The 53532-nt window shown below is 37.9% G+C and overlaps 2 protein-coding genes and 1 pseudogene across 4 annotated transcripts; all 3 read left to right on the plus strand.

Annotated features, from left to right (window-relative positions):
- The first annotated feature begins 10591 nt into the window (after positions 1-10591).
- On the plus strand, positions 10592-18091 carry nbl1 (NBL1, DAN family BMP antagonist). Its single transcript, XM_051095306.1, has 4 exons — positions 10592-10836; positions 11446-11627; positions 11781-11892; positions 17537-18091. Exons 2-4 carry the CDS (start codon positions 11455-11457, stop codon positions 17774-17776), a joined length of 525 nt encoding a protein of 174 aa, XP_050951263.1. The 5' UTR covers positions 10592-10836; positions 11446-11454; the 3' UTR covers positions 17777-18091.
- Positions 18092-21518: 3427 nt separating this feature from the next.
- Positions 21519-26541, plus strand: LOC127153793 (transmembrane protein 88B). 3 transcript variants are annotated; one of them, XM_051095039.1, is made up of 3 exons: positions 21519-21681; positions 22813-23092; positions 25772-26541. In XM_051095039.1, the coding sequence occupies exons 2-3, from the start codon at positions 22814-22816 to the stop codon at positions 25997-25999; spliced, it is 507 nt and encodes a 168-aa protein (XP_050950996.1). In that variant the 5' UTR covers positions 21519-21681; position 22813; the 3' UTR covers positions 26000-26541. The 3 variants fall into 3 exon arrangements, with proteins under 3 accessions (XP_050950996.1, XP_050950997.1, XP_050950994.1); XM_051095040.1 differs by lacking the exon at positions 21519-21681 and adding an exon at positions 22140-22225; XM_051095037.1 differs by lacking the exon at positions 21519-21681 and adding an exon at positions 22230-22257.
- A 10900-nt stretch (positions 26542-37441) lies between these two features.
- Positions 37442-47469, plus strand: LOC127153178 (von Willebrand factor A domain-containing protein 1-like; annotated as a pseudogene).
- Positions 47470-53532: the final 6063 nt, after the last annotated feature.

Consider the following 53532-nt stretch of genomic DNA (forward strand, 5'->3'; position numbering starts at 1 on the left):
ACCATTAGTCTCATGTACAGTCAAAATTCATAACATTTTTTCCACAAATAAATACATGATTTTTGAGGGAAAAAATAAACAATTAATAAAACAATTAATTATTTACATTTCATTTGTTTTATTAACTTTTAGTCACTATTATCATCACTTTTTCATAAATAAATGCATTATTTTTGAGATAAAAAATAAACATTTATCAAAGTTCATAACATTTTTTCACAAATAAACACATGGTTTTTGAAAAAGAAAATTAATTAAACAATTCATTATTTGCATTTCATTTATTTCTATTAACCTTTAGTCACTGTTAGTTTACTATATTGTCTAAATTTGTAACTTTTATTCATAAATAAATGCATTTTTAGATAAAATAAACAATAACTGTCAAAATTCATATTTTTTTCACAAATAAATATATGCTTTTTGAAAAAAAATAAAACAATTTATTATTTACGTTTTATTTCTTTTATTAATGTTTAATCAATATTAGCTTCCTATATTGTCAAAATTCATTACCTTTTTCATAAATAAATACATGAGTTTTGAAAAACATTAAACAATAAATTAAACAATTAATTATTTACATTAATTTATTTTATTAACATTTAATCACCATTAGTCTCACTGTCAAAATTCATAACATTTTTTTCACAAATAAATACATAATTTTTTGGGAAAAAAAAATTACCAAAACCAATTAATTATGTACATTTCATTTATTCCATTAACTTTTACTCATTATTAGCTTCATATATTGTCAAAATTCATATCCTTTTAATATAAATAAATACATGATTTTTGAGAAAAAAATGAACTATAAATAAAACAATTAATTATTTACATTTTATTTATTTTATTAACTTTTAATTACTATTAGCTTTGTATATTGTCAAAATTCATAACATTTTTGTTCATAAATAAATGCATTATTTTTTTTAGATAAAGTAAACAATTAATTAAACAATAAATTATTTACATTTAATTTATTTTATTAACTTTTAATCACCATTAGTCTCGCTTTCAAAATTCATAACATTTTTTCCACAAATAAATACATAATTTTTTGGAAAAAAAACAATTACAAAAAAACAATTAATTATTTACATTTCATTTATTCCATTAACTTTTACTCATTATTAGCTCCATATATTGTGTAAATTCATAAATTTTCTCATAATTGAATTCATTATTTTTTAGATAAAATAAAAAAAACTGTAAATTATTTACATTTGATTTATTTTTATTAAAGCATAGTCACTATTTGCTTCATATAATGTCAAAATTCATATTCTTTTTATATAAATAAATACATGATTTTTGAGAAAAAAATAAACAATTACTAATTAGCTATTAATTACTATTAGCTTTGTATATTGTCAACATTCATAATATTTTTGTTCATAAATAAATGCATTATTTTTTTTTTATTTTAAACAGTAAATTATTTACGTTTTATTTCTTTTATTAACTTTGCTATTAGTTTCATATATTGTCAAAATGTATACCTTTTTTCATAATTAAATTCATTATTTTTGAGATAAAACAATAACTAAAACAGTCAATTATTGACATTTTATTTTTTATATAACTTTTAGTCACTATTAGCTTCATATATTGTCAAAATAAGCGTTTTCATAAATACATGAAAATTTATATATTAATTTTTGCGAAAAAATATAAATAAATAAAACAATTAATTATTTACATTTTATTTTTGTAATTATTTACAGTTTATTAATTTTTAATCACCATTAGTGTCATGTATTGTCAAAATTCATAACCTTTTTCATAAATAAATACATGCTTTTTGAGAGAAAATAATAAATGAAACAATAAAGCATTTATATTTTTCTGTTTCAGTCATGTTTACGTTAATATATGATCAAAATTCATAACTATTTTCATAAATAAATTAATTTGTAGAGTAAAAAATAATTTAATATAAATGCATTCACATTTTTCTGGACTACTGGAGGGTCTTAAATAATAATAACAAAACCCGACATTCCTCAAATTAACACATAAAGACGATTACATTTATATATAAACGTCTTGATAGCTTGTAACAGTCATAACTAAATTAAAAATCTAAAATTAACTTGTCAGCGTGTATTAATAATGCTTCATATTTTATAAAACTAGTTTTATCAGGAGCAAAAGATGATCTGAGAACCCTGTCAGAGTGCCGCGTTACGATCTCGCGAGATCTGTGGAACGCCCAACTACATACAAACGAAGGCTCGAAACTCTCGCGATATCGGCGGAGCGGCGCGATGGCGGATGATGTCGGGTGTCGGTTGGACCGCTGCCTCAGTGACAGCGCGGTCAAAACGGGTAACAGTCCACCAAACACGTTAGAAACTAGCATGTTGTCCATAAACGACATAAATAGCAGCAGAAAAGTTTACTGACTGGGCCGAGACGCGTCTGTGAAATAACATATTTATAATAAATATGAATGTGGTAATTTATTTATATATTCATGATTATATCAGTTAATTCACTAATATAAACACTCACAGATACTGTCTTTCTCATGAGAACTCCAGATAAACTATAAAATAGTGTATAAAATTCAGATCTTGGCAATAATATCACACAAAAAAATAAGAGTTTTGAACTAATATGACTGAAAAACAACATTTGCCCTTCAGAGCTGATGTGATTCAGTTTATTTGTATTATTACAATGCTCTGATATGTGATGCAAGTCATGTAAACAACTCAGCACAGAGCTTGAAATGTTTCCTGGCCATTTGAGTCAGTTATAAACACGAATATTTTCCAGTAAAATGGGATGGAGTGATTAATCCGGGGCCGTTTGGATCCGTTGGGGCACGTCTGCTGCAATTAAAACCCTGAGCCGCTTCATTCCACCGCTCTGTTCAGTAAGTGCGTGCAGCTGATGTCTCATGACACGGGGTTTTATCTGGTTTCTGTGTTATGAATGCACGTGTCAGTCAAACTGCCGCACTCACACAAACAAACTCAGCGGCTGCACCTTCAGGCCTCGCCGCGGGAGCGCGGCCGCGCGCGCTTGGCTCGGGCCCGTCGTGCATACTTAGCGCGCGCTCTTGCAGTAAACCGCAGCACTCAAGGGGGCGATCGAGTTCCCTCGAGTTGCGGCGAACGATGCGACAATGCTAAGAATGCGGCGCATTATGAATTGTGGTCTGTGTTTTTGTGTAGCTGGTTTGTTTCAGGTCTCGCTGCGCGTTCGGTGTGTGCGCTGGCGCGTCGGGGTCAGATCCACACGTGTTTTTAATGTGTTTGATTTAACTTCTCTGTCCTGGACGAGATTGGATCGTAAAACATCTCGAGCAAAAAAAGACGAGAAGTGAAAAAAGATGGCAGACTGATCATATGAGCTGGACGGATGGAGAAGTGAAGGATTAGAGAGCGGTTTCACCCTCAGGGCTGCTGCTCGCGCGTGCGTGTGTGCGTGTGCGTGTGTTTAGACTCGCGTTCTGCCAAACTGCAATCTTGAAGCTCTTACGCTGAGTTTTGGGTTCAGAGAGACACTGAAACTGAGCAAATTATTTGACAGAACTACAGCGATCCTGTTCAGATCATTCACTTCATCCGCTTCTCCCATTTGCTCTTTTACAGTGACTATCACTCAATACAATCTAATCATTTCTCAAATAATATATAGAATTACAATATATACTGAAAGAATGTAAGATTGACTTCAGTGGTGTGACATTCAACTGATTTCCTATTGAACTGTCAGCATTTTATTTGTAAACATCATGCTTTTTTATCTTATATTTCAGTTTTTGTCATCAAACTAGCGAGCTAAGTCAGTAGTAGCACTGACAGTGTCGTGTAAACATGACTGAAGACGCGAAAAGCGGAAGAACAGACAAACCGAATCAATTGAGTGAATCATTTACACTGGAGCCGCTCCGATTGAATCAAACGCGTGATTTCGTTCATTCAGATCAAGCGATTCACTAGCAAAAACCAGATCAAAAGATAACAGATTTTATAATTTCGACATCATTTGTATCGGATGTTTAGAGCGCGGATCGCGAATCGTTTGATTCAGATCGGGACTTTGGTGCGGGTTTGCGAATCACTTCAGATCGGATCTTCAGAGCGCGGATCGCGAATCATTTGATTTATATCGGAACTTCGAGCGCGGGTCGCGAATCATTTGATTCGGAACTTCGAGCGCGGGTCGCGAATCATTTGATTTAGATCAGGACTTTGGTGCGGGTTTGTGAATCACTTGTTTCAGATCGGATCTTTAGAGCGCGGATGGCGAATCATTTGGTTTAGATCGGAACTTCGAGCGCGGATCGCGAATCGTTTGATTCAGATCGGATCTTCAGAGCGCGGGTCGCGAATCATTTGATTCGGAACTTCGCACACTTGGCGTATAAAGCTAATTTTAATTCTAATTCTTTTATATATTTTTTAAATTAAACAGTAGAAAACATCGAGCTATTAAGCCAGTACAATTACAAACATAAAACAAAGACAAAAAAATAATGTGTACATAAATACAAATCTTTTAAGAAAAAGAGAGGTTTAGAGCTATATTTTTGTTCATGTATGGAATTTAGCTACTGTGAAACACAGATTAGGCTACTTAAAGAAAAGAAAGAAAAATCAAAGAGAGATCAGATGAACATGAATAAATCTAATCAAAATATCTCGGTGTGGTTCACTGGCAAACAAGTGAATGAATCTTCCTCAGAAGAGACAAAAACAGCAACTCACTTCAGTGTGTGACTGTATTATAATTATGTCCATAAGCTTTTAGTGAAATGTGGATGAACTCATGGATCTGTTGTTTGGTCTCTTCATATTTAAGGAGAGAACTGAAGTTTCCAAAATTGGACATTGCTTGTTATGACTTTCAAGGGTGTAGAATTTAAAATATCCACACGCTACTAAATTGACCCTAGCAATAATTTTGTCAAACAATTGCCTTCATGTCTCGGTTTAAAATAAGGAGGATAATGATGTCTGCTGTGGTCACTTATTGTTTTGAAGTGTGTGTGCAGTGTGTAGTTGTTGGTTTGAGGCGCAGTCGAGGATCCGGTGAGTATGGTGGTATTTCCCTCACTAATGAAGTGGAGGGGATGTTGTTTGGTGTTTTGTGGTTTTGTTTGACATTTGTAAGTTGTGTAATCGGCGCAGCAGCAGGACGCCACGCTCAGCAACTCTGAATCCAATTAGGAGAGCGCGGAGAGAAAGAGGGAGAGAGAGTTTCTGGGTGCGGCTTCATGTTCGGACTGAGCTCTTCATCACGACTTTACTGTGGTGATACCGCGGTACTTTCATATTTACCGCAGCACTGAATGATTAACATGCACGTGCTAAACAAATGTGGTACGGTCTCCAAGAAAACATGGCATTTTCATTCCAAAATGGATTTTTCTTCTACAAAATGCTGTAAGATTAATTTCATGCATTTGTTATCCAGTAAAAACTGTCTTCTGTGAATCGTGAGGTCGCTGCTGCTGACAGACTTACCTTCGCTCTCCTTCATGAGCGGCGTATGGCTGACATGTGCTGTTTACAGGTTTCGAGGTCAGAGGTCACTACCAGACCCCCACACACACACATGTCATTAAAACAAGCTGAACAAGATATGTGTGTGTGTGTGAGAGAGAGTGTACTATTATAGTATTTAAAATACTTTGAGCTTTTACTTTTACATTGTCAGTTTTAGTTTTGGTTTTTAAAGTTTTAGTAACTTAATAAAAGCATCCCATGATGCACCTCATGAATGTCCAGAGCTGCAATCCGGACAGAATCGAGAGAGTTTTCATTAGTGTCATGTTTTCATCTCTACATCATTTCCAGACTTACATGTGTGTGATTTCAGAGATTCTTTCGTGAGTCGAAGTATGTTTATGTATTTATCTGTCTGTCTGTCTCTTACAGGACCAGTAGACGAGTCTCTTCATCATCACCATCATCATCACCGCTGCTGGTTTTCATCACTTCCATCTGCTGAATGAACGCTGTGAGTCTGACAGGCGAGCAGACGTCGTGTTTGAGCGCATGATGAAGTGCTTACAGTGTGTGTGTGTGTGTGTGTGTTTTGTGTGCTAATGAGTGTGTGAGCCGGACTCCCGCTGCTCTGGAATAAGAGCCAGATTCAGCACCTGCAGGAGAGAGAGAGAGAGAAAGAGAGAGAGAGAGAGACGGCTGAAACCCTCCTGATGAAGAGATTACAGAAATCAAACACTAGTCAGCCATATTAACACTGCAACACGACCGCAAACACACACTATACACACCGCTGCGGGCTCTGATACGCTGCCATGATTATCTACACAGGAGTGTGGGTGTGTGGGTGTGTGAGAGAGTGTGTGGGTATATATTATGTAAGAGTGTGTGTGTATATTTGTTGTGTGAGTAAATGTGTTTATATTATGTGTGTGTGTGTGTGTGTGTGTTTATATATTAAGTAAGTGTGTGTGTGTGTTTATTGTGTGAGAGACTGCACGTGTGAGAGAGAGAGAGTGGTTATATATTATATAAGTGTGTGTGTGTATGTATGTGTGTCAGTGATGTTGTGTGTGTGCATATTGTGTGTGTGTTTATTTGTTGTGTAGGTGTGTGTGTTTGTGGTTATATATTGTGTGTGGTTATTATATAAGTGTATGTTTGTTGGATGAGTAAATTGTGTGTGTGTGTGTTGGTGTTTATATATTATGTGTATACATTGTGTGTATGTGTTTATATAGTGTTTATATGTATTTCATGTGTTTATATATTGTATACGTGTGGTTATATATAGTATGTTGCATGTGTGAGTTTATATATTGTGTTTATGTATTTTGTGTGTCTATATATATATTGTGTGTGTGTGTGTTTAGATATTATGTGTGTGTATATACAGGTGCATCTCAAAAAATTACATTTTTTTTGTAACTTATTTCAAAAACTGAAACTTTCATATATTCTAGATTCATTACATGTAAAGTGAAACATTTCAGGTTTTTTGTTTTTAATTTTGATGATTACAGCTTACAGCTCATGAAAGTCAAAAATCCAGTATGTCAAAATATTAGAATATTTCCTAAGATCAATCAAAAACAGATTTGCAAAACAGAAAAATTCAAGTTCTTTAAAGTATGTTAATTTATTCATTCAGTACTTGCTCCTAGCACAAATTACAGCATCAGTGAAGTGTGGCGTGGAAGTGATCAGTCTGTGGCACTGCTGAGGCTCTATTGAACCTTCAGATCGTCTGTATATTGTTGGATCAACTGTTTCTCATCTTTCTCTTGAAAATATCCCATAGATTCTCAGTGGGGTTCAGGTCAGGCATGTGGGCTGGCCAATAAAGCACAGTAATATCATGGTCAGCAAACCACTTGGAAGTGGTTTTTGCACTGTGGGCAGGTGCTAAAGTCCTGCTGGAAAAGGAAATCAGCATCTCCATAAAGCTTGTCAGCAGATGGAAGCATAAAGTGTTCCAAAATCTCCCAGTAGACGGCTGCATTGACTTTGCACTTGATAAAACACAGTGGACCAACACCAGCAGACGTCACGGCACCCCAAATCATCACTGACTTCAGAAACTTCACACTGGACTTCAAGCAGCTTGGATGCTGTGCCTCTCCAGTCTTCCTCCAGACTCTGGGACCATGATTTCAACATGAAAGGCAAAATTTACTTTAATCTGAAAAGAGGACTTTGGACCACTAAGCAACAGTCCAGTTCTTTTTCTCCTTAGCACAGGTAAGATGCTTCTGACGTTGTTTCTGTTTCAGAAGTGGCATGGTCGCCCTTTTCCTGAAGACGTCTGAGCATGGTGACTCTTGATGCGCTGACTCTGGCTTCATTCTGCTCCTTGTGAATCTCTTCCAAGTTTGTGAATCAGCTTTGCTTGACAGTTTTCTCAAGTTTGCGGTCATCCCTGTTGCTTGTGCACCTTTTCCTACCCAATTTCTTCCTTCCAGTCAACTTTGCATTTGATATGCTTTGATACAGCACTCTGTAAACAGCCACCCCTTTCAGTAATGAACTTCTGACACTTATCCTCTTTGTGCAGGGTGTCAGTGATTGTCTTCTGGACCACTGTCATGTCAGCAGTCTTCCCCATTAGTGTGGCTTCAAAGAACAAGAGATACCTGGAATTTATACTGTAGGGATGGACATATAATGAAACTCAAATGTAAATATTCTAATATTTTGAGATACTGGATTTTTGACTTTCATGAGCTGTAAGCTGTAATCATCAAAATTAAAAAAAACCATTTTTTTGAAATGTTTCACTTTACATGTAATGAATCTAGAATATATGGAAGTTTTAGTTTTTTAAATAAGTTACAATAAAAAAATGAACTTTTCACTATATTCTAATTTTTTGAGATGCACCTGTATATGTGTGTATGTTTATATGTTATCAGTATTTATATATATATATATATATATATTGTGTGTGTTCATATATTATGTGTGTGCTTATATATTGTTTGTGTGTATTATATATATTTATATATATTATATTATATATATATTTTTTTAGATATATATTGTGTGTGTATTTATATATTGTAAGTCTGTTTATATAGTGTGTGTGTGTGTTATGTCTGTGTTCATATATTGTGTGTGTGTGTTTATATATTATTTGTGTGTATTTATATATATATATATATATATTGTGTGTGTGTTCGTATATTATGTGTGTTTATAGATTATGTGTGTGCATGTGTGTGCTTATATATTGTGTGTGTATTTATTTATTGTGAGTTTGTGTGTGCATATATATATTGTGTGTTTTTATACATTGTGAGTGTGTGTTTATGTATTGTGTGTGTATGTGTGTGTGTTCTTATGTTGTGTGTGTGTCTGTGTTTATATATTATGCATGCTTATATATTATGTGTATGTGTGTGTTTATATATTATACGTGTGTGTGTTTATATATTATATATTATGTGTGTGTGTGTGTGTGTTCTCACAGCCCCCCCGGTGCAGCAGAATGCCAGGAATGTTCTAGAATGCCAGTTGCAGTCAGAGCTCAGAACTTATTACTAACAGGTGAGAGAACATGAGCGTCTGCCGCTGCCAGAGCCTCACCTGCAGAGAGACACACAGGTGAACGTGTTGCTGCCTGTCTGACAGATTCTGCTGGAGCGCGTTAATCCTTCACACACACGCGCACACGTCATGACAGCGCAGGAATTCAAAACGTTCACGCATCACAGGAGTCGAGAAGCTGCTCCACACACATCGACTGCTTGATCTGAATCTTAAAGAGACAGTTCAGATAAAACACGATCGTTCAGTCATCATTTATAGCCCACATGAAGTTTCAAAGCCAGTTTGACTTTCTTTCATCTGAGGAGGATATTTAGCCGAATGTTCATGCTGCTCTTGCACATATGTGACCATGGACTACAAAAACTTTTTAAGGGTCAATTTTTTAAAATTTTGATTTATACGTCATCTGAAAGTTTAATAAATAAGCTTTCCATTGATGTATGGATTGTTAGAACAATATTTGGCTGAGATAGAACAATTTAAAAATCTGCAATATTCAGAAAAAAACCTGAATATTGAGAAAATCAACTTTAAAGTTTTCCAAGTGAAGTTCTTAATGCATATTACAGAAATTAGGTTTTGATATATTTACGGTAGGAAATTTACAAAATATCTTCATGGAACATGACCTTTACTTAACATCCTAATGATTTTTGGCATAAAAGAAAAATCTATAATTTTGACCCATACCTGTGCTACTTAAGACTAGTTTTGTGGTCCAGGGTCACATACAGTAAAAGTGAACAGTGAGGCTCTCATATGCCAAAGCCTTAAAACAAAAAAAAAAGATGAACATAGACAAAATCCAGTTGTGTTTTATATTTAAAGTGCTCTGAAGTCATTTGATGCGATTTTTCTGTACACGTCAGTGCTTTTCCTTGCAACAGATGTGTTTGATTGCTGTGTTTCATGCATCTTGTGCATGACGTGGTGTACTAAAAATGCATTGCTGAAAAAAAAAAAATCTAGATATTGCATTTTTTTTACATTTCTCTACCTTTAAAGACACTTAATATTCAGTAAAATTAACAAATTTTGCCATACTTGAAACTATCAAATAAAAAACACTAAATCATTTTACTTGATGAAAACTATTATTTTAAAGTTGATATTATGATTAAAAATTGATCCTGAATTTGACGAATGTTGCGAGACTGACGCTGCTTTTTTATTGCATAAAGCGCTACATTTTAAGGTCGTTTTTCAGTTCAACAACTTCCAAAAAGTGCAGCGTGAACATTCATCTAAACACCTCCTTTTGTGCTCCTCCGAAGAGTGAAAGTGCGAAAAGTGTTTTAAGTTATAATTCCGTTTGAAACTCAATAAAGGCCTCTTTTTCAAAGTGCTGCGATGGTATCAGACGGCAGAAACATGGTGGTTTTGTCCTCTCGGAGGCTCGGATCACTTTAAAACCATGAGACAGGGATCACATACTGAGAGTTTGAGTTTGTTCTGGATGCTGGTGAAGATTCAGATCAGATTGCAGGAGATTCTGACCTGCCAAATCCACCAGCATCATCATCTGCCCGCCTACACACACACACACACCTCGCGTCTGACCCGCCCCCAAAACACACACGCACGCACACACACACACGCACTCGGCGCTGGGCAGCGACTGCAGCGAACGGCTCCGCTGGCTGTGTGTTTGAAAGACACGGACCGACACATCACGTTTCTTCTGACTCTCGTGCGTGTGTGTGTGTGTGTTGGTGATGTAATTGTTTAACTCCAGCAGGTCATAACAGGGCGAACCGTCCGTTAATCACCATATGAGATCCGTCAGCGGGACATCAGACACAGAGACGCTCGAGAAACCGTAAGTTTGTGTCGGATCTCCTCACTGAACTCTGTAGAAGTGTTTGCCTTCATCGGGTCATGATAACCGACTTGTTCTTGAAGTTTGAGAAGTCGAGAAGTAGTTTTAATGTCACGTAAGCAAAAGAGACTATTTGTGTTTGTCTCTCTCTCTCCTGGTTTCTCTTTGAAATGGAATATGGGATCCGCCGGGAGTGTTTTTATTTATGAAAGCGGAGCTTTTGGCTTCTTGCGGACGTGCTGTTTTAACTGCGCCTGTTCGCTTTGGCATAAAACAGAGGAGGCATTTAAGACGCATGCTTTATTAGAGTCAGGTGGTATCAGAGTCTGTCTCTCTCTCTCTGCCTGTCTCTCTCTCTCTCTCTCTCTCTCTCTGGTGTTCTGGACCGAGTGAACCACATTGTTCCTGTGTCTCGTTCTGTGATTGTGCGCCAGTTTCTGGCCATGCGAAGAGTTGATTGCTCTCCGTCGGTGCGAAACCGGCCAGAGCGAGTCCAGAACGCTCGGCGGAGAGCGGCGTGCTAATAAAACAAGATAAATGAGGTTTAGAAAAGCGGCGGGCGCATTCCTCTGAGCTTTGATTTCTGATTATTTAACGATGTGTTTTCAGGTTTCCGCGATGTGGCCGCGCGTTCTGCTGGCGTGTTTGCTGCTGGAGTTGTGCGGCGCGGCTCCGCACGCTCACATCAACCGCCTCGCGCTCTTCCCCGACAAAAGCGCCTGGTGCGAAGCCAAAAACATCACGCAGATCGTCGGACACACGGGCTGCACGCCACGATCCATCCAAAACAGGTCACACGCACACGCTGTTGTCCGGTTTGGGGAATTCTTGAATGTTTCTCTGTGTTCGTTTGACCAAAACAAACATTCAGCGATTAAATCCTGCCGTAGTCGAGCGGCACGATTGTCGTGTGTGTTCTAACAGTGCTGCCTTGTGTTTTTCAGGGCCTGTCTGGGTCAGTGTTTCAGCTACAGTGTGCCCAACACCTTCCCACAATCCACCGAGTCTCTGGTCCATTGCGACTCCTGCATGCCGGCGCAGACGCAGTGGGAGGTGGTGAGTGTGTCAGCGTTAAACTCGCTGGGTGAACTGCGAACACTTTTATGAGCGGGGCTTTAAAATCTTCACACCAAACCACAGCGTACGGTACAGTGCAACTGTGAAAGTAGCAGATATGTCGCTCCCAAATATACACACTCAAGCTGAAATGATAGAAATATTGAGAATAAATTATAGTATTTGTGCTGCAGTAGTGAAAACTGCAAAAATACTGCAATTAAATTGTCATATTTGTTTTGCAATAGTGAAATTACATATTGCACATGTCTGAATTGCAGATTTTTAAATTGTCATATTTGTGTTGCAATAGTAACAGCATCAAAAGTACTGCATCCAAATTGTCACTTTGTAACAATAGTGAAAATGGTAAACTTCACAAATATTGCAACTAAATGATCATATTTGTGCAGCAGTTGTATAAACAGCAGAAGCACTGCACTTTTCCTGCAATAGATGGGAAACTTCAGAAATGTTTAGAGTAAATGATAACAGTCGTCAGTCGTGAAAACGGCAGAAATACTGCATCCGAACTGTCACTTTTGTTGCAATAGTGAAAAATACAAACATACAGTGAGTGAACGATAACGTTTGTGCTGCAATAGTAAAAAAACCTGCAAAAACACTGCGTCCAATTTGTCACTTTTGTTGCAATAGCGCAAATGATAACCTACAGAAATACTCTGAGTAAATGATAAACTGCAAGTAAATTATTAAAAAATAAATAAATTGCGAGTAAATGATAAACTGCAGTGAAAACTGCAGAAATACTGTCCAGATTGTCAGTATTGTGGCAATTGCGCAAATGGCAAACTGAAGAAATACTGCGAGTAAATGATAATACTTGTGCTACAGTAGTGAAAACCGCTAAAATGTTGCGTCCAAATTGTCATATTTGTGCTACAATAATGACAGTTACAAAAATACTGTGTCCAAATTGTCACTTTTGTTGCAACAGTGAAAAATACAAACTTAAGAAATCTTGTGAGTGAACGATAAAATGTGTGCTTCAGTAAATACTGCAATTAAATTGTCATACTTTTTCTGCAGTAGTGAAATTGCAGATTGCAGATGTCTAAATTTCAGATTTTTAAATTGTCATATTTGTGCTACACTAGCTGCAGAAATACTGTGTCCAAATTGTCACTTTGTAACAATAGTGAAAATTGCTACACAAATATTGCAACTAAATGATCATATTTGTGCATCATTTGTGAAAACAGCAGAAATACTGCACTTTGCTGTAATAGATGGGAAACTTCAGAAATGTTTAGAGTAAATGAAAACATTTGTGCTGCAGTATTAAAAACTGCAACTTGACGATTGCAAACTTCATAAATATTCTGCTCGTATTTGTGCTGCAATAGTGAAAACAGCAAAAACATTGCATGTAAATTGACTTATGCAGTAATCTAAACTGCAGTAATACTGTGATCCCAGTGATTTGTGGGTTGTTTTGTGTGATTCTCTGGCATGACATCGAATCCTTAAAATCAACACACGTCGATGTGCGTTCGAGAACACGTCACGCGCAGATACTCTTTCAGCCGGAGTGATGAATGCGTCCGGCCGCATGCCGCGTGTCTTGTCGTGTGGTGCGCTGTAGCAAGCGAGAGCTGCGAGCAAACCGCAATACCTATTTAACATCCAGCGCAGTGATTGATGGACTCGCCGAGAAGGTTGACTGAGTCTTTATGAGGCATGTTGAAAGACAACAAACACACTCATCCGTCTTGCGCAGAGAACACGGCGTGTTTTAACTGTCACGCGTGAGCGCGTGTTGATTTTGTGTATTTACAGTATTTCGCGGCGGGCTTCAGCTCTGGCCGCCCTCTAGCGTTGGAGTTTATTTTGCTTTGCCTGGCAGAAGACGGGAATGTTTGACCGCCGGCAGAACGGCGATATCGACACATGAAAATAATCTCTTTGTTTGCCCTCTTTCTCACCCGTCGGGATCCGAGAACGGTTGTATTGACGATAACCGAACGTTCTGACGCACGAGGAATGTTGAGGGTTCGGTTCGACTTGAAAAGGTCTTGCTGTATTTACGCAGAAACATCATGTTCTGTTTGCGAGAGCTCTCGTAGCGTTAGCCGCTGACTCAAAGGGGCCGCTCTCTGCTACTTATTATGTTCTTTTATACAATCTGGCTTTAATAGAAAGCAGTTCACGTTTGGTAAATAAAACAGACTCGGGCTTGTGTTGACAAAGACCTGCAGTAATGTGACAGCAACCCGATCTGACCCGCAGCACCAACACTCGCTTACCGTAGACAAACTTTAGACTAACGTTACACAGCGTCCCGACCAGACGCCGTGCGGCTTTCCAGCGTAATTTCAAGAAAAACAAAATCACGGCCAATCAGAACATGTTTGGCTTTCATTTTAGACCATAGAGATTTTCCCCTTAAAATAGCTTAGGGGAACGTTCGCAGCAACAAAGCAACCGAATGTCATTTTTTCCATGAGAGTTGCTGATCTGAAGGTGTGTTGTTGGTTTATAGTGAGTTTTACCCACAGTCAGTGTTTAGCCGTTTAGCGAGTCCACTTAACAACATCATTATTTCTGTACGGATGGACACTCAGAAGTATATTCTGACAACTTTTTTCCAAGTAGTGCATTAACATGAAAGGACTCTTAACTTATGAAACAGACATGTTTTTCTCCTCATTTGCATTTCATTTACATATATTCATTTAGCAGACGCTTTTATCCAAAGTGAGTTGCAAATAAGGAACATCTCAAGCATTTTGTCACAGTTTTTGGCCATTATGGCACACTTATGACCTCTTTGGTTTGATCACACTGCTGTGTATTTGCATAATGCTTCACTGCAGCAGCAACACTCACTAAACTCACAGCGCAAATCTTCAATCTTTCACTCAAATTAATGTCCTTCGGTTTCTTTGTTGCTGCAGATTGCTTTCCTTGAAGTAGAAAAGATTGTCTCCTGCTTGCCACATTACCACATCACAGCATGTTAGTCAACAGTGCTGTATGACGGCGTTTTAGTGGCATGTTAAAATTTTTTTAAATTAGAATCATAATATTTCAAGAATAAAGTTGAAATTCTGAGAATGATATCGAAATATTATGAGAATACAGTCGAAATATTACAAGAATAAAGTCAAAATACAACGAGAATAAAGTCGAAATATTTTGACATTATGCTGGTTGTATTTTGACTTTATTCTCAAAATATTGTCGATATTATCGAAATATTATGAGAATAAAGTCGAAATATCACAAGAATGAAGTCGAAATATATTGGAAGTAAAGTCGAAATACTACGACAATAAAGTCTAAATATTTAGAGAATAAAGTCGAATACTACGAGAATAAAGTTCAGAATAAAGTTTAAATATTACGAGAATAAAGTTCAAATACAAGAGAATAAAGTTGAGAATAAAGTTGAGAATAAAGTCGAAATATTATAATAAAAAAAGTCGAAATAGTATAATCAAAATACTACAAAAATAAAGTCAAAATACTACGGCAATAAAGTTGAAATATTTCAAGGATAAAGTTGAAATTCTGAGAATGAAATCGAAATATCATGAGAATACAGTCGAAATATTACGAGAATAAAGTAAAAATATTTTGAGAGTAAAGTTGAAATACTACGAAAATAAAGTTGAAATATTACGAGAATAAAGTCAAAATATTTTGAGAATAAAGTCGAAATACCACGACAGTAAAGTTGAAATATTACGAGAATAGTCAAAATACAAGAGAATAAAGTTGAGAAGAAAGTTAAAATATTACGACAATAAAGTCAAAGTACTACGAGAATTAAGTTGAAATATTTTGAGAATAAAGTCGAAAATATTTAGAGAATAAAGTTGAGAATAAAGTTGAAATACTATGAGAATAAAGTCGAAATATTTTGACATTATTTTGGTTGTATTTTGACTTTATTCTCAAAATATTGTCGATATTATCGAAGTATTATGAGAATAAAGTCGAAATATCACAAGAATAAAGTCGAAATATATTGGAAGTAAAGTCGAAATACTACGACAATAAAGTCTAAATATTTAGAGAATAAAGTCGAATACTACGAGAATAAAGTTCAGAATAAAGTTTAAATATTACGAGAATAAAGTCAAAATATTTTGAGAATAAAGTTTAAATATTACAAGAATAAAGTTCAAATACAAGAGAATAAAGTTGAGAATAAAGTTGAGAATAAAGTCGAAATATTATAATAAAAAAAGTCGAAATAGTATAATCAAAATACTACAAAAATAAAGTCAAAATACTACGGCAATACAGTTGAAATATTTCAAGGATAAAGTTGAAATTCTGAGAATGAAATCGAAATATCATGAGAATACAGTCGAAATATTACAAGTATAAAGTCGAAATACTATGAGAATAAAGTTGAAATATTATGAGAATAAAGTAAAAATATTTTGAGAGTAAAGTTGAAATACTACGAAAATAAAGTTGAAATATTACAAGAATAAAGTCAAAATATTTTGAGAATAAAGTCGAAATACCACGACAGTAAAGTTGAAATATTACGAGAATAGTCAAAATACAAGAGAATAAAGTTGAGAAGAAAGTTAAAATATTATGACAATAAAGTCAAAGTACTACGAGAATTAAGTTGAAATATTTTGAGAATAAAGTCGAAAATATTTAGAGAATAAAGTTGAGAATAAAGTTGAAATACTACAACAATAAAGTTGAAATACTATGAGAATAAAGTCGAAATATAAAAGAATAAAGTTGAGAATAAAGTTGAAATACTACGAGAATAAAGTTCAAATACAAAATAATAAAGTTGAAATATTACAAGAATAAAATCAAAATACAAGAGAATAAAGTTGAGAATGAAGCTGAAATATTGTGAGAATAAAGTCAAAATACTACAATAAAGTTGAAATATTTCGAGAATAAAGTTGAAAATACAAAAGAATAAAGTTAAAATATTACAAGAATTAAATCAAATTACAAGAGAATAAAGTTGAGATTAAAGTTGAAATATTACGAGAATAAAGTCAAAATACTATGTGAATAAAGTCTGAATATTCCAAGAATAAAGTTTGAATGATACGAGAACAAAGTCAAAATGATTCAAGAATAAAGTCGAAATACTATGAGAATAAACTACACTTCAGTTTAAGGGGCATGTAAGTCATTCGTCTTTCCGATTCATAATTTCAACTTTTCTCGTAATTTCTACTTTATTCCCAAAACATTTCGATTTTATTCTCAAACCATTTTGACTTTATTCTCGAAACATTTCAGCTTTATTCTCAAAATTTCTACTTATAAATGCAAATATTTCGAATTCATTCTCATAATTCATTCTCATTCAACTTCATCTCATAATTTTAGATATTTTTAAAGTGGCACTAAAACGCTGTTGTAGTATTCAAAAGCATTTTGTAGCAGTGTTTGCAGTACTTAAGGTTTCAAGAGGCGTTGCGGCTCAGGTTTGACCTCTGTGGTTTTCCTGCACTGCTGTGTATTTGTATATTGCATCGCTGCAGCAGCGACACTTGCTTGCACTGTTGCTGCAAATCACTTTAACATTGAAAAGATTGTTTGTCACTTGTTGCGTTACTGCATTGCAGCATGTTTTGAATGAGTGTTGTGATCAAATCAAACTGACGGTGTGCGTATGTGTCTACAGGTGACTCTGGACTGCTCGGGCAGCGACGAAGCCCCGCGCGTGGATAAGTTAGTGGAGCGCATCCTCCACTGCAGCTGCCAGTCGTGCAGTAAAGAGAGCAGCCAGGAGGGGGCGCTGCTGCAGCTGTACCCGTCAGAGGGAGCGCTGGAGACGCCGTCGCTGTCGGACGCCACGCACACGCAGCACGCTCACATGCACGCCGACGCGCATTTAGACGTACACGCGCCCGAGGCCGGCTGATGCGCGCACGCACGCGCGCACGTTACGCTTTCCAGCCTACTGAACTCCCCGTCTCCCTCTCTGTCTGTCTAAAGCACTTTTTCACATAGAGATCACGACACTAATCAAGACTTTATCACAATCACTGAAGCTTCAGTCAGCTCTGTGAATAAATGCGCACACACACACACGCACACACACTAAACTATATATTACTGACGCATTCGCACACACGTCCAGATCTATATATCTGTAATGTAGCCTGCAGGAACACGTACAGTCAGACTGTGTGTCACTCATGTAATATTGTTTAATCACAATAAAATGTGAAATCACCTCTGTGTCTGAAGATTTATTCTTTAATGCTTACAGTTGTATATGTCTCTGTCACTGTGTAGGGGACATTTCAGACAGTAAAAGTAAACAGCAACAACATGCATCCTAATTTACCTTATTTCAGCTAATTCACGCTTCAGGTGTCCCGAGTTCGAATCCCGCCTCGGAGACCTTTCCCGATCCTGCCTCCTGTCTCTTCCACTTGCGTCCTGTCATATCTTCACTGTCCTATTAAGAAAAATGCAAAAACACCCCCAAAAAAGAAATGACTTTAGTTTTTACTAAATTTTTGACTAATATTTTTCCACATTTTTAAGTATATTTACGCTTACGCTATGCAAACTCATTCCCCATCTAGAGTGTTTAAAATTTCCTTTTTAACCACAGTATGTTGGTTTCTTAGAAGTGTGCTGCCTATGTAGACAGTTCAGCAGCCTTCTGAAATGGAGCTGCATCTGTATTATTTACACTCCACTTTTCATTACTTTATTCTTGAAACATTTCAACTTTATTCTCGTAATTTCAAATTTATTCTCGAAACATTTTAAATTTATTCTCGTAATATTTCGATTTTATTCTCGAAACATTTTAACTTAATATTTGTAATATTCTGATTTTATTATTGAAATATTTCAACTTTATTCTCGTAATTTGAACTTTATTGTCATAATATTTAGAATTTATTCTTCAAACATTTAGACTTTATTCTCATAACATTTTAACTTTATTCTCATAATATTCCAATTTTATTCTTCAAATATTTGAACTTTGTTCTCATAATATTTACATTTTATACTTGAAACATTTCAACTTTATCCTCTTAATATTTTGATTTTATTCTCAAAACATTTCAACTTTATTCTTGAAACATTTCGACTTTATTTTCATAATTTAGAGTTTATTCTCATAACATTTTAACGTTATTCTCATAATATTCCAACTTTATTCTTGAAACATTTCGACTTTATTTTCATAATTTAGAGTTTATTCTCATAACATTTTAACGTTATTCTCATAATATTCCAATTTTATTCTTGAAATATTTCAACCTTATTTTTGTAATTTGAACTTTATTAATATTTCGATTTTATTCTTGAAACATTTTGACTTTATTCTCGTAATTTCAAATTTATTCTCATAATATTTTGATTTTATTCTCGAAACATTTTAACTTAATATTTGTAATATTCTGATTTTATTATTGAAATATTTCAACTTTATTCTCGTAATTTGAACTTTATTCTCATAATATTTCGATTTTACACTTGAAACATTTCAACTTTATCCTCGTAGTATTTTGATTTTATTCTCAAAACATTTCAACATTTTATTCTTGAAACATTTAGACTTTATTCTCATAATTTAGAGATTATTCTCATAAAATTTTAACTTTATTCTCATAATATTCCAATTTTATTCTTGAAATATCTCAACTTTATTCTTGTAATTTGAACTTTATTAATATTTCGATTTTATTCTTGAAACATTTTGACTTTATACTCAAATTTTCAACATTATTCTTGAAATATTTCTGCTTTATTCTCAAAATATTACGAATATTATAATCTCGTAATATTAAATATTTATGTTTTTTACATTTTTTAACGTGGCACTAAAAGACCATGGTAGCGTTGCATTCAAAAGCATTTTGTAGCAGTATTTGCAGTATTCAGATTTTATTTTTACAATATTTTTGATTAATATTTTTCTACATTTTATCTATATTTACACTTATTTGCACTATACAACCTCAATTCACATGTGGAGTGTTTACAATCTTGCAAGTTTCTATTTTAACTACAGTATGATGTTTTCTCAGAAGTGTGCTGCCTATGTAGAGAGTTCATTAGGCTGTTGAAATGGATCCACGACTATTATTTATACTGCACTTTTCACAATACATGTAATTTTGCTGCAGCTTTGCAGGAAATCATCCTTTAATGTCCTGGTGAGCAGGACTGTCTTGACTATCGCGAGGTAAGTGCTTTGTGAGTAATAGCAGATGTATATTTCTCCTTAATTGTCGCGGGTCATGCTCGCCGTGTGTGATGTGGAGTAGAGTCTGTCTGTCACCGCGACAGTGATTTTCAGATGAAAAGGCCATGTGGACGTCAAGTAGTCCACGAATGCGTTTGCCATGGTAACCATCGGGGACAGTCTGTGATTATCGTCGGTGACCGATGTGTGTGTGTGTCCTGAAAAGCTCGTTCGGCGGGTCACGTGACAGCCGTTCAGCCTGATTGGGTCCAGAAGAGAAACGGGACGCGTTCAGACCCACATTCAGACGGAGGCTACAGGAAAAACAACAGGTTGTTTGTGTAGTGGTGAAGCTAAGAAACACACACGTGATTATGTTTATTTTCATGAGTTCACACAAGCATTTCAAATTTATACATATTATATTACTTGAAACGTGAAGTCAGGCTGCTGAATGGCGTCATGACTGGTGTTGACCAGCGGGTGGCGCTGTGAGCACGTGTGTGTTTCGTCGAGCTTCTGACTGTTTTTTGAATATTATTTTTCACCTAATTTTTTCACTATATATATATATATATATATATATATATATATATATATATGAATGGCTCATCAAGAATGATTTAATTAGCCATCATGCTTTGTTTCCAGTGCTTTATCTTGTCCATCGCTGATGAGCTGAGCGGATGCGTCCCTTTATCTCTTCAGCACAGCACTCTGGGAAGGAATGGAGCTCATCAATTTCATTATCAGCTCATCTTTGATTAATCATGTCAGTGAGAGACATGCTGCCGAAAGGCAAAGTTATACTTCAGTTTTCTGTCTGTCTGGGGTAAAATGTTGTAATTAAACTAATTCTTGATGTATAAAAAATTAGTGGAAACAGTTGACTCATTTTTTATTTATTTTTTGCTTATTAGACTATAGATGTCTAGCTAGGCTAGTCTACAAACTGAATAATGAGGTGCATTTCCTGTCAAGCTTCTTCAACAGCTGCACACAACATGCTTACTAACTAGACTGCACTTGGCGATTTGTGATCAGCACTAATTAGCTTCCACCATTAGTAATTAGCTGCCACACAGCCAGTTTAAAAAGTCACGACTGAGAAAATCGTGAGTTTCCACACTGATAATTACGTTTTTGCGAAGGCGGCAAGAGTCTTCGTCTTGTTTTTCCTTGAGAGTTTATTTTCCTTCGAGTTAAACTAAAGCCCTGAGTAATCCAGATGGATTTAAGGACAATAATGATGTACAGACGTGTAAACCTCCACGATTGTCAAACATTTACCACAGTTTACTTAACAGTACCGCACCTAATAATCCACAGTTACTGTTTCTACGGTAAAATTTGACATTAACTTTATATGTCACCTCTGTCAGGACAATGATAAATTCAACAAAGAAGAATTATTAAAGCTTCATAACATTGATTTTACTCTATGGGATTTTGAAAAAAAAAAGTGAACCTTTCAAGCAATTTTAGTTCGACCCACGTCCTCAGACAGACCTCAGCCCGTCTCTCTCTCTCTCTCTCTCTCTCTCTCTCTCTCTGTCAGTGTGATGTTTGTATCCTCTGGATAACGGAATAAAATCTCTGCAGCTCCACAGCAGGTAAGACACTGAAAAGTTCATCCTGTAAAGAGATTGTTTTTGTCCTTATTACTTATTCACACGATTCTGTCATTATTAGCAATTATTCCGATCCAGAGAACATGCGGGTCCAAACAGACCTGGGCTGTGTCTCAATAGTTAGTGAGAATCTTGGGCGCGAAATGCCGTTGACTCGGAACGCGCCAAAAAGCCGTTGAAGTGAAGCGCGCGAAAAATGCGGACTAGCTCAGTAGGTTGAAAACAGACACGGTCTGTTTAGTTTATTCAGCTCTGCTCTGATTGCCAAGTGTTTGTTCTGGGAACTGTCCGGACTGACTGGAGGAAGATGAATTGAGCTGAAAATAATCGACCCATCATTCAATGAATCGAGTTTCTCGTGTATAAACATCGACAGGTTATAATATCATGGAAAAGCTTAGTGTTTATATTGGAATATATTGTTTATACTGCAATATAGTGTTTACTTTAATGATGAAATCAGTGAATGCTTCATCTAGTAAAGGCAGACTTTGTTCTGATCTCATATTTTATGACTTTTCTTAAGGTAACGCCCTGAAGTCAAAGCTTGGAAAAGATGTATGAATTATGTATTTGTGTTATGTTGTATTGTGTTTGTGTTTCATGAAGATGAAACAGAACATTCAGTTCACTATAATCATCTTCATTTCCATAAAACTAAAAGCACCCCAGGCTATATTCCCTCTCTGTCTGTGTCTCTGCCTCTTTTGTTTGACTGTGTTTTATTAAAGGGCTTTTATTTCATATCTGATATTCTTCTCTCCTCTGAAGGCATTTAACCGCTTTATTGTCATATTTAGTGATGTATCTGACTCATATCTGTTTGGTTGTTTGCCGTCTGCAAAAGAAATCTCATCAGATTTTACGACTCCAAACCAAACCACATTAATCTGTGATTAAAATGTGTATGTATGCATAGTCTATAGCTAGATACTAGATTTTAATTTCATTACTTCCAAAAACAAAGTCTGCGGTGTGAACAGTCAGCCTTGGAAACTGATGCATGTGAATCCTGTCAATTCAAATTGGCTTCAATAATGTATGCATATTAAATATTTATAATTATACTTAATATATCATATTCAATTTTTTAATGCATTTGTGTGTGTTTAGGATGTGTGGTATGACGGTCCTTTTAGATGATGGTGGAGGCGATGAAGACTTTGATGTGGGTGACGGGATCCGGATGCTGCCGCCTCCTCCGGCTCAGTGTGATGGTGGGGTTTGGGGGGCCCGGCGGGGTCACTGCGGGTGTGTGCTCTGGACGCTGGTGCTGCTGCTGTGGAACGTCCTGCTGTTGCTGGTTTGTGTGGGGCTGATGTTCCTGATCTTTAGCCTCATTCTGCTGCCCGCCGCCCTGCTGCTGTACGCCGGTTTCCTGTGCCACTCACGGGTAGATACTCCCACAAACACACGCGGACACCCGTAAGCACACATATTCACCCACAAACACACATATATGCCCTCAAACAACACACATGTGCACATATACCTACATACGCCCGCAAAACGCGATATGCCCACAAGCACATGCATGGACCCACAAACACACAGATATGCCAGCAGAAACCCACATACACCCACAAACACATGTATACGCCTACAAACACACAGCTATGCCCATATACACCCACAAAAATATAGATACGCCCACAAACACCCACAAAAGCACATATACACCCACAAACACCAACCAAAGCATGCATACGCTCACAAACACTCGTATACATCCTCAAACACCCACATATGCCCACAAACATACACCTACGCCTAAAGCACAGATGCACCCAAACACCAGCAAAAGCACGCATACGCCCACAAAAACACAGATAAGCCCACATACACCCTCAAACACCTGCATACAAACACACAGATATGCCCACAAACACGCCCTCAAACACACGCAAAAGTACATATATGCCCATAAACACACAGATAAGCCCACATACACCCACAAACCCACAGATATGCCCACAAACACATGCATACACCCACAAACACACAGATATGCCCACAAACACATGCATATACCCACAAACACAGATATGCCCACCAACATGCATATGCCAACAAACACCCACAAAAACACATATGCCAGCAAACACTCACAAAAAAAACACATACACACACAAACACCTGCATACACCCACAAACACAGATATGCCAACAAACACCCACATAAAAAAAACACACACATACACCAACAAACACCTGCAAAAACAGACATACACCCACAAACACACAGATAAGCCCACAAACACCCTTGTAGTCCACAAACATCCACAAAATCCACACATATGCCCACAAACATGCATATGCCAACAAACACCTGCAAAAAACAAAACATAACACATATACGCCCACAAACACCCGCAAAAACACACATACACCCACAAACACCCGCAAAAAAACCCCACACATACGCCCACAAACACCCGCAAAAACATGTGTACCCCCCAAAAACACGCGCATACACCGACAAACACATATATGCCCACCAACACGCATATGCCAGCAAAGACCCACAAAAAAAACACACACACTCACAAACACCCACATACACCCACAAACACACAGATATGCCAACAAACACCCACATAAAAAAGCACACACGCCAACAAGCACCTGCAAAACAGACACATACCCACAAACACATGCATATGCCCTCAAACACGCATACACCCACAAACACTCGCATACGCCCACAAACACCCTTGTAGTCCACAAACACCCACAAAAACACACATATACCCACAAACACCTGCAAAACCATTCATACACCCACAAACACACGCATACGCCCTCAAACACCCACATAAGCCCTCAAACACCCGCATACACCCACAAACACGCATATGCCAACAAACACACGCAAAAAAAGCAAAAAAAACCCCACACATACGCCCACAAACACCCGCATACACCCACAAACACACAGATATGCCCATAAACGCGCATATGCTAACAAACACCCGCAAAAATAAAACAAAACACACATACGCCCACAAACACCCTTGTAGTCCACAAACACCCACAAAAACACACATATACCCACAAACACCTGCAAAACCATTCATACACCCACAAACACACGCATACGCCCTCAAACACCCACATAAGCCCTCAAACACCCGCATACACCCACAAACACGCATATGCCAACAAACACACGCAAAAAAAGCAAAAAAAAAACCCACACATACGCCCACAAACACCCGCATACACCCACAAACACACAGATATGCCCATAAACGCGCATATGCTAACAAACACCCGCAAAAATAAAACAAAACACACATACGCCCACAAACACCCTTGTAGTCCACAAACACCCACAAAAACACACATATACCCACAAACACCTGCAAAACCATTCATACACCCACAAACACACGCATACGCCCTCAAACACCCACATAAGCCCTCAAACACCCGCATACACCCACAAACACGCATATGCCAACAAACACACGCAAAAAAAGCAAAAAAAAACCCCACACATACGCCCACAAACACCCGCATACACCCACAAACACACAGATATGCCCATAAACGCGCATATGCTAACAAACACCCGCAAAAATAAAACAAAACACACATACGCCCACAAACACCTGCAAAAACATGCATACACCCACAAATACACAGATAAGCCCACAAACACTTTTGGTACCGAAATTTTAAAAACGTCCATTTCCCGCTTACATGTGAGCGCTGTTGAGCCGATTTTTAAACAGTGCTGATTGGCCATAGTGTTCACGCGCTCGACAGACATGACGCTTCTCCGAGCGCTCACAAATAAGCCCAGTGGGAGCATTTGAAAGCCACGTGTGTCAGTGGATCCCTAATACATCTGCATATAGATGGATCCGCTGTGTGAGCGGGAAATGGACGTTTTTTAAAATTTCAGTACCAAAAGTACCGAACCCAGTACCGTTTGACAGCCCTAATGTATATGCCCACAAACACCCACAAAAACACGCATACACCCACAGACACTTGCATACACCCACGAAACACAGATATGCCCACAGACACACAATATTCTGATGTTCAGGTTCTGTTTCTACAGGTTGTGGCTTCACAGGCTGCTTTCTGCCGTTACCTTGACGACAACAGCTGCTCTGCCCTCATCATCCTGGGTTTTGTCATGATGTCTCCGCTGGTCGTGGTTGCTGCGGCAACATTCTGCGCTCTTCTCAGGCGGCTTCACCTTCTCTTATATTTTCAGCCAATCGCCGAAGCGCGGTATAAAGGGCGGGGCTTGGGCTGGAGGCGGGACATCCACGCCTGGGTTTGACTGACAGACACGCCCACCGTTCTCAGTTCAGCGTGCAGTGTGACCTCGAGCAACATTTATAATTTGAAGATCAAAGGGTTAGTGATGTCACGGGACTGTAACGCTCATGTAACTCAATCGTGTAACGTGTATATAATGTATCCCTGAATGACGGAAATGTCATGACTTTTTCCAGAGAATCCTGTTTCAGCCGATTCAGTCCTTTCACATGATTGAGAAATTGATGTAAATTTGAAGCGTAAGTGTTACTGTATATTTCAAATGTAAATGTATTACCATTTTAGATTTTATGACTACTTTCTTTCCGCAGTCTGTTTGCGTGCAACATATGACAAAACAATCACACAATGTTCATCATCACTACAGAATCGCAATGAAAAATATCTCTTTGTTCTGAAAAAAACGTAGATGTATTGCAATTTAAGTGTTACCAAACTGATGTTTCAGTGGTTTATGAAAAAGTGAAGTAGTCTAGAGATGTGTTTAGTCGCTCATGTCGCTGTTTATATTGCAGAAATGTGAATAAACCGACTGAAATCAGATCTGTGGCTGAACTTCATTTTGGAAAGTCTTGGTGAAATCTGAAGCCTGCATTTGGATCAGACGCGTCCCATAAGCCAGCGCTGTAAAAATATCTCGCAATTATAAATTCATGAGGCTCAGAAATATTCCTCTTATATAGAGCGCAAGAGAGGACGCTCAATCATCCACAAACTCCAGAAACTTCTGCTTTAAACATACTGTGATGGAAAGTAATTCAATTTAACACATGTGATGTTTATAACATTCAGCACAGCGATCGCCAAAACTAAAGGAGTTGCGTTTGGAGGAGCTGGAGCTCACAGACGCTGGTTTGTCCTCGTAAAGGTGAACTGCTGTTTGAGTTCAGACTGTGTGTGGTTTACAGATTAACTCTTTACTCCGGGTCAGTTTGACCTGCACACTCTGTGTGTGATTTGCATATGCAAAACTCTTAATGCCTAAACCCCCCCTCAACGCACTGTGATTTATCTCTATGACAACAGGCAGCAGCTGGACCTTTGCCATAGCAACATAATGGGATGAGAGAGGGTTGAGCTAATGACAAGTAATGACAACCAGCGCAGAGACGAACGTATAGAGAGAGAGAAAGTTGGACTTCCACAAGTTTCCCACAGTGTGTTATATTTCTCTAATAAATAGACTAAAAATGTCTGTCAAGACAAAGATGTTGATAACATGTTTCTAGCAATGATTAGCAAGGTATTAGCATGTTGTTAACATGTTTATAATGGGATTACAATGTTGCTAGCATGTTGCTAGCATGTTGTTAACATGTTTCTACCATGACTAGCATATAGTTAGTATGTTGTTAGCATCATTAGCATGTTGCTAGGATTTTTCTAACATGATTAGCTTGTTGCTAACATGTTTGTACCATGATTAACATGTTGTTAGCATGATTAGCATTAAGTTAACATGTTGCTAGCATGGTCCTACCATGATTTGCATGTTCTTAGCATGTTGTTAGCGTAATTAGCAAGTTACTAGCATGCTGTTACCATGATTTGCATGTTACTAGCATGTTGCTAACATGATTAACATGTTGCTAGGATGTTTTTAACATGATTAGCCTGATGTTAACATGTTTGTAACATAGTTTGCATGTTATTAGCATGATTAGCATGTTTCTAGAATGTTTCTAACATGATTAGCATGTTGTTAACATGTTCATAGCATGATTATCATGTTATTAACATATTCTAACATGATTGGATTGAAGTTAGCATGTTGCTAACATGTTTGTAGCATGATTAACAAGTTGTTAACATGTTTCTAACCTGATTAGAATGTTGCTAGCATTATTAGCATGTGGCTAGCATGTTGCTAGCATAATTAACATTTTGTTAACATGTTTCTACCACGACTAGCATATAGTTAGCATGTTCCTACCATGATTTACACTTTCTTAGCATGTTGTTAGCATAATTAGCAAGTTACTAGCATGCTGTTAGCATGATTTGCAAGTTACTAGCATGTTGCTCGTGTGATTAGCATGTTGCTAGGTTGTTTTAACATGATTAACCTGATGTTAGCATGTTTGTAACATAGTTTGAAAGTTATTAGCATGATTAGCATGCAGTTAGCATGTTTCTAGAATGTTTCTAACATGATTAGCATGTTGGTAGCATGTGTGTAGCCTGATTATCAATGCAAACACATTTTTAACATGATTAGCATGAAATTAGCATGTTGCTAACATGTCCGTAGCATGGTTAGCAAGTTGTGTAACAGGATTGGAATGTTGTTAGCATTTTGCTAGCATGATTAGCATGTGGCTAGCATGTTGCTAGCCATAATTAACATGTTGTTAACATGTTTCTACCATGACTAGCATATAGTTAGCATGTTGCTAGCATGACTACCATGTAGTTAGCATCTTGTTAATCATGTTTCTAAAATGACTAGCATGTCGTTAGCATGATTAACAAGTTACTAGCATGTTTCTTGCATGATTTGCATGTTACTAACATTTTGTTAGAATGTTTTTTTAACAAAATAATCAAGTTACTAACATGATTAGCAAATTGTTAGCATGTTGTTAGCATGATTAACAAGTTACTAGCAAGTTTCTAGCAAGATTAGCATGTTACTAGTGTGTTGTTAACGTAATTAGTTACTAGCATGCTGTTAGCATTATTAGTTACTACCATGTTTCTAGGATGTTTCTAACATGATTAGCATTTTGCTAGCATGTTTGTAGCACAATTATCATGTCATTAACACAATTAGCATTGAAGTTGTTGCTAGCATGTTCCTAGCATGATTAGCAAGTCACTGGTGTGTTGTTAACATGATTAGCAAGTTACTAGCATGTTTCTATCATGATTAGCATGTTACTAACATGTTGTTAGCATGATTAACAAGTTGCTAGCATGTTTCTATCATGATAAGCATGTTACTAGCATTTTGCCAGTATCTTTCTAATATGATAAGCCAGTTACTAGCATGATTAGCAAGTTACTAGCATGTTGTTAGCATGATTCGAACCTTTCTCAAGCCAGCCTAGTGATAATCTGTGTTTGTGTGATCACCTGATGATGTTCCACACATATTCTGATATTTGTATGTGGGAAACAGATCTTCAGTTTTTATAGTGTCAGACTCGAAACATTGCAGCATCAGCTGGTTGTGAGTGCGTCGTCTGATGAGACTGTGGTGCTGCTGAGGCGTCGGTTCCTCCTTTCATGTGCGTCTGTGGGATCTTCAGCTGTTTTTCTGAGCTCAGACTGAATCTCCAGCTGCTCTGGAGTGTTTTGTTGTGCCGTTTCTCGTGTGCCCCCTGTGACTCTCATTACCGTCTCTCATTCACTGACGATGAGGAGCTATTGTGTGTGAGCTCATCTTCATCATGGACCCGTGTGACGACTTCTACTTGACCTGACACTCCTGATCTTCACTGAACATGGAGACAAACACCTTATGTACTGACCTCAACATGAAGCGGCTCACAGCTCTGTTACTCTGCCATCATGTGACACGATTCAGAGAGAAATCACACGTTTAAACAAATGTGAATGAGCTGTAGTCTGCTGCTGCTGTTCGAGTGTGTGTGACAGTCTGTAGCGTTAATTATCTCAAACCTTCTCAGGCCCAAACGAGCGTTAGAGTCGATCTTCCCGTCCGCCCACCGTGAGCGCCGATGATCTAATTGACCCTCCACACTGCCGCTCTCATCCCATAATGCACCGCTCCGTCTCTTATCCTGCGACCCGCCGCGAGCTCTTATCGCCGCTCGGCTCTCTTCAGCTGGAAAATTGCGGCTCGACGGCGGCCGGAATCCTGATTAGAGTCGAGCGCTCGGCTCTTTAATGCGTTCCTCTGGCGCGTGATTAACGCCTCGCCGCCGTCGGCCGTTTGTCAGGGTTTGGGGCGTGTGTAGATGCTGATTTGTGAGATCTGTGTGTGTTTATGAACTTCTGCACTGCAGTGGTTGTTCATCATGATCCACACACCGGAATCAGTCACAGATCGGCCACATCTTCATCACCGAGTCTCACTGACTCATCAGTGTTCACTAACAAACCCTGAGCTTCAGACACAGAACAATTAATGAATCTGTAATCCTCTCCTTAAATATGAAGAGATCAAACAACAGATTCATGAGCTCATCCACATTTCACTGATAGCTTATGGATGTAAGTCAGACATTGAAGTGAGTTGCTGTTTTTGTCTCTTGAACCACTGAACCACACAGAGTCATGGGAATTCAAAGCTCTGTTCATCCTGAAGCATTGAAAACTGCATCTCTGTATTCATCCTATGTGTCCTCTTAAGGCAGGGATGGGCAACTTCGGTCCTGGAGGGCCACTGTCCTGCAGAGTTTAGCTCCAACCCTAATCAAACACACCTGAACCATAGTTTAATCATGGTATTTGTAGTAAAACTGTGGTTATACAAAAGAAACAAACAAACAAACAAACAAAACATGGTTACTACCCTGTTGACAAAAACAGCATATGCTGGTAGGTAGGTTTTGATGCTGGTTTAATCTGGTTCTTGATCAGCAACATGGCACTTTTACTATAATAAAACCATTGTTAATTTTCTTTAGGGATTTGTATTTGTGTGCTTTCTTTCTTTCTTTTTTTTCTCTCTTGTCTCTTTAAATTAAATGATTCACAAACCGCACTGAAGTCCTGATCTAAATCAAATGATTTGCAATTCGCGCTCCTAAGTCCCGAAATGAATAAAATGAACCGCGAACCGCCGTGAAGTCCCGATCAGGGGCGGATCTAGAAAATAATTTTTAGGGTGGCAAAGGGGTGGCATGGGGTCTATGAGGGGTGGCAACTCCAAAGAAAGCCCCCATGCATAGTTTTTGGGGATTTATAGTCTGACATACACAGTTGTGTTCACAAATATTGCATTACCATTAAGTAATCATCTATACTGTTTAAAATTAAAAATAAATAACATTTCAATATCCATCATGGCACCAAGTCAATAAACAATATAAAACTTCAACAGGTTATACAGTAAATGTTTCTGAGCTTGTATCACTAAAGACGACATGCGATTCTATTAAATTACTACTTAGATGGTATAAACCACATTTTACTGCAAGTTTAAGATGTTAATGTTGATGATTTAATGTTAATTTCCTAACATTAAGGAAATATTGTAATATCAAAACACTGAAACTGGATCAGTTTTGGAAACAATGTTTGATTTTCTGTTATTAACAGAGGTGGGAATGTCTGTAATCACCCACAACACACTTTCTACCATCTACTCTAACAACACCCCAGCAACTGCATAGCATGAGCCTAGCAACCACCCAGAATATCCTAGCAACCAACTAGCAACACTTTAGCAAACATCTGTAACTGACCAAACTATTTATGTTTTTAAACAAGTCTTAAGATCTAAGTCTTAATCTAGTTATTACAGGTATTCTTAAATGATTACACACAATTCAAATACAGCGATGACTCTCCTGCCCAGTGAACACTAATGAGATCAGTAACACTAACAAAAACTCTTATTAGGAATTCATTTGCAACTCAATGTCTATTACAGTATACAACATAATACCCATGTAAATGATTCGTTCTCTCTCCGTTGTTGGATGCAGAGATTCTGATTGGTGTGTCATCAGTTTTGCTACTTAATGTTTAACTTACTTATTGTTGAACTTTTTGAGAAATGTGTCTTTGTTTTTAGCACTGAATGAATAGTTTGGGAATATAAGTAACTAACATCAGTTACATTGTGTTAACAATCGAGAAAACTCAATACGACCAGAAGTTTACCGAACTCTGCTATTACTTTCCATGATCCGCATCTTCTTATTGATTTCATGCTATTATTGTTTCATTGGAAACGGCAAAAATGCCTACAGTATATCCATGATGAACGTTGTGCGAGCGGTCAGAGAATCGGACCAAACAATTACGCGATGAATCTCAGACATATCCGGGCGGGATCAGATGTCTCGGAGGATTTCTGAGTTAGCGAGAAGCAGTAATTATCTGATTCACGAACAAATGTAAAACAATTCGTTAGTGAACTGGGCCGCGTTTTGTGTTTTTGACTCAAAAAGAACCGGTTCATAAGAGTCATTTATTAATGAAGTTAACGAAATACACTGGGCGCGCTGCGTGCGCGTGCAACTATCGTGCACATTTTATTGAAAGATGTGTTTTTTGCCATTATTTTGCATTACGCTGTCATCGCTGCTGCTGAAAAGTAGCACATGAAACACTGCTTACATTTATATTTTATTCTGTGATAATTCTGGTGTGGCACAGCTTTTTCTTAGGGTGGCTGTTGCGGCCCCGTGCCACCCTGGTGGATCCGCCCCTGGTCCCGATCTGAATCAAATGAATCGCGATTTGCGCTCCGAAGTCCCGAAATGAATTAAATGATTCGTGAAACACACCGAAGTCCGGATCTGTATCAAATGATTCGCGATTCGCGCTCCGAAGTCCCGAAAAGATTCAAATGATTTGCGAACCGCACTGAAGTTCCGATCTGAATCAAATGATTCGCAATCAACGCTCCGAAGTCCCGAAATGAATTAAATGATTCATGAACTGCACCAAAGTCCCGAAACGAATAAACGATTCGCAATTTGCGTTCCGAAGTCCCGAAAAGATTCAAATGATTCGCGAACTGCACCTAAGTTCCAATCTGAATCTGATTCGCAATCAGCGCTCCGAAGTCCCGAAATGAATTAAATGATTCGCGAACCGCACAAGTCCCGAAATGGATCAAATGATTCGAGAACCGTCCAAAGTCCCAAAATGAATCAAACAATTCGCGATTTTCGCTCCGAAGCCCTGAAAAGATTCAAATGATTCGCGAACCGCACCTAAGTTCCGATCTGAATCTGATTCGCAATCAGCGCTCCAAAGTCCCGAAATGAATTAAATGATTCGCAAACCGCACCAAAGTCCCGAAATGAATCAAATGATTTGCGATTTGCGGTTCGAAGTCCCGAAATGATTCAGATGATTCACAAAACAGCACTGAAGTCCCAAAATGAATCAAATGATTCACGATTCGAGAATTTCTCTGTGTGGGTGCACTGCCAAAACAAATGAACGAAGTCTTCTTCAGAAGAATGCCAAAAAATGTAGTTCACTTCAATGTCAGGCTTATATTTCCTAAGAAAGACTTTAGTCTGGTAACATTTGTGAATCAGTTTTTAAAACCGCACTAAGTCCCGGCGAATGATTCGCAATTCGCACTCCAAAGTCCCGAAATGAATCAAATGATTTGAGAAACAGCACTGAAGTCCCGAAATGAACATTATGACATTAACTGAAACAAGCGAAACAAGTATGATGTTTACAAATATAATATCCATAATTCCATTCCAAAGATAACAGCCAACACAAATCTGCTCCATATTGAGGTGTGGTAACTGGTTTACTGCTAACTAGTGAAACACTCCATTAATATGACGAGCTGCAGCTCAAAATACATGTTAGATGGAAACATTAAACATTCAGTTGCTGACAGTTCAACAGGAAATCAGTTGAAAGCATCCAGTCATCTCATACTACTGAAGACAATCTTACATTTTTGAGAAATCGTTGTATATATAGAGATATGGAGTGATAGAATAGATAATTTAACTGAACTGTGCTTGTATGTTTGAAACCTTTCAGGTACCTTATATGTTCTTACTCCACACATGCATTTCTTGCAAGCATGCAGTTTTGTAGCATATTTACAGTACTTCAACTTCCCAGGAATCATCAGTGGTGTGATCTATTTCAGATGCTGTGCACTGCAGTAAAATCAGAAGCAACATTTGTTAAGTGAAGGTATGCTGATCTCACACTTTAAATGCATCATCATCTCTACCCTGCAAGCAAGCAGTGCAATGTTGCATCAGTGCATTACTGTGTTAATTTATGATGAGTTGAGTAATGCAGTTATGCATGCCTTCATGCAGACACTGATCAGTGGTGTGAGGTCTCTGTGTTATTACTCGACTGCAGGATCAGGTTGCAGCCGCGGTTGATTTGCATGAAGTTAAACTCTGTCACATCGCTAACGGTCGCTGTCACTCACGTCGCCTCCAGTCTCCATCTCTCTCCGAAAATCAATGAGTTCTGCTGCTTTTGTCACGCTAATCGTCGTAAAGCTGATGTTCTTAAGGGCGCATGAACCTGAATGATCTCGGCTGTTTCTGTCTGATTCTCTGGGTTTTGTTCTCTGAGCAGAAGAAAGGAATAATGAAAATGTCATTTTATTCCTTGCTTCTGGTCTAATATTTCCACTCTGCCATTTTCTCGTCTCAGTAAAGGTCTTTTTACGTCAGAACAGATTGACAATCTTCTCTCGCCTGAGGATCTGCTCATTCTCTTTCTTTCTTTGTGCCTCAACTATCAGCCCAAGATTCATTTCATCCCATTAATTGCATAAGAAAATTAATCTCTCGCTCTTTACCGTGAGGCACACCGAATATTTTGGAGGGCGATATTTTGGCCCGTGAAGTGGGCCGCGGTGAGTGTTTGGGTCTGGCTGTGGAAAATCATCGATGCCAGTCTGACATTTCACTGAGGCTCAGTTAGAGCTTGTGTTTGTCTCAATCAGAGCTTTGTATCTGCTCGAACTCCTTCCATTCCCTCAGCGCGTGGGTTTGCGCAGAGTTTTCCAGTCCCCATACAAACACTCAGAGCCGCATCTGCACAAAGAGCTGCTACAAAAACACACTCCAGTGCACAGCTGTCTGTCTGTCTGCCAGGATCTGTCTATCATACAACACTGTTGATCGGATCAGCCGTCATAGATAGATAGATACATAGATTATTTCACATACGTAAACAAAAATCTGGCTCTAAACCTCTCTGTTCTTTATTCAAAGTTGATAGACAAGTACATGGAAACTATCCTAAGTTCTGTTCATCATAAAGCAGTGAAAACTGCATCTCTATATTTATCCTGTGTGGGGGGAAAAAAATTTGTTACTATAGTTAAACCATGGGAACCACAAATTAACCATACACTAACCATTAAAATTAAACATGGTATTCAAACATGGATTCAAAACAAAAAAACACTTTTACTATAAGAAAAACAAAAACTATAAAACTATAATAAAATACAAATTTGTGTCTGTGTATTCTTTCTTTCTTTCTTTGTTTCTTTCTTTGTTTTTTCTGTTTTGTTTTTATAACTATACTGCCTTAATGGTTTGATGTGATCCGCGCTCCGAAGTCCCGATCTGAATCAAATGATTGACGATCCGCAACCCGAAATTCTGATCCGAATCAAAAGGTTAATGAACCCACTTCAAAGTTCCATTTTAAATTAAATGATTTGCGTTTCCATGCTCTGAAATCCCAAACTGAATCAAATGATTCGCGATCCATGCACAAAATTTCAGATCAAAATCAAAGGATTTGTGATCTACGCTCCGAGCTCCCGATCTGAATCAAATGATCCACAATCCACGCACCAAACTCCAGATATGAATCAAATGATTCGCTATCCGGGCCCCGAAATCGTTATCTGAATCAAAACATCCACAAAACTGCTTGAAATGCCAATCTAAATCAAATGATTCGCAATCCAGAATCCCGATCTGAATCACATGATTCATGTGGTTCAAATCTGAATCAAATGATTTGCGATCCATGCACCGAAATCCTGATCTGAATCAAATGATTCGCAATCCAGGCCCTGAAATCGTGATCTGAATCAAAACATTCACGAACCCGCTCCCAGGTTCCTATCTAAATCGAATGATTCACGATCCATCATTCGAAAAGGCAAAGTAAATCAAATGATTCGCAATCCGGAATCCCGATCTGAATCAAATGATTCGTGATCTGCGCTCCAAGGTTCTGGTCTAAATAAAAAAATCTGTGCTCCGAAATGTTGATTTTAATCAAATGATTCATGATCTGCATTCCAAATTCCTCATCTGAATCAAATGATTCACAATCCACGCACCAAACTCCAAATCTGAATCAAATGATTCACGATCTGTGCTCCTAAGTTCCAATCTGAATCAAAAGATTTGTAAACCTGATCCAAAGTTTTAGTCTAAATCCAAAGATCTGCGCTCCAAAATCTCAATCCTAATCAAATGATTCACGGTCTGCGTTCCAAAAGCCCAATCTGAATCAAATGATTCGCAATCCAGGCCCCCAAAATCGTGATCTTAATCAAATGATTCACAATCCGGGCCCTGAAATCGTGATCTTAATTAAATGATTCGCAATCCAGGCCCCGAAATTGTGATCTGAATCAAAACATGCACAAACCCGCTCCAAGGTTCCTATCTAAATCAAATGATTCACAATCCATGGTTTGAAATGGCAATCTGAATCAAATGATTTGCAATCCATGCACCGAAATCTTGATCCTAATCAAATGATTCATGATCTGCATTCCAAAAGCCCAATCTGAATCAAATGATTTGCGATCCATGCGCCGAAATCCCGATCTGAATCACATGATTTGCAATCCACACACCAAACTCCAAATCTGAATCAAATGATTCACGATCAGTGCTCCTAAGTTCCAATCTGAATCAAAAGATTTGCAAACCTGCTCCAAATTTCCAGTCTAAATCCGAAGATCTGCGCTCCAAAATCTCAATCCTAATCAAACAATTCATGGTCTGCGTTCCAAAAGCCCAATCTGAATCAAATGATTTGCGATCCATGCACCGAAATCCCGATCTGAATCACATGATTCGTGATCTGCGCTCCAAGGTTCTGGTCTAAATAAAAAAAATCTGTGCTCCGAAATCTTGATCTTAATCAAACGATTCATGATCTGCATTCCAAATTCCTGATCTGAATCAAATGATTTGCAATCCATGCACCAAACTCCAAATCTGAATCAAATGATTCACGATCCGTGCTCCTAAGTTCCAATCTGAATCAAAAGATTTGCAAACCTGCTTCAAAGTTCCAGTCTAAATCAAATGATTTGCGATCTGCTCTTCTAAAAGCCTGATCTGAATCAAATGATTTGCGATCCGCGGTCTGAAGTTCCGATCTGAATCTAAAGGTTCACAAAAAAGCCCTAAAATTCGATTTAAATCAAATGATTCACAATCCAAAATTTTACTCTGAATCAAACGATTCGCGATCCACGCACCAAACTCATGATTTGAATCAACTGGTTAATAGTATATTGAGGTGAGGTAACTGGTTTACTGCTAGTTAGTGAAACACTCCATTAATATGACGAGCTGCAGCTCAAAATACGTGTTAGATGGAAACATTGTGCATTATGATGGAGTTTGTAGCTTACAAATACAGATCAGAACGCTGTTTTTCTCCTGAAGTGTGTATTAATCATTTCGTAAATGTCCGGACGCTGTTTAATGTTTACTCGCGGGTCACGCGCTGTCTACAGTCAGAGCGACGCTACACAGGTAAAACAAAGCGCGAGTGCGCGCGCCTTCACACGCAGAACTGCCTTTAAACTCCATACAGACACCAGCCGGCGTGAACGCGCAGGGGGGCGGCGGCGAACGCGCTCAGTTCTGAGGAGGGTTTAACTGGTGACTGATGAATCTGAGGAGATTTTCACAGACAAACTAAAAAAATGTAGTGACTCTTTTGTAAATGGCGCTATAAGCTGCGATGAGAGGACTGTTATACGTGAGTTAAATTAACACAGTCTGTCACAGGTTCTCGGTGATGGACGGACCCAAATGAGCAAGTGGCTGATTTTAGATCCAACTGCAGTCTGAAGTGTTTCTCAGATGGATCCGCTCCGGTTCGTGCGGACGCTGGTGCTGTGCGCGTGCCTGTGGAAAACCTGCACGCGCGGCTCAGGTAAGACTCCGGCGGCAAGCGCGTGATCAGTTCAGACTAATTTAGCGAACAATATTAGATGTTTCTCTGGTAACTCAGTGTTTGAGGTCTGTCAGGTAAGGAATCGTAGACAAAAGAGTAACGTACATTTATTATGTTCATTTATGCTGCGTATTTACGTTACTCAAAAGTTTTTGTAACTGCTGAAAAGTCTAAACATATGTATTTTTTTAAAGTCAAAGTACTTGATAAACATATTTATCTAAGAAAGAAAAACGAATGTAATGTTTGGAGTATAACGCACAGTTTAATTTCACCTCAGTAATCATTCATTTCTTTGATTTATTATTAACTCTCTCAGCAGAAATCTCTAATTTTTCACACTTTAGCAGATTTATCATCTGCTCATGAACTACCACCCTGTAATGAAGGCATTTGAATATTCATAAAGCTCCTAATTTGGGTCGAACTGTGTATAAATCTCTCCTGATTGTAATTAATCACTGTTTTATTCTTAGATATTGAGACTTTCCCACTCTACACTGCAGAAAGTGATGTGTTTCATCAGTATTTATCTTTTTTGCATATCTTAACATTCATAAATCAACATAGATTTGCTTTAGACGCATGACGGAAGATAAAAAGTCTTGTTTTCAGAGCAATTAATCAAAATTAAGTGAATTTATACTTAAAACAAGGACAAATATTTGCCAGTGAGCTCTGAAAAACAAACTTAATTAAAAGGGAAATTCATTTTTCTTGTTTTAACCATTTTCTTGTATAAAAAAAAAAAAAAGTTTAATTTTGATACATTTTTCAGAAAATAAGACTTAACGGTTCACCCAGAAATGAAATCACATTCTGCTTCATGTCTAATAATGTAAGGCGTGATGTGACGTGTGGAATGGCTGATGTCATGGCGCTGATATTCCGTGTGTTCAGACATGTGTGGGAAGCACAGAAATCACTCTTCATCATGTTTGTGCTCTTTACAATGCTTGTGAAAGCTGCGGACTCTGCTGTAACCCACATACAGTCACAAAAACTGCAAACACTGCGTTTCCGTTGTTGTTTTATTAAATGTTATTGAAATATTAATTTGTACAATTGTATGTAAATTTAATTTAAAATTAAAATAAACCTTAAATGGTTGTTTTATTACATTTTAGATTAGAAGACATAAAGGAGACAAAGTGGTGGAAATTATTTGTTTTTTTTATTATTGTTATTTTCAGATGTATTTTATAGAAAATATATATTGTGAAAAAACCTTTAACATTTTTTTTTTACATTTAATTTAAAATGAAGACAAACCCTAAATGTTTTTTTTATTTTAAAAAAAGAATGCTTGTGTTATTTTATTTTTTTTATTTAAATTTTATTAAAAATTAAAACAAACCCTAAATGGGTGTTTCACTACTTTTTACTTATTACAGTTTTATTAAAATTTTATTTCAAGTTAATCAAACCTTGAATGGTTGTTTTATTCAATGTACTTTATTTCATTTTATTTAAAGTTGTTTTAAAAATTAAAACCATCTGTAACGGACTCGTCAGAAGCATGATAGATCCAAATGCAAGCTTTATTGAACACAACGTAGTCAGACAGGCAGGGTTGCTCTCCAAACAATGGGGCAAAACAAAAGCGTAATCCAATAAACATGCAAAAGGTCAAAATCCAAGAGAGCAGTCCAAAGTAACAATAAATAAGGCAATTAAACAAGGTCAAACTATGGCAAGGAAACAAAACTATGAACATGGAAACAATAGCAAGAAACAAGGAAAACACTTGGTAGAGTCCACACAGGCAAAACAATACTCAAGTCGAGTCAAATCACTGCAGACCTCCCTGAGTTGAGTCGAGTCAAGTCAAGGCAGACCTCCCTGAGTCGAGTCAAATCATGGCAGACCTCTCTGACAATCCGCAACCTCCTGTTTGGCATGGCCCTCTTTATATGGCCACCAAACAGGAAGTAACCAAAGAAGCAGCAGAGGGAGCAGTAACAGTCAGTCCATGGACAAGGACTCCCTCTGCTGGCGTGGCATTACAGAACCCCCCCCTCTAGGAGCGACTCCTGGCACTCAAGAAACAACAGTCCAGGAAGGTGGGGAAACAGAGGTAAAACAGGGGGTGGGACGGAGGGCCAGGTCTATGCAGAGGTGTTTCGCTGACTACAGGCAGCACAGTAGACCGTGGGATGCCTGCCGGGCTTGAGGGTGTGGAGGCTGTGAGGTTAGAGAGTGTGGATCGTGGAGCAGTGGCAGACAGTGGAACACTGGAGGACCTGGGCCGTGGAACAGTGGCAGACAGCGAAACACTGGAGCAGAAGTCCACCATGTTAGATTCTGAGGAGCCTGGAGCCATGGTGGGGCGGGCAGAGCAGACAGGAGCGAAGATACCCACAGTGGAACAAATGACATCCATAGCAGAGCAGAGGAGAGCAGGAATCCCCATAGCAGAGCAGAGGTAGTCCCTTCGAACGTGGCTGGACGGGTAGGGAGTATGGGACCGGCCTTCTTGGGAATGACGTGACCGGCAGAGAGTTCATGATTGGCCTCCTGGGCCGTGACATGGCAGGGAGACAGTTCAGAGGTGGCCTCCATGACTGACAGGACGGGCACGCCGCCCCCTTTAGGAGGTTCTGCAGCTGGAGCTGCCACCTCCGGGGGCATTGGCGCAGATTCATGGACAGACGAGATCTCGGGAGTAGACTCTTGGGCAGACGAGACGGTGAGTTCATGAATGGACACCACCTCCTTGGGAGGTTCTAACAGATGTGACCTCAGGAGCACAGTGTGCAGCCCACACACACCAAATGGCAACCGCGATTAAGAGAAGAGCAGCAGCGGGAGGCAGGACCTCATTAATGGTTGGTTTATGAGGCGCTGGTGCCACTGAGATGTTTGCTGCCCGCACTGACACTAGTGGTGGGTCCAGCACGCTGGCCATCATGATAGGCCGTGACCTTGGGATGTCAGACAAGACATGGCGAGGCTCTGGGCGGTCAGACGAGACATGAGGAGGCTCTGGACAGACAGACGAGACATGACTTGGCTCTGGATAGACAGACGAGACGTGATGAGGCACTGGGCAGTCTGACAAGACGTGACTTGGCTCTGGATAGACAGACGTGACGAGGCACTGGGCGGTCAGACGAGACGTGACTTGGCTCTGGATAGACAGCACGTGGCTCTGGACAGACAGAGACGTGACTTAGCTCTGGACAGACAGACGAGACGTGACGAGGCACTGGGCAGTCTGACAGACGTGACTTAGCTCTGGACAGACAGACGAGACGTGACGAGGCACTGGGAGGTCAGACGAGACGTGACTTGGCTCTGGATAGACAGACGAGGCACTGGGCGGTCAGACGAGACGTGACTTAGCTCTGGACAGACAGACGAGACGTGACTTGGCTCTGAAACAACAGCAGTAATTTGACCTGGCTCATTAAGAACTGCTGTGACTTGACTTGGTTTGTGGAGACCAGTAGTGACCTGACTTGGCTCGTGAAGATCAGCAATGACTTGACTTGACTCATGGAGATCAGCAGTGACTTGACTTGGCTTATGGGGATCAGCGATGACTTGACTTGGTTCGTAGAGACCAGCTCTGACTTGGCTTGACTCAGGAACCACGGCTTTGACCTTGCTTGACTCTGGAACGACAGCTCTGACTTGACTTGACTCAGGAAACACAGCTGCAACTTTACATGGCTCAGGGGTAGCAGCTGTGACGTGACGGAGCTCTGTTTTCGCCGCCATTTTGTGAACGGGCTCCACTGTCGCTGCCATCTTGTGAGCGCGCATCAGCGCGGCTGCCATCCTGCGCACGGGCTCTGCTGTCGCCGCCATAGCATGAGCGTGCTCTGACGCAGCCGCCATTCCTCGTGCGGGTTGCGCAGCCGGCATCACTGAGATATTGTGTTTCTCCTCCGCGACACCCACAGTGAAAAATGAACCCACACACAGCAAAGCATAATCCAAGAAAGCAGCCAGTGATGAACGCGGACCCTCACGTCTTAGTCTCGCTTTTAGAGGCTCATTAACGCCATCACAAAAAATTTCAATAATAATACAGTCCGGGAGAGTAGAATAGTTTGCTATGGCCAGAAACTCACAGATATATTGCTTGAGTGTACGTGGTCCTTGTCTGAGTCTAAACAAAATCCGGGTTGTGTCCAAACCTATAGATTGTCCGTGGTGAAAGCTGCTGGATCCTGTTGTGACAGAAAGGTAAACACAGGGAACTCGGGAACTAGGGAACTAGGGAACACAACAATAACCACAATGATAATAACAACAATACTCTGTGACTCGCATGGGGAAAGACCGGGGCTTTTATAGCGCGCCTGATTGGTCACAGGTGATGGATGATGGGGAATGTAATCCGGGGTGTAGTGCAACAGTCTGAGCGTTATGACAGGGTGAGAGCAACATCTGGTGGTGAGTGGACCGCAGGTAACCGACCAGATTCATGACAGATTACTTTTTACTTATCACAGTTTTATTTATTTACTTTAAATGCTTTAATACATGCTTGTTTTATTAAATTATATGTTTAACTTTATTTAGAATTTTATTAAAAAATAAAGCAAACCCTAAATGGATTTTTACTTATCAAAATTTTATTTACAATTCATTTAAAATTAACCAAACTTTAAGTGGTTGCTTTATTATTTATTAATGAGTATATTTAATTATATTTACAATTTACATTTTATTACAAATTAAACCAAACTCTAAATGAGTGTTTTATTTTAATTATCTAAATATTTAAATTAGGAGACAAAGTTGTGCAAATGGTTTGTTTTGTTTGTTTAATACTTTTTAAATCTGTTTGTAGAAAAGAATAGAATATAGGTTAGATTTTACATTTCTTTTATTTAAAATGAAGACAAACCCAATGTTCATCGTGTTGAATTTTATTTAAATTTTACTAAAAATTGAAACAAAACCAAATGCTTTTATTATTTATTAAATTATTTGTTTTATTAAAAATGTAAACAAACCCTGTATGGATGTTTCATTACTTTTTATTTATCACAGTTTTATTACATACCATAAATGCTTGTTTTAATTAATGTTATGTATTTAATTTTATTTAGCATTTTATTAAAAATTAAAACAAACCCTAAACCCTAATTAAATGAATTTATTTAAATATATTTACATTTTATTACAAATTAAAATAAACCCTAAATATGTGTAAGTAAATAAAGTAAGTTTTTTTTAAAGATAGTTCCCCCCCCTTATTTTAATGTGTCTAAAATATTTGGTTTCCATTATGTTTAACAAATTAAAAGTATTATTAAACCTCCTGAGGAGTTTTAGATTCATGACACGTTTTCATTTTAACCTCAGTCTGACTCTCTCTAAACGGTTGAAATGAAGCGTGTAATGTTGAATATTTGAGTCAGATGAAGCGCTGATCGTCTGCAGATGAACTTGTGTGTGTGTTTGTGTCCGTTAGCGTCTGACTGCTGTGAGGGAGACGTGCTGCTGCTGCTCGACTCCTCCGGAAGCGTCCAGTCCTACGAGTTTTCTCTCCTTCTGCCCTTCCTGTCCGAGCTGCTGCGGCCGTTCCAATTGGGCCGCGGTCACGTGAGGGTGGGGCTCGTGCAGGTGGGGACGGAGCCCCGGCTGGAGTTCGACCTCGACGCCCACGACTCCCAGGACACCCTGCAGGAGGCGCTGCTGAGCACACGGCAGCTGCACGGAGACACCAACACGGAGGCCGCGCTGCGATTAGTCCAGAGCCTGCTCCGCCCCCAGGCCCCACCCACGGTTCTCTTGTGGCTTACGGATGGGGTGGAGCCGGGCGCGGTGGACGGGCCATTGGCGGCACTGCGGGGCGGGGCGTGTCGGTGCTGGCCGTTTCTACGGGGCAGGGGAACTACCAGCTGCTGCGGCGTGTGGTGACTCCGCCCATCGAGGCGCACCTGCACTTCGTCAACATCGATGACATCAGCATCATCACAGAGGACCTGAGGGAGGCCATCACAGGTCAGAGCGTTGGCATTATTTATGTTTAGTTAAGCTACTGTATCTCGATGTAGATGTGTTGATGTATGGTCAGGTGTGATGTGCGCGGCGCGGCTGCAGGTGCGAGATCTGCGCTCTAGTAGTGCCACGCTGCACTGGCGTCCACCAGGATCCTACAGCCTTCACTACAGACCCGACCCGTCCGACGGCTCCAGCTCCACACTCAGTCTACCAGCAGACACCAGCTGGACCGAACTCACCCGCCTGACGCCCGACACCACCTACACGGCCTGGATCACTGCGGACAACAACATCAGCCACAGGAGAACAGCGAGCGTCAGCTTCAGGACGCTGCCCGGTGAGACACTAAACTACACTACACACTACACACCTGATCTGGTGCGTTTACCAAGCAACTATGGTCACAAGGTCCGTCATTACCAATTCAGTTCAATGAAATGGACAACCATAGTTAGCTTTTGGTAAACAAGCCCCTGGTCATGTATGTTTCTGACTGCACTTCTATAATGACTGAAGTACTGATATCTGGAAGTGATCAATATGAATATATGAACCAGATAAAAAAAAAAAAAAAAAGTTGTCAAGACAAACTTTGAAGTTGGCTTGAGAAAGCTAAACAGAAAATTTAAAAAGTTTTAAAAGCTAGAAGTTATTGAAGGTTTTTAATTTAAAGTAGTTTGAAGTTTAAAGTGGTTTTAAAGATTAGATAGATAGCATGTTACTAGCATGATTAACATGTTACTAGCATCTTTCTAGCATGATTAGCATGCTGTTAACATAATTAGTAAGTTGCTAGCATGATTAGCATGTTACAAGAATGTTTCGAGCAAGATTTTAGCATTATTAACATGTTACTACCATGTTACTGGTATGTTTGTAGCATGATTAACATGTTCCTACCATGTTTACAACATGATTAGCATGCTGTTATCATGTTTCTAGTATGATTAGCATGTTACTGGCATGTTGCTAGCATGATTAACATGTTACTAGCATGTTGTTAGCATGCTTCTAGCATGATTAGTTGTTAGCATTAGTTGTTTTTAGCATGTTGTTAGCATGTTACTTGCATGTTGTTATCATTATTACCAAGTTACTAACATGTTGCTAGCATGTTGCTAGCATGATTAACAAGTTACAAACATGATTCTAGCATGATTAGTGTGTTACTAGCATGCTGTTATCATTATTCTAGCATGATTAGCAAGTTACTAGCATGATTCTAGCATGATTAGCGTGTCACTAGCATGCTGTTATTCTAGCATGATTAGCAAGTTACTAGCATGATTCTAGCATGATTAGCGTGTCACTAGCATGCTGTTATCATTATTCTAGCATGATTAGCAAGCTACTAGCGTGATTCTAGCATGATTAGCGTGTCACTAGCATGCTGTTATCATTATTCTAGCATGATTAGCAAGTTACTAGCATGTTGGTACCATGATTAACATGTTGCTAGCATGTTTGCTGACATCTTTCTAGCATGTTCCTAGCATGTTCCTAGCATGTCTCTAGCAAGTGTTTAACATTACTAGCATGTTACTAGCATGTTGTTAGCATTATTCTAGCATTATTAGCAAGTTACTAGCATGTTGCTAGCATGATTAACATGTTACTAGCATGTTTACAACATGATTAGCATGCTGTTAGCATGATTCTGGTATGATTAGCATGTTACTAGCATCTTGCTAGCATGATTAACATGTTACTAGCATGTTGTTTGCATGTTTCTAGCATAATTGGTATGTTGTTAGCATGATTAGCAAATTACTAGTATGTTGCTAACATGATCAGCAAGTTATAAGCATGATTCTATCATGATTAGCATGTTCCTAGCATGTCTCTAGCATGTCTATAGCATGATTAACATGTTACTAGCATGTTAGCAATATTCTTGCATGATTAGCAAGTTACTAGCATGTTGCTGGCATGTTTCTAGCATGATTAGTTGTTAGCATGATTAGCATGTTACTAGAGCATGCTGTTAGCATGATTCTAGTATGATTAGCATGTTACTAGCATGTTGCTAGCATGATTAACATGTTACTAGCATGTTGTTTGCATGTTTCTAGCATGATTGGCATGTTGTTAGCATGATTAGCAAATTACTAGTATGTTGCTCATGTTACTAACATGATCAGCAAGTTATAAGCATGATTCTATCATGATTAGCATGTTCCTAGCATGTCTCTAGCATGTCTTTAGCATGATTAACGTTACTAGAATGTTAGCAAATTCTTGCATGATTAGTGTATCACTAGCATGTTGTTATCATTATTCTAACATGATTAACATGTTGCTAGCATGTTGCTACATCTTTCTAGCATGTTTCTAGCATTAGTATGTTACTGGAATTTAATTTTTTTTCATCATATTTCATTATTAAAAATCTGATTAATAAATCAGTTTAACAATTATATTGACATTAATTTTGGATTTTTTAATTATTAAAACTAGAAAAATAAATATTGTAACAATAATGTTTATAATACATTATTAAATTATTAAACATATTAATACAACTTTTTTTTTTACAACCCTTTATTTACAATTATTGGTAAATCAGTAAATTTTATAATAACTGATTTTAATTAGCATGATTTATTATAATAAATTATCTAATTATTAAAAAGTTTATAATAAATACTTAACCAATTTTTAATAATTACATATTATTACAATAATTTATAAATGGTCAAACTCATATAATAATAGCAAAATTGCTGCACACAAGGTAAACTGGTGAAATTAACCTAACATTTTATTTACACAAAGGATGTTAATATATATATATATATATATATATATATATATATATATATATATATATATATATATATATGCTTTATATATAATTTATATATATTTGCTCAATATTTACTCAAAGCTAAACTGATTTTCACTCTTTCCAGAGCGGTTTGGTCCGGTTACAGTGACGGTGTCTGATTCCGGTCCGGCTCATTTGCGTGTGAGCTGGAGTCCAGTCCAGCCTGAGCAGGTCCAGCAGTACCATGTGGAATACGGCGAGATTCCCAGGGGTCCGGTCCAGACTTTGACCCTCCCCTCTCATCAGAGCTCCGCCCTCCTCACCGGACTCCACTCAGACAGCGAGTACCTGATCACCATCAGCGCCCTGCACTCCTCCGGTCAGCAGAGGGCGATGTCCGTCCGAGCCTGTACAGCAGAAGGTGAAAACCTCTCACTTCTTCTTTATGCTAATCACGGTCCATGCTAACGCCGGTTTGTGTGTTTCAGCTCTCGTGCCGCTCGCTGACCTACGATTGACCCCGACGGGGTGGGGCTCCGTGCAGGTTGAATGGGAGGGTCAGGGGGCGGGGCTTCTAGGCTACTGGCTGAGCTGGAAGAATGAAGATCAGCCTTCGTCGTCATCCTCGTCCTCGCTGTACCTGCCGCCGCATTCTCAGTCGACTGTGCTGACGGGTGTGGGCCGGCGCGGGCGCGTGTGCGTGTCACCGGTGTATGCACACGCGCGGGGGGAGGGGCTCTGCTGCACCTCTGAAACTGTGTAAATGCAGCATGAAACTCTTCTCCAAATGTCATGTGCTCAAATGCTTGTGGCGTTAGTGAAAAACATATTTGAAGAACTGCAGTGCTTTGCTAACTGGCTGCAAACTAGGTTTCTTGCACTACTGGAAAATGTTCACTCAACCTGGATATTAAATGTAATATTAAATGACATTTTCATTTACGTTTGTGTAAATGTACATGTTCATTTACAGTGAAAATTGCAGCTTTTGAAATTAAACATGTTTAAGTATTTTAATATTTATTGTCATTTAATTTTTTTTAATTTTGTATTTAATTTGCTGTGAAAACAGCTTGAAAAATATGAAAACTTTTTATTTTTCACATACTTAATCATTTTAATATTTAAAGTAATTTTAATTTGAATATATATTTATATTTACATATATTCATTTGTAGTGAAAGTGGATTGAAAAAATGCCTTTTAAATATATTTTTTACATTATATTTTAAGCATTTTTTAATATTTAATGTAATTGCAACTTGCATATATTTAGTTGATTTATATATTTACATGTTCACTTGTCATGAAAAGGGTTTGAAAACATGTCTTTTAAGTATTTGGTATGGAACCAACTGTCCTTATGCAGCTAAAACACACACACTCTTAGTGTTTGTGCATCAGTCAGATGTGTGTGTTGTGAGTCGTATTGACAGCAGTATTGAGTTGTTTTATCTCTGCTCACACCTGTGAGAGTCTGATGTGTTTCTGACGCCACCTAGCGACCATTAAACAACATCATCACACTAAACGACACCACAGGATTGATTAAACTCATAATCCACAACCAGATAACTGACCTGCAAATTTACAGAGAAGTACCATTCAAGCCTTAATGTAGAAATTCATAAAGAAATTCAGGCCAACAACTTTAGAAAAGATATAACTGTTCCAAAGTGAAGAGGGGTTTTAAGGAAATTCTTAAGCCAGTTAATTTTAAAAGTATTAAAGGTAGTAAAAAATCTAAAAAAATTCAGTCCCACCTGTTTTATCGGATTCATTATTACTGATTTCCTAATATAGTAAGTTTTGTTTTTCAGTCTAAGTGAGATGAGACAGTTTGAAATGATTTTTGGTCAGTCTAAGAAAATGAGATGAGACATGTCTTCAAATATGCTTCACTCTTTGTTAATGATTTTCAAAGAAAAATTTTCGTCATGGATTCTCTTACAGCTGATTAAAAATTTTCGTTTGCTGTTTTGGCACAAACCTCTCGTGGGGGCGGGCTTAACAGATCTACTCTGATTACTAATGAACTTTTGATGGACAGTTTTATCTGAGCTGGAAGCACAGATGTGACGTCAGTGGCACCATTGGAAAGTTGTTGCAGTGTGCAATTATCCCTGATATAGATTATTTTTTACTCATGTACATGCACTTGTTCTTTTGTGTGTTTCTTTTTATTTTATTATTATTCTCTCTGTATACCCTTTTTCTACTTCTGTTGTGAGATGTATATATTTGTATTAATATGTACATAATTGCAAAATAAATGAACAAAAAAAAAAAAAAAAAAAAGTTGCGGTGTGCAATACGTCCTGCTTTGTCTATATTAAGTATGTATTTCACCTACGGTCGTCTCTTAGTTTCTAAAGATGAGCTCCCAGGAGAGACACGGAGCGGCATCATCTTCCACCTCAGCTTGTCCCTCAGGGCAGCAAAAGTAAGTTCGTGTTGCTAAAGTAACGTAAATCAATGGGCTTTATTCTGCCTGTTATTTTGCGGGTTATTGTTGTTATTCAAAAGTTTGAATGCGCTGATGTTATTTTAAATTTATACAGCAATTATATTTAAGGACGTGTCAATAGTAAAGGTATCAAACTGGTCTTTATATTCTACAGCAAGGCATTAATCTTGGTGCAGATGCTGCATCTGCAGCTGTACATAACATCCTTAAAATTCTTAACCAGTCGCTCATATAAATATAAAGACCAGTTTGATACCTGCACTACAATGACGCGTCCTTAAATATAATAAGTATAACTGTATAAATAACATAAAATAACATCAGCGCATTGCAAACTTGTGAATGGCTTCAAGAGGGTGACCAGTGTGTCGACAACAATAACCCGCAAAATAACTGTTGCACACTGTACATGAATAAAACTTTTATCGATGTTATTGATTAACGTTACTTTAGCAACACGAACTTACTTCAAGCTGCCCTCAAGCTGAAAGATGATGCATTGTCTTCCTGGGAGCTCATCTTTAGAAACTAAGAGACGACCGTAGGTGAAATACTAATAACATTAATACTTAATATAGACAAAGCATCTTGGAACTTTCCAATATGTGCACTGACGTCACCGTCTGTGCTTCCAGCTCAGAAAACTGTCCATCAAAAGCTCATTAGCAAAGAGGCAAGCCCGCCCCCTTAGACGAGAGGTTTGTGGAAAACAGCAAACGAAAATTTGGTAAGTGAAAGCTGTGGCAAACATTCAGAATCCATGATTCCCGAAAATCATTAACAAAGAATGAAGCATATTTGAAGAGCATGTTAAATTCGTGCGACTGAGTTCATTTTTTTCACTGTGTTTTTCTTCTTTTGCAGTGGCATATTTTTGATCGTTTCTTGGTTACGTTCAGTTTTATAAAGTTACGCCATTCTTATTGGCACAAAAATAATCCCATAAACTTTAAGAGAAAAATTGTTCCTCTTATTGATAAATCTCTCCGCAGCCAAGAGCTGAGTTACCTTTGGTTTTTGTGATAGATGTCTACCACCACTAGTTGTCGATAAGAGACTGTTTTACACATAGACTGTGTAAATGATTAAAAAGGTTAACTGATGAAAAACTCACGTTGCAGTTCAAAATTAACCAAATCGCATATGGGTCGCATTCCACATCTTGGGCTTTATTCCACTGGTTTTATTAAAAGAAGACAACTAAATGAGCAACAGAAATTAAAGTTTGTAAACATTTTACTCGTGGCATATGGCTGCAGACTGCGCACAGAACGGAACTCTGCTCTTAAAGGAGCCACAACATTTTCACCCGATACAACTGTAAAAAATATGGACGTAGTGTCTGTGACGTCACCCGTAGGTTTCTGAAGAGCATTTTTGAAGCTCTTAGTGGGCGGGAGTCGGCCGTCGCCATCTTGGAATGGCGTCACTGCACGTCACTCCTGGAAAATCGAAAATGGGCAAAGAGGCAGGACGTGGGTGGAGCTGGTTGCTGAAACCACGCCCGCATAGGGCGACAGTGGCGGCAATCCACCTGTCACTCAAGTGGCCACGCCCTGAATTATGCAGAACTTTACAATATAATGTGAACAGATTTATAAAATCCACTCACAATCTGAACCAAGATTAGCTATATAGACCCCACACAGGCTGTAACCCTAAACCTTTTAACATGAATACTAGGGGGGTGAGTAATCTGGCGGGGTCAGAACTGGGCACAACACCGGAAGGAGGGGTCAGAATTGCCGCTTGGTTTTACGGTCAATAGTAAATACTTTTATATTGAAAAAATAAACACTGTTGTAAACATGAAAATTACTTTTACTTTCAACCACAGCTTGTAAGACCCAGCCAACAAATGTACTGATCAGCGTTTTCATCCGAAATCACCCTTGACAAATGAAAGGATTGTACAACTAAGAGCCTTTTGCTTTCCTCAGTGGACATTCAAACTAATACAGAATTCTGGCATGAAACTCTAGATGGCGCAATCCCGATAGGTCCAACTCAATCTGACCTAATGGCATCATTATCACATGGCACAGCTGATTGGTTCTGTCCTGTATCAGTAGCCAATGAGCTCACTGCTCAACATTCAAATATATGACTAGTGCTAGCTGTAAGCAGTTTTGCAGCATGCTTCAGAAACAGCTGAAATCAACATCAAGATAAGTGAATGCTTTTTTAAATTCATATCGCTGTGTATATTGCATGGTCTGCGATCATAAATGAGCAACCATAAACAAGTTTAAGCTAAATGTCATGTCATCATTTAGCATCTGTATTCATACAGCTGGAGCAGGACACGCCGATCGTTGAACATGAAATCAGGTTAAATTAAATGAAATAAACATCTTGCGTTTGCATCTGCGGTTCGCCATATACATAGGCATATTTTCAACGTTCACGTTTGTTCTTTTAAGGTCGAGGATTTTATTAGCTGTGATGAGCATGTGGTTGGTTTCAGGTGCACGCGCCTATGGCAGTCATTTCAATGACAGTGTAGCGGGAGAAGGAAATAATTCTGCGTTTATAGCAGATCCTAATCTGCAAATAAAGTTCACTCTGGAGACCGCAGGGACTGCTTCAAATCACCACTTTTTATTGGTCTGGAACACATGGGACACTTAATTATAAAGTCACGTTCACCACGCTTTCTCTCTCTTTGTGTTTCACACAGATTAACCGAGGAATGAGGAGAAAACTTTTTAGGTTCTTGCCTCGCCAGCGTCCAATCGCGGTCTGAGGCTGTCGTAATTCCCGCTCTCCTCAAAGACATGGCGCTCAACACGGATAAAAGTGCAATTTTAATAAAACGCCATAATGAAAGTTCGTACACGCTATAACACAGAATAACCAGTGTATGTAATATATAATTGTCTTTAACAGTGCAAAATATTAATTTTTATTTTACAAAAACTGCTTGCGATTGCTGACTGGTATCTGAAGTTAATGTTTATTAATATAAAATGTATCTGATGCCAAATCCACGAGATCGCTAACAAGTAATGGAACCATGAAGAAATATACAAAAATATTAAATGTATTTTTTTTTTTTTATTTTATATCAACCCTGATTTTACTTTTTTTCAAAATATATATTTTATATAATAACAGAAAATATTTTTTAAATGTTTTTTTTTTTTTTTTTTTTTATTTTATATCAAAAAAAACTGCTTGCGATTGCTGACTGGTATCTGAAGTTAATGTTTATTAATATAAAACGCATCTGATGCCAAATCCACGAGATCGCTAACAAGTAATGGAACCATGAAGAAATATACAAAAATATTAAATGTATTTTTTTTTTTTTTTTTTTTTTTTATATCAAGATATTTTATATTGTTTTTATTTTACAAAAACTGCTTGCGATTGCTGACTGGTATCTGAAGTTAATGTTTATTAATTTTTTCAAGATTTTTATCTGATGCCAAATCCACGAGATCGCTAACAAGTAAAACCATGAAGAAATATACAAAAATTTAAATTTTTTTTTTTTTTTTTTTTTCAAAATTTTATATCAACAGAAAATATTTTTATTTAAAAAAAAACTGCTTGCGATTGCTGACTGGTATCTGAAGTTAATGTTTATTAATATAAAATATATCTGATGCCAAATCCACGAGATCGCTAACAAGTAATGGAACCATGAAGAAATATACAAAAATATTAATTGTATTTTTTTTTTTTTTTTTTTTTTCAAGATATTTTATATCAACAGAAAATGTTTTTATTTTACAAAAACTGCTTGCGATTGCTGACTGGTATCTGAAGTTAATGTTTATTAATATAAAATATATCTGATGCCAAATCCACGAGATCGCTAACAAGTAATGGAACCATGAAGAAATATACAAAAATATTAAATGTATTTTTTTTTTGTGAAGATATTTTATATCAACAGAAAATGTTTTTATTTTACAAAAACTGCTTGCGATTGCTGACTGGTATCTGAAGTTAATGTTTATTAATATAAAATATATCTGATGCCAAATCCACGAGATCGCTAACAAGTAATGGAACCATGAAGAAATATACAAAAATATTATTATTTTTTTTTTTTTTTTTTTTTTTTTTTTTTTCAAGATTTTTATATCAACAGAAAATGTTTTTATTTTACAAAAACTGCTTGCGATTGCTGACTGGTATCTGAAGTTAATGTTTATTAATATAAAATATATCTGATGCCAAATCCACGAGATCGCTAACAAGTAATGGAACCATGAAGAAATATACAAAAATATTAAATGTATTTTTTTTTTTCAATATATTTTATATCAACAGAAAATGTTTTTATTTTACAAAAACTGCTTGCGATTGCTGACTGGTATCTGAAGTTAATGTTTATTAATATAAAATATATCTGATGCCAAATCCACGAGATCGCTAACAAGTAATGGAACCATGAAGAAATATACAAAAATATTAATTGTTTTTTTTTTTTTTTTTTTTTTTTTTTTTATCAAGTATTTTATATCAACAGAAAATGTTTTTATTTTACAAAAACTGCTTGCGA

Source organism: Labeo rohita, chromosome 22, assembly GCF_022985175.1.
Source record: "Labeo rohita strain BAU-BD-2019 chromosome 22, IGBB_LRoh.1.0, whole genome shotgun sequence".
Lineage (NCBI taxonomy): Eukaryota > Metazoa > Chordata > Actinopteri > Cypriniformes > Cyprinidae > Labeo > Labeo rohita.

Bases quoted from the DNA above. Each gene is read 5' to 3' on its own strand.
- nbl1 (XM_051095306.1), top strand. From the start codon at position 11,455: ATGTGGCCGCGCGTTCTGCTGGCGTGTTTGCTGCTGGAGTTGTGCGGC. The intron at 11,628-11,780 runs GTCACACGCACA...TGTGTTTTTCAG, and splicing joins CCACGATCCATCCAAAACAG to GGCCTGTCTGGGTCAGTGTT. The intron at 11,893-17,536 runs GTGAGTGTGTCA...ATGTGTCTACAG, and splicing joins CGCAGACGCAGTGGGAGGTG to GTGACTCTGGACTGCTCGGG.
- LOC127153793 (XM_051095037.1), top strand. The intron at 23,093-25,771 runs GTAGATACTCCC...CTGTTTCTACAG, and splicing joins GTTTCCTGTGCCACTCACGG to GTTGTGGCTTCACAGGCTGC.